We start from the raw sequence: 72,089 nt of genomic DNA, 5'->3' as shown, positions 1-72,089 counted from the left end.
CAGCATAAAAGTAATCCATAAGACTCAATTGGTTTAAAAAATGTCTTCTGAAGCGATCCAGTTGGTTTTAGGTGAGAACAGACCAAAATGTACAGTAACTCCTTTTTCACTATATATCTTGACAGCAGTCTCTTTGGCGATCATGATTTCAAGCTCGATTACACTTCCCATCTAGTGCTCTGCACATGCGTCAAGTTCTAGGAGGTGTAATTGAGCTTGAAATCATGGTCATGTCTAGAGATTGCGATGTCAAGATGTACATTGAAAAAGGAGTTATATTTTGGTCTTTTCTTACCAAATACCAACAGGAGTCATATGGACTATTTTTATGCTGACTTTATTTCCTGTTTGGAGCTTCAAAAGTCTGATCATGTTCACTTCCATTGTATGGACTTACAAAGCTGAGATATTCTTCTGTAGGGAATTAGCGACTTTGTGACAGTGTATATTTACAACTGCCAGCATTCATCACCAATTATATGTAGGGAATTTGCATAATGGTTAGCTTATGTCTTTAAGTTTACACCTGTGTAATTTTCCAACTATTAATGCAAGGAATTTAGCTGAATAAGGGGATTAACGATTGATTTGGGGAATATTAAAATAATTCATGTTTACTTCCGATCAAAGTCTTCGGCCAGCGATGAGTTGATCGGCGCGTAAAATTAATTCTTACAGTAATACTACTTTCATGGCCATTGAAAATAATAACACAAATAGATTTAAATATGGATTATGATCAATGCAGCTTTTCAGGATCGACAGATTTCTAGGGAATGATATGATTTGATAAAATACACAGTCAAATTCTCTTTGAATACAAACAAGACTTTATTAACTAATCAACAACAAACAATTAAACTAACAAACAACTAAACTAACACACAGACAAACATAATCATGGGTTGGTAAGTGAGCTTTGACAGAAGATGAATTGGAAATAATCTGTAACAGAAAAATTAAATTTATGGATTCTACAGACCATGCCTTGAGAACCAACATTACTTAATTTAGTATGCCTCGATTTAGATAGGGTTACACAGTTATCTATTAAAACAGCAGCATGTTCAGCAAAAGTTTGGAGGTTTGTACTTGCGTAATTTGCATTGCGTTGCGCTGCCTTGTTTCTTTGGTGGGGTCCGTAGAAAGCCTTTGTTGCATTGATGTTTGGAATTTTGTTGAAGATCGTGGATGCCGGATGGGTGATGGAATGACCAGGCGGAGCCCCGGAAGCGAGGCCTCCCGCAAGGGAGACTCGTGTCTCCCCATCATGTGTGTGCAAGAAGAATGAAGAACAGAGAGCATTCGTCCTAGTCTGGGAGGTTTTGTTGAGTTGAGGTTGGCCACACCCCAAAGGTGTCTTGAGCCAATCAGAAGTGTCTTTTGCTAGGTCACATGGTCATTTCTGTCCTCCCCTCAAGATAAATAATTTATGACCTATTGTTCTAAGGTTTGTGAGTTTCCTGCTCAAAAAGTTTACATTTTAATCATGAATTTCATAAGAGAACTATAACTGCAAATACCATCACTCTGGAATTTAAAAGACAATAAATTACATACCAAACACTTGTACTTTCTTATTAAATTACAGTTATAATTCAGTTATAATGCATGATAAAACTTCCTGATATTTAGTTTGTTAGTTTTAAACATGGATAATACATTACACATTATGAGAATCATAATTGTCAGGGTTATAATCTGCATAGGATGCATTTGTCCATTTTTTAAGTATTATCCGACACATGGCTGTGTATTTTACTAGTATTAAAATAAGCAAGTCCATGTCAAATATTCATGAAGCTTCATGTGAGCAGGTGAGCTGGAAACATGACTCATGACTAGTATAATCATTTTAAGTGTAGAGTGTTGGTTATACTGAAGAACAATGGAGGTTTACATGGCAGTCATAGAACAGTCCCTCAACTTATCAGTCATGTGATGAGTTGGGGGTTTATCTGATTAACATCAAAGACAGAGGAGTTTCACTGTGCTTCCCCCACAGTTAAGATTTGCCAGATGCAACAAACTCAGTCTTGCTGGCACCAGTCCGAATTTCTTTATAGCTCAGAGGAATGCCAGTGTAGATTCTGGATTTAAACCATTCTGCATGGAATTGTTCAATTTATCTTCATTTTCTTCTGTGTCGATGCACTACACTTCTTTTTTTTCTCTCCTTTTTCTCCCCAATTTGGAATGCCCAATTCCCAATGGGCTCTAATTCCTCATGGTGGCATAGTGACTCGTCTCAATCCAGGTGGCGGAGGACGAATCTCAGTTGCCTCCGCGTCTGAGACCGTCAATACGTGCATCTTATCACGTGGCTTGTTGAGCGCATTACCTCGGAGACATAGCATGTGTGGAGGCTTCACGCCATTCTCCGCGGCATCCACACACAACTCACCAAGTGTCCCACCGAGAGCGAACCACATTATACCACAAGGAGGTTACCCCATGTGACTCTACCCTCCCTTGCAACCAGGCCAATTTGGTTGCTTAGGAGACCTGGCTGGATTCACTCAGCATGCCCTGGATTCAAACTCACTACTCCAGGGGTGGTAGTCAGCATCTTTACTCGCTGAGCTACCCAGACCCCCCGATGCACTACACTTCTAAAAAAAATAGTTTGTGTTCAGCAGAAGACAGAAAGTCATACACATCTTAGATGGCATGAGGGTGAGTAAATGATGAGAGAATTTTCATTTTTGGGTGAACTATCCCTTTAACACAGATCCTTACAATAGAAAGACGATTCATTCATAGTGACCACGCTATTCAAATATGATCACACGGAAGAACTCTGATTTCAACCCCATTCCGAGTCCTGACAAGTGGCATCTCCCATCAGACATTTTTGCATCACTTCAAATGTATTTACCTTTTCCTGTGGCGCTACTAATAGCGTGTTGCATCAACAGCCTCATAGACACAGGTTCTCCTCCCGTGTTCAAACTGCATTTTTAGCTGAAGAACTTTCAACCTACTGTCTCTATATTCACAGTGAGATTAGTCTGGTTGGTCAAGCTCCCAAAAATGAAAAAAAAAAAAAAAAAAAAAGACTTATGCACTATATTCCAAACCATTTGAAGCCACACGTTAGCATTTTGTGAACGAAGCGATATTTAAGTTTAAAATCTTTCCACTGGAACTCTCAAATTTCAGTATCCTTTTCGCACATTTGAACTGCCGTGTTGTGTTTGGTAATAACACATAAGAGAACCAAGGCAATTTGGCATCAAATTACATAAAATCTGACATGACACTTTGGTGTGCTATTTATTTTGCAGAGTGACTATTTGCACTTGGTGTTAATGGCACCTGCCAGACATCACGGCTATTTGCACTCCGACAAACTGTACCTTTTGAAAAATAAATGAAAAATGTAATGAAAAATTAAGGAACCAATGAACGATGAAATGATTCCTCCAAAGTTTAACCACTAACCTAAAACTAAACCTAATCTTGATTTTAATAGGAAAATCACTGTGTACTACGGAAGAAAGAGAAACAAGCATTTAATCGAGCATTGTTATGATTTTTCCTTAGTTTAACAATGACTTTAATAGCAAAATAACTTTTGTGTACCATGGAACAAAATATTGGGGATAGCAATGAGATGAAGGAAGCGTGTTCCAGTTTATTGACATACATACATCTGTCATTTGTATTGTATAAATAAATATGGAACAAGGATCTTAAATAGCCCATATTATGCTAATTTACAGGTTCATAATTTTATTTTGGGGGTCTACTAGAATAGGTTTACATGCTTTAATCTTCCAAAAACACATAATTTTTCTCATACTGTACATTTATTTTCTCCTCTCTTCATCCTCTGGCTCAAATGCTCTGGTTTAACTCCTGTCTCTTTAAAGCCCCCTTTTCCCAAAAGCCCAGTCTGCTCTGATTGGTCAGCTGGCCTAGTCTATTGTGATTGGTCAACCGTGTAGAGCGTGTGTCGGAAATGTAACACCCCTTACCATAACTGAGTTTCATCTCCCGAGTCTTCTAGGGCAGCTCTGTAAACACTGCTGTAACCATGGTAACAGTGGCATTGGTTTTTGCCATACCAGCTCTATCCCGAGCCCGATAATGAATGAAATAATGAAAGTTTGGAAGAACAAGCTGATCGACCTGAACCACCTTCGCAAGCACAACTTCAGCAGGACGTTTCACAGTGGTAAGTTTTAATTTTGTAGCATTCTTACAAGTACACTGTTGATTACTGTGAACCTAACAAAGCTTCAAGTAAAAGACACATAGTGCATATAAGTTAGTCATCTTTTGCTGGAATGGGTGTAGCTGAACTTTCTTCGCCTGAGACATAAATGGAGAACAGAGGCTATCTCCCAATTGGACATTACCAGGTTGTATTAGAGAATTAGTGCGCAAGTTAGCCGTGGACTACCGATAGCGGCCGTAACATTACAGCTTGTAATTATAATTATATAAGACTCATGAGATTGACCATTTTGTTACACAGTTTTACGTAAAAGCTGGCCCACAGCTGAATAGTAAACCCTTACCAAACAATAACATTAAATAGCAAGTTAGCCGAGCACTACTGTGGATTGCGGATGTAAAATTACCATTTGTAAAAATAAATCCATCTCCAGACTTGATCACTATTCATGATAGTAAGAACGACAAACAATCTGCATAATTCTACACAATTCACCCTTCTCCGGCAGTTTGATTGACAGGTGATCTGACCAATCATAACGCCGATATTATGTGCCCCCATTGCTATCCGCCATTTTGTCCGACAAACAAACCAGTACGACAAACAAACAAGGCGTAGTAGACTAACATCGGTGAACTTGAAAAAATGGCGAAAAGGTGCTCGCATGGGACTTGAAATGCAGACACCAGGTACCCAGACAGGCTGGGCAATATACAGTTTCACCCATTCCCTAAACCTGCCAGAAACCTGGAGAAGTGTATGAAATGGATACGCTTGTGTGGACGGCCTCACCAGCAACTGAGTTTGGACAAGCTGAGAAATCATTCCACAGCCAAACACATCTATGTGTGTTCAAAGGTAACACAATTATATATACTGCACCTTTTTAACTGTGTAGCACAATCCTTGTTTTATTTTGAACATGTTTTACAAGTTGTCATAACCGGAGAAATGTATTGTTAAAAGCCTAACGTTTCTAGGATAGATAACAGTTAGCCAAACATTAGCGAGCCCAAAGCAGTTTTTCCTGATATTTCTGCCCTCTGTCCTGTATTGTATGAATTTCCTTTTAAGATACTTAAGACGTAATTTAGGATGACTAAGTCCATTCCTCTGTCATTAAACTTCAGCACTTCATTGACGGCCGGCTGACACCCGCTCACCCTGATCCTCTGCCAGCATTGACAGATGACCGTAGTAACGTTACACCTGCAAGACATCTGCCAAAGTTGCAAACAGTGTCAGTGCCACCAAGGAAAAGACTATGAGTTGACAGCATGCCAGACAATGCTGAAAACATCAGGTGTTTCTCTTATGTAAAGAAAAAGCAAATAATAACAACAATGCAATATTTTTATTTTATACATATGACATTACAAATTACAATCACATTAGTTGTCATATAACCTGCTAAGCATATTATTTTGGAAATATCAAATGTATATATCATATTTATAGAGTCAGGCATGATCAACAAGGCGTTTCCATGGATATTACAGGAGAGATGGCAACAGAATCATTAATGGAGGATACAACTACAGAGGAGAGCACTACGGTCACTGAAATGGGTATGTGTCACGTTTTTTGTTACAGTGATCTCTCTAACTGCACAGGGCTGGTAGGAAATACTCAAAAAAGTCTAGTTTAGTTTTAATTTTTTCCCACTTTTCTGCATCAAAGTGAATGTGCTCCAGATGGTATTCATTGTCACACTTCACAAAAAAGTAACACCATAGCATCCCAGTTATCCCCATCTGTCCTATAACTTGGTAATAGTACTCATGATTACGTTTGAGACTGTAGGTGTCACCACTGTGCTTCTGGAGGTATTGACAACCTGTGTAGCTGTATTGGTCTGGGCACTTTACTGTATTTCTAAAAGTCCATAGCTTTTGTCGTAGCCGCTCTGAAGGACTTTCCTGTCAGGAGATGTACCTAAATGGTTTGCAGTGTCTTCTTCTTCCTCAGCATGCTGGTGGCAAGCTGCTCATAGTCTGCTTTCCTGGAGTATACTCTCTTGAAAAAGGATGAAGTAAGACGAGGAGAGCGGACACAATGCCAGATATTGTTGATGCTCTGTTGTCTGGTTTCTTTCTCCAGTGCCTCTGATTCAGACTTTGAGACCATCATGGCATTGTAGCATTCCATCTGGTCTTTTGTTAGGACTGTAAAGAAAGTGCTTGGCTGTGGTGGCAAAGGGAATACTGGAAAATCATCAGTAAGGTTTGATAGGGAGGATCTTGGCCAAGTGTTTATGTCCTGTGTTAATAAAACTCTAGTTTTAATAATTTCATTCTTATGTTTACAGAGTGCACATATGACCAACCCCAGATGAAAGAAACACAGGAGGAAGTGGAAAGATTGAAGACTCTACTTGCTCAAAAAGAAAAAGAAAATGACTTGCTAAGGGAGAAAATACAAACCTGTCAGGCTCCTTACCCACTAACTCCAGAGACTATAAATAACAGCAGTGTCTCTAACTAATTCAGATACTGCACTGGGTTCACTTACGATGAATTTAACAAACTGTGCAGATTTTTCAGACTACCAGATAATGAAACAGTCCCACAAACACACATCCACTTGACATGAGAAATTAAACTGGTACATCCGCCATTTACGTCAACAATTTCTACTTGTACTTATGAGACTAAGACAAAACTTCGACCTGAAAGAGCTAGCTTTCAAATTTCAAATTTATATGCAAAGTGTTAGCACTTTATTCAGTTCATGGATTGACTTCATGTATGGCAGGCTAGGTAGTGTGTCTGTTTGGCCACACAGAGACATCATCACAGAAAACATGCCCGACAACAACAAAGGAGAGTTTCCAACAACTTTTGCAATTCTTGATTGCACAGAGATAAAGATAGAGAAACCCAGCTCACTGTTAGTACAAAGTCAGACTTATTCTAACTATAAGTCTACTAACACACTTAAGTCTCTGATAGTCTGTGATCCTCGTGGCTCCATTATGTTTGCATCTACACTTTACACAGGATCAATTTCTGACCAAGAGATATTTAGACAATGCAAAATCAAAGATTTACTGAAAGGTCTGCTTCAGTGTGGCTACCTTAAGAGAGGTGATGGGCTCATGGTGGATAAGGGGTTTCTCATTGAGAAGATGTAAAGGAGCTTGGCCTTAATCGAAACATTCCTCCGTTTGCAAAGTCAGATCTTCAAATGCCAGTCCCAGATGTTGAGATAACAAAGAAAATAGCTAAACACCGGGTGCATGTAGAAAGAGCAATAGCCAAAGTCAAAAAATGTAAGATAGTATCTGGTAGGATCCCTAATTCCATGTTAGGAAATATAAATCAGATATGGTTTGTGGTGTGTATGTTGTCTAATTTCCAGGACACATCATTAAGGCATAGGCTGCTGAAGAAACCACATAGGGACAGCAAAGTGTTGCAGTTAACACATGTGGCCATGATTTCTCTCTGTCTGTCACACAAGTTATTATAATGAATTTGCATTTTGTATCCCATTTTTAACCTTTCAAATTCTGTTATATTGTGAATGTTTTTCTTTTGTAATAAGCTGTGGCTGCCCGCAAATGATAATAAATGAATCTTAATCTGTATCAAGTTTTAATCTGTATCACTGCTTTACCTGGTAGCTCAAACCACTTCCAAGAGGGTACTTTTCCTGACCTACTGCTACATCTATTGGTGGCCTGTTTGCTATGTAGCTCATAGGTGTCCCTGTCAATCCTCTCAATAACTCCAAATCCTCATCTGTCATTTCAGACAAGGCTCTGCAATATACAAAATTCATGTATCATAAAAGTCCAGATTACTGGTACTCCAACGCCACAGTAAATTACATGGTTTATCATATTTGGTATTTCTAGCCTTATTTATAAAGCATGAAAAACAACTCACCTGTCATTGCTGTAGTGACAGAGGATGGGTTAACGTTTTCAGTTTGTCTTCGCCACCACAACAGCTATTACGGGCAGCTGTGTTATTTTTCTGCCTCTTGGCTTATGCCACTGTTGTGGCAGGCTTGTTCACATTCTGAATATATCCTTCAAATGCATATTGCAGACCTTTCTGTCTGCTTCTCTCTGAAATCAACATGTCATTTTTCCAGAAATTATTCATTATTTCACCAGGGAGTGCACAAATTGAAAGTAGGAGTGCCATGGCTGGTACTGAAAGCTTGTCAGGCATAGCAACAGTAACTAAGGGGGCGGGTCTTTGCGAAGGGTGAATTGTAGGTAAAAGTTGGCCTGTAGCTGATTAGCAAAACTATTTCAACACAATAACATTAGCTAGCAGGTTAGCAGAGGCCTACAGCTGTGCACTGGGTGAACACTGTAGCTACAACACAAAATTCCTGATTTGAACTCTCGGTAGCAGATAAATCCACAAATAATCAAGCAAACTTACAGGTTGTGATCCTTAAACACCAGATTGTCCCAACAAAGTGGGAACTGCATCATCTTTCAGGAGTAACCATCCTGAAAATCTGCCAGTGGTTGTGGTTGTACTGCTGAGGAATAGTGGTAAAAATAAATTTTAACCACTGATACTTCAATTCGTCTGCCTTTGGAAGTCCAATCAAAGAGGTTTTGCTTTCGCAGTGTAGAAAACAGTTTCTTCTCGACATGGCGACAACACTAACCCAACTCATCCTGTGTGGAGGAGGACGGGGCCGGGTCGGAATGACGCATGCCCAGACCCCAATCAGCCTGATGAGGCCAGCGAGGGATAAAGGTGACCGGAGACGGCAGTTCAAGAGAGAGAGAGAACTATGGGCAGCTGCCCTCTATGTGTTTATGTTTGTGTGTTTTTAAGTTTATCATTAAACTTTATTTATATTGTCAAGCCGGTTCTTGCCTCCTTCCTTCCCTTATAACTCCTTTACATTGGTGCTGAAAACCTGGGAGGGAGGAGGGATGCCCGTCGTGGAGTCCTCGACACAGCCGTCCACCCAGGGGAGCACCGCTGCCATCCGCCGGGGGACGGAGTATCTCGACCGCCTGAACGCAGGGAATGGCCGCCGTCTGTAAAGCGAGTGGGGACTGGACTCCCCGACCACCTGGAGTGGTAGGGCCACTGCCAGGGGCGGAGGAGTGTCCCCACGGGCCACCGGAAACGCGGAGGGGCGTTCTGTCCGCTGGGGAGATTTGACTCCAGTCCGCCCAGGAAGGAGTGGCTGTCGTCCGCCTGAGAGGGTGGATGAGTGTTCGAGGACCACGCGACGGCACATCAGAGAACCGGTGAGTGAGTTTCTTTTTTCTCTCTCTCTCTCTCCTCTCTCTCTCGCTGTCGCTCCATGTTGGCCTTCCCTTCGCCTGTTTTTTTCCCCTCCTGTCTCCTCCCTGGTCAAAAAAGGTGGGGATGACCCTCCGGCAGCCGGGGGCTCCCCGTCCTGAGGCAATGCAGGAAGGAGTGTAGAGCGGAGGAGGGTGGGGCCAGGCCGGAATGATGCACGCCCGGACCCCAATCCGCCTGATGAGGCCAGCGAGGGATAAAGGCGACCGGAGACAGCAGTTTGAGAGAGAGAGAGATTACTATGGGCATCTGCCCTGTATGTGTTAATGTTTGTGTGTTTTTGTTTAAGTTTATCATTAAACTTTATTTATACTGTCAAGCCGGTTCTCGTCTCCTCCTTTCCCTTATAACTCCTTTACAGTTACACACTAAAGGAAAGATAAAATCCCAAAAAGCATAATAGGGCCTCTTTAAGATAAAGTGTTGCATAGGAGGCTAGCTAAACTTGGATCCCTGTATTGTATTGATTTGAAATTATGTTTGTTGATCGATTGATCTCAGTCCGTGTACCTCTGTTTTCTCATTTTTGTCTTCAAAATTAAATAACCAACAATTTCGCACATCTCTCTTTAACACATCACAACAATTAACGTTGTATACACTTGTTTTTCCAGTTTAAAAAGAAATAGCCCAAAACAAGAAAACAATTTTTTCATTCATGTATATAAACCGAGTTTATATCTTGAATATTTGTTTTGCACATATGGGTGGGCCTGACACCCCTATTTCCATTGATTGGTCAGTATACACCATCATCTGTTCTTCCTTAACACCGTCCATAGAATAAGAGTTCACCAGAGTTAAAGTTTGCAGATTGTTTTTGCAGATAGATTCTAATAATTTTAATGAACATTAATATTTCTTAGAAAAACTTCTGACTGCTGCATGTTTATTGCAATCTCATCAATCAATGGACACCTGGATACAACAACCATTGAATGCATGAACTTGTTTTTGTCACCGCGGAATGGGCTGGCAGTGCTTTTTTGTCTCAAAATGAAAATTAGCACAATTATGAATTGGGATGCTGTGCACAGATAACTAAATAGACTTTGTTATATGGTCATTATTGTTATTATTAATGATAATTAAAACAAGCCTATAATTGCAGGGGAAACATAAGGGAAAACATACAGTGCATCCGGAAAGTATTCACAACGCTTCACTTTTTCCACATTTTGTTATGTTACAGCCTTATCCCAAAATTGATTAAATTCATTATTTTCCTCAAAATTCTACAAACAATACCCCATAATGACAATGTGAAAGAAGTTTGTTTGAAATCTTTGCAAATTTATTAAAAATACAAAATGAAAAAAATCACATGTACATTAGTATTCACAGCCTTTGCTCAATACTTTGTTGAAGCACCTTTGGCACCAATTACAGCCTGAAGTATTTTTTAGTATGATGCCACAAGCTTGGCACACCTGTTTTTGGGCAGTTTCTCCCATTCTTCTTTGCAGGACCTCTCAAGCTCCATCAGATTGGATGGGGAGTGTCGGTGCACAGCCATTTTCAGATCTCTCCAGATGTTCAATCAGGTTCAAGTCTGGGCTCTGTCTGGGCCACTCAAGGATATTCACAGAGTTGTCCCGTAGCCACTCCTTTGTTATATTGGCTGTGTGCTTAGGGTCGTTGTCCTGTTGGAAGATGAACCTTCGCCCCAGTCTGAGGTCCAGAGTGCTCTGGAGCAGGTTTTCATCAATGATGTCTCTGTACATTGCTGCATTCATCTTTCCCTCGATCCTGACTAGTCTCCCAGTTCCTGCCACTGAAAAACATCCACACAGCATGATGCTGCCTCCACCATGCTTCACTGTAGGGATGGTATTGGCCAGGTGATGAGCGGTGCCTGGTTTTCTCCAGACATGATGCTTGCCATTCAGGCCAAAGAGTTCAATCTTTGTTTCTCATGGTCTGAGAGTCCTTCTGGTGCCTTTTGGCAAACTCCAGGTGGGCTGTCATGTGCCTTTTACTGTCATGCTTCCATCTGGCCACTCTACCATACAGGCCTGATTGGTGGAGTGTTGCAGAGATGGTTGTTCTTCTGGAAGGTTCTCCTCTCTCCACAGAGAAATTCTGGAGCTCTGTCAGAGTGACCATCGGGTTCGTGGTCACCTCCCTGACTAAGGCCCTTCTTCCCCGATCACTCAGTTTGGCCAGGCGGCCAGCTCTATTTAGAGTCCTTGTGGTTCCAAACTTCTTCCATTTACGGATGATGGAGGCCACTGTGCTCATTTGGGACCTTCAATGCTGCAGAATTTTTTCTGTTCCCTTCCCCAGATCTGTGCCTCGATACAAACCTGTCTTGGAGGTCTACAGACAATTCCTTGGACTTCATGGCTTGATTTGTGCTCTGACATGCACTGTGAACTGTGGGACCTTATATAGACAGGTGTGTGCCTTTCCAAATCATGTCCAATCAACTGAATTTACCACAGGTGGACTCCAATCAAGTTGTAGAAACATCCCAAGGATGATCAGGGGAAACAGGATGCACCTGAGCTCAATTGTGAGTGTCATGGCAAAGGCTGTGAATACTTATGTACATGTGATTTTTTTCATTTTGTATTTTTAATAAATTTGCAAAGATTTCAAACAAACTTCTTTCACATTGTCATTATGGGGTATTGTTTGTAGAATTTTGAGGAAAATAATGAATTTAATCCATTTTGGAATAAGTAACATAACAAAATGTTGAAAAAGTGAAGCGCTGTGAATACTTTCCGGATGCAATGTATATGTTTACTGGATGTGAATAAGCCTTGCAGGGCATCGTCATGGTTTTGTGGAGTGAAGATACAAAATCTTAGGACCTTTAGGATTTTTTTGAGGGTAAGGGCTCAGCCCTCAATGTTCGTGTATTATTATTTATTTTATTCTCTTTCAAAAAAAAAATTTTAATTCGTAGTTACAGCTTTTATTTTCTAGTCTTTATTCGGCAAGCGTTAAGGTCATTGTCGGGGTGCGAGCCGCACGCAGTTCTTCACTTACCACCTATCCGAGGCCCGCTCACAATTCTATTGAATTCATTAAATAAAATGCAACCAAACATGCCCTGTTCCTTATCTACTTTGGCTGACATGCAGTTGCATTTTGCTTGGTTTATAAAAAATAAATAAATAAATAAAAATACAAAAACATTTGAACCTGAAAACAGTCCCACGCACTCGAAGCATGAATCCCTGTAATTAATTTATTGATCATATGAGTAATTGTTCATCTGTTTTAAACTTTTTTGTATCAAAAAGGTAAATGTAGAACACCAAAAGTGTATTAAAGTGTAGTCTAGTTCATCCAAACTGGATCCTGTTGCTGGTACATCAAGCCATAGTCCAAGGCACTCACATGGTGTATATGCCTCAATAAGGCTGGCCATTAAAATGAGGCAATAATATTAAAAACCATAATCAAATTGTGGCTAGAAGAGCCTTACTTACATATAACAATTACTTTACTTAATTCCCATTAAGTTTTATATCTTTATACAGATTGTATAGCCCAGATGTTAAAGAGATACAACTAAATAATAGATAAGGGTGTCATTTTATTTAATCAGTTCATTGTTAGTTGTTGTATCCTAAAATTAAATGAAACATTTTTTAGACATTAAAAATGTAAGGTTCATTCTGTTCTGTTTAACAAAAATAAGGAGACAAATTTACTCCCCCATCTTTCACTATAAAAAAGTATACAGGTAGATGGCAAAATCAAGTCCTTTTTGACTGTAGCCATGCAATGTGCACACATGAAACGCGAGCACCGCAGTGACTGTAAAAAAACAAAAAACAAAAAAACTCAACTCAATGTAGGCGTAGCAATAAACTTGCGGAGATTTTGCCTTTTTTATGAAAAGGCTTTAATTCTGAAGAAAAGGAATGAGGAAGAGCAGATGCATTGCATATTGACCAATCAGTAGAAATGGGTGTGTCACATCCATCCACCTGTGCAAATCATTTAATCAAGTTGTACACTTAATTTATGCACCTGAATAAAATAAATAAATATAAAAAAACTAGAAATCAAGCTGAATTCTTGTTTTTTTATTTCTTAGATGAAATGAAGACAAAAAACTGAAAAATAAAGTGTTTTGTAAATGGTCGGTTTATTGATTATTCCGCTATGAAGACAAAAAATAAATAAATAATACAAATAAAATAAAAAATGTATCCGAAGGTACACGGACCAGTCTCTATGGGAATAAAAGTAATACCTTTTTTGTGCAAGCCAAGTTGTACAATATCGTATCTCCTAGCAGGAGAGGGTGCAACAGACACTGGTCATCCTACTCAATTTTGGATTCAAAACAACTAAGTGCCCCTGGAGTAACCTATGTGCCTTGCTCATGGGCGCCCCTTGTGAGGTTTAAACTTACAACATTTTTTATTTTGTATCTGCTCAAGTTAACCACTGGGCTATGCACATAGTCAAAATCTTGCTGGTTTTGTGTAATGCTTGGTCATATAACAGAATATGTAACAATGTACTGTAGCTCCTATGCATACAAAATGTAGACTGTATCACTATTTTGTTAAACACCTTTTTACAGTAGATTGTGATGTACAATGACATGCCACCTCACACACAAAGAACACAGTGTTGTGCTATTCTATTTCATGCACTATAACTAAGTCATTTCCTCTTTCCAAAACAAGCCCTGCTAATGGTTTTCTTGGTTGAATGCCAGCAGAGACAGAGTGGATCCATACTGCATTAAACAAAAAAGGAAGACAAAAAGGAAACAAAATAAATACACATTTAAACTCACACTCAGTTTAGACAGTTATTAAAGTAAATGTTCCCCAGGACAACCCCTCTGATAGACAAATGACTGGCTGCTGCGTTGCGAGCTCCGACACAACATAGTAGTGTTTTGTTTGTTTTGTTCACAATTCCTATGTTTTTTGTCTTGGATGTTGTCTGCCTTATTGTCTACGACAGACAAACACTTTTGGACATTGGTTCAGCAATCTCACACCGTAAACCGGACTTCACATTCCTCAATGCCAACCCGCTGTTTACAAACACGCAAGCGGAGCCCTTTGTCTGGGCAGCACGGCCGCGGAAACGCAGGAGGAAAAGGGGAAACAGAGCCGGTGTTCTCATCAGAGTAAGACGCCATGCAAATTGACCCCAGCTACCCACTATTCTACTGGCAAATGTTCAGTCTCTGGATAACAAGCTCTGCGAGCTGAAAGCACGGATCTCTTTCCAATGAGATACAAGGGACTTCTGCATTATCTGCCTTACGGAAACTTGGATGTCTGCGGAGATTCCAGACTCAGCCATTGAACCCGCGGGGTTCTCCATGCACCGAGCGGACAGAGCGAAAGACCTCTCAGGTAAAAGCAGAGGAGGTGGTGTATGTTTTATGATCAACAAATCCTGGTGTGATCAGAGGAACGTACATTCTGTCAAGTCTTTCTGCTCTCCTGATCTGGAATTTCTCATGCTTCTGTGTCGACCATTCTGGCTACCGAGGGAATTCACAGCGGTCATTATCACAGCTGTGTACATTCCCCCACAAGCCGACACAGACCGGGCACTCAAGGAACTGTATGGGATTATAAGTGAGCAGGAAACCACGCACCCTGAGGCCGCGTTCATTGTGACCGGGGACTTTAACAAAGCCAGTTTAAAATCAGTCGCACCAAAATATCACCAGCACATTAGTTTCAACACACGAGGGGACTGGGTTTTGGACCATTGCTACTCTCCGTTCCGGGATGGCTACAGATCCCTCCCCCGCCCACCATTTGGCAAATCGGACCACTCTTCCATTCTGCTTCTGCCCACTTACAGGCAGAAACTGAAACAGGAAGTACCCACCCTCAGAACGATCCAGTGCTGGTCGGACCAATCAGATTCTACGCTACAAGACTGTTTTGATCACACGGACTGGGAGATGTTCCGGTCCGCCTCTGATGACGACATCAAGCTTTACGCTGATAGCATAATGTGTTTCATCAGAACGTGCGTAGAGGACGTGGTTCCGACCAGAACAATACGGATCTATCCGAATCAGAAACCATGGATTAATAGCGATGTTCGCGCGGCACTTAATGTGCAGACCTCCGCTTTTAATTCCAGGAACGCGGAGGAGCATAAACAGTTATGCCCTCCGAAAAACCATCAGAACCGCAAAACGCCAGTACAGGAGCAAGATTGAAGGACAGTTTAACACCACCAACTCTAGAAGCATGTGGCAGGGAATTAACATCATCACGGACTTTAAAGGGAATAAAAACTCTGCCATGAACACCGCTGCCTCTCTACCGGATGAGCTAAATACTTTTTATGCTCGATTCGAGGGAAATAACACCGCCCTCGCGGAGAGAGCTCTCGCGGCTGAAGCTACAGAGGTTAGTTCACTCTCCGTAGCGGATGTAACCCGATCCTTCCGACGGGTGAATATCCGCAAAGCCGCGGGCCCAGACGGCATTCCGGGCCGTGTCATCAGAGCGTGCGCGAACCAGCTGGCTGGTGTTTTTACGGACATTTTCAACCTTTCCCTCTCTTTGTCTGTAGTCCCCACATGCTTTAAAACATCCACCATTGTGCCTGTTCCAAAACAATCAAAAATAACTTGCTTAAATGACTGGCGTCCTGTTGCTCTGACCCCCATCATCAGCAAATGCTTTGAGAGACTAATCAGAGATTACATCTGCTCTGTATTGCCTCTCTCTCTTGACCCGCTGCAGTTTGCTTACCGCAACAACCGCTCCACTGATGATGCCATTGCATCTACAATACACACTGCTCTCTCCCACCTGGAAAAAAAGAACACTTATGTGAGAGTGCTGTTTGTAGGCTTCAGCTCAGCATTCAAAACCATAGTGCCCTCCAAGCTAGATGAGAAACTCCGGGCTCTGGGCTTAAACAGCTCGCTGTGCAGCTGGATCCTGGACTTCCTGTCAAGCAGACGCCAGGTGGTTAGAATAGGCAGCAACATCTCCTCATCACTGACCCTCAACACTGGAGTCCCACAGGGCTGTGTTCTCAGCCCACTCCTGTATTCCCTGTACACACATGACTGTGTGACAACACATAGCTCCAATGCCATCATTAAGTTTGCTGATGACATGACGGTGGTAGGTCTGATCACTGACAATGATGAAACAGCCTACAGAGAGGAGGTGCACACTCTGACACACTGGTGTCAGGAGCACAACCTCTCCCTCAATGTCAGTAAGACAAAGGAGCTTGTGGTGGACTTCAGAAGAAAAGACAGAGAACACAGCCCCATCACCATCAATGGAGCACCAGTGGAGAGAGAGTCAGCAGCTTCAAGTTCCTGGGTGTCCACATCACTGAGGAACTCACATGGTCCATCCACACTGAAGTCGTTGTGAAGAAGGCTCATCAGCGCCTCTTCTTCCTGAGACGGCTGAGAAAGTTTGGAATGAACCACCACATCCTCACACGGTTCTACACCTGCACTGTAGAGAGCATCCTGACTGGCTGCATCTCCGCCTGGTACGGCAATAGCACAGCCCACAACCGCAAAGCACTGCAAAGGGTGGTGTGAACTGCCAGACACATCATCGGAGGTGAGCTTCCCTCCCTCCAGGAAATATATACAAGGCGGTGCGTGAAAAAAGCTCGGAGGATCATCAGAGACTCCAGCCACCCAAGCCATGGGCTGTTCTTACTGCTACCATCGGGTAGGCAGTATCGCAGCATCAGGACCCGCACCAGCCGACTCCATGATAGCTTCTTCCACCAAGCAATCAGACTTTTGAACTCTTGATCTCCCACGATCAAATACATCAGCACTGCACTTTATTACCCTTACTCTTATATCTCACACCGGACTGTCATAAATTATATTATTATTATATTATATTCTCTCTTAACAACTGACTATCAACCGACAGCCTGAATGTCAATACAGTACAGTACTGTACATTCTATATATATATATATATATATATATATATATATATATATATATATATATATATATATATATTTATATATTTTTATTTTTTATTTTTATTGATTAATGTGTATCTATATAGTGCGTATTGTATACTGTACAGTGTATGTTATTATTTGTATACTGTTGAGTGTAATTATGTGTATAACAGATGTTTAATTGTGCTGTGTTAATTTGATGTTATTGTAAATTGGTACTGTCTCATCACTGTCACGACTGCTATGTTGATCGGAACTGCACCCAAGAATTTCACACACCATTGCACTTGTGTATATGGCTGTGTGACAATAAAGTGATTTGATTTGATTTGAAAAACAACAGAAATATGACCACTTTAGAGCATAACATTTTTGCAAACCAAAAAAACATTAAACGTTAATTCTTATGTCTTAGTATCACAGTATGTGTTCCTTGAAGTCCTTGCATTATTTCATGTCTTCTGGGTCACAAAAATCATGCTTTGTGTATAATTGAGAATGATACAGTGATATCATGTAAGATTTAAGTATGAAACATTCATGGTGTGGCTGGTTTGATGTATATTTTAATGCTATTCCTCAAGCTGAACCAAAGAACAGACTGGTGTGATCTCATCCACAGTTTACTCTTCACAGCAAATCTGTGAAAAAAGATTGGGAGATTGGGAAAGAGACAAAAAGGGAGTGAGAGAGAGAGAGAGAGAGAGAGAGAGTATTGGACCTGGCAGCTCACTACAATTATCATTCAGCACAAGTGAAGCACCCTGTTTGATATCTGCCAAGGTAATTTAGTGGGAGAGATTGCGCTGTGTCCTTCTCTCGCTCTGTCTCTCTCCTTCTGTCTCCCTCTGCCTCCTCTACCTGAGAAGCAGTCTCTCCTTCCCTCCCTCTTGTATCTGTCTCTGTCTTTCTCACTCTTCCCTTTTAACTCCTTTCCCCATAAGGAGTTCAAAAGCTTCCAGCAGCATGTTGTTCAATCTGCCTCTCAGAGCCTAGATAGAAAGTTCTATCCAGAGTGTTTATTTTCGGCTGGGTGCCTAGTGAGAGAAATTTAGTGATGTGGAGTGAAATTGTTTTCCCATGGTGCCTTGGCCTCTCAACAGTGTGTCTGATTACTTCTCTTTTAGGAACTCAAAACAGGGCTGACGTCCACAACACATATATGCCAATTAATACAGCATGCATATGTATTTATTCATCAAATTATTCAGAAAATAATTTGAAGGACAAATGGGGAATATATATATATATATATATATATATATATATATATATATATATATAAAGAAAATATATATATTTAGGAGTCAACATACAATATATGAGCTCCTGTTTAGACGCAAGTGATTGTTAAAGACCTGATGAAATCAAAATTTGAGTTTTGTTGCTTTTAGTCCATGAATTATCTTTGAGGCCATCAAGGGCTGGACTGGGACAAAAAACAAAAAAAACAAAATCGGCCCTGGAACAATTCACCCCGACCGGCCAATGCGTTCCCCCACAAAGTATTATCAGTAATAATACTGCATATTTTCTGTTGCACAGAAATTTACATTTGACTGTAAAGCATTCACATTTGTGAGAGAGATGTGAATTTACTGATATTAACAACAATAAACTCCCAATAAACTGTAAACTGTAATTTATGAAAGGCTATGACAGTAGGACTTCTTAAAGGGGTCATGAAATGCTCTTTTTTATATAGTTTTATTATCTTCCCTGAGGTCCACTGATAATGTTAGTAAAGCTTTTTTTTGCACCAAAACAGTCATAATTGAGTAATATATGATGTCCTCTCTGTCCTCTGGCCCTCGAGCGCCTCCTTAAAACTTCAAGGTAAACGGCCACTCAATATGAGATCTCTGCCAAAAATGTATGCAACTCTGGATGGAAATAAATGTTGTGACGTTGCATAAGTTTGTTAAAACAATGGCACGATGAATGCACGCCATAATCAAAGCTAAAGGTGGTCCAACTAAATATTAGAGTATGCAACTTTTTGGCCAGGCAGTGTATTAAAGGTGCTATATGTAAGATTGACAGCAAGCATTTGAAATGGGTACTGAAGTCCAAATTCAAAATATTGGAGAGTTGTCTGCCCTGCCCCAGACTCGAAGCTCATGTGGGTTGCCAGAATGTTGACACGCAAATTAGCCAACTCAGCATCCATTTTAGAAGATTTCTGGGCTTTAAGCTGTTCCAATATTTATCCTTGTTTTACTATGCCTCTGGATTTAGATGGATGACGAGGCTTTTTAGGTTGGGTGGAATCTGTTATCTCTGATCCAGTTCGTTTGCTGGCTTCCATGGCTGCAGCACGCAGTGTTGTTTGCCTGCAAACTTGTTCAAATCTGGCAACCCGGTGGTGTCGAAATACTATTGGTGAGTGGGCAGGGGGCGGAATCACACAGGCCAAAACATAAACATAAATTCCAGCCCGGAATGGAAACTTCAAAGGAGAATATACTGGCTGTAGCATTGTTATCGGAGAAGCCAGTATTTCAACTTAGCATGTTTCCTAATTCTCTAATGACATATTATGGTCATTTTATGATTTAGTACAGTAAAAATATTACATATAGCACCTTTAAATTATTCATCTCAAGCACAACTGTTAACTCTCACACCCTGTATACACCGGAGTCACATCAAAAGCAATAGAACTCATTATAATCAATTATACTGTCTACCATGGAAGCGTCCATAGCAGTAAACAGATGTCCCATTCCATTTTGTGCTGCACACGCTGATGCTACTACTGCCAACAACACAAAAACACAGTTTAGAAAGTTTGTGTCGATGCACCCAGTGAAGACAGCCTAAAGCCATTGCATCACGTCACGTTAACGGACGCGCCCGGTGTAAACAGGGTGTCAGCATAAACATAGTCATGACATATGAAATATTCATGAATGAAACAGTTTACTCACGGTTTTTACGATCGCCTGCAAGTGTTTTTAACTGCCTCATCCTTCAATAATGGTTCCTTTGCAAAGCTTGATTCATGAGTGGTATGATATGAGCCAAACATACAATCCACTCTAAAATATGCTGAAGATACATCCACATCCAGTTTCTAGTATCATTCCATCCAGTGGTCGATTTGTAAAAAAAAAAAAAAAAAAAAAATCAAGGGGGATGATATAGTCAAAGATTTTACTTTTTCCTTTTGTTCTAGGTGTTATAGTGAGAAATCTTTAAAAAATCTAGTTTAAAACACTTGTGTCATGTTCTCAGTAATGTAATATTTGTGTCCAATTTGGTTTCATACATTTTTGAAAAACCTTTATAGCATTTTCTAAAAACAAATTTAAAGAATCTAACTGTAAAATTGTCATGTAGTGTAACCATTAAGTAAAAAGTATTATAATACTTTCTTTGCACCTTGAATACATGAGAGTATAAACAACTTAATCATTAATTTCCAAAAAGTTATCAAACACATTTTTCAAGATAAAAAACAAAACAAAAAAAAACAAATAAAAAAAATAAAAAAATTTTTTTTATAAATATTATGAATTTGTGAGTTAAAAATATCAAGAAGTTTTCACAGGGTTACACCACATGAACAAAATGTGCCTTTTCATAAAAATGTCAAAATAAATATCAGATGTTTTTAAAACTCCGCTCTGTTTTATGGTTTTTATGGTCAACATAAACAACAAAATATCTACCTACATGTTGGTTACACCCAGTGACTTTGATTTGGTGGACAAAAGCATTTTTAATCATATTTTAAAACACAATTGTTTCACTGCTTATTTTTTAAGAAATAACAATAAAAGATTATTCTCGTCTCATGGTGAGTTCGACCTCTTGTTCGGAGCCGCGAAGGTGATGAGCTCTCAAGTGCAGCATCGGAGAGCAGGCTCGTCCAGTCGGATGCGGAAGCCTCAGCTGGGCTCCCCCCCTCGTGTACGATCGCCCAGTCACAGGCTGACGCGGAGATGGTGGACATGCTTTCCCGGGCAGCCGCGAGCGTCGGGCTAGAGTGGAACCCTCCGCTCTCTCCTGAACCCTCACGGCTCGATGATTGGTTCCTGGGCTCACGGCCCCGCCCCAGTTCCTTTCTTCCCGGAAGTGCACGAGGAGCTGACAAGGTTGTGGGAGGCACCTTTTACTGCCCGGCCCCGATCTTTCAGCTCCCCTGCCCTCACTACCCTCGATGGTGGGGCGGCCAAGGGCTATTCGGCGATCCCCCGGTGGATAAGGCGCTCGCGGTGCACCTATGCCTGCAGAGCGCCGGTCCAAGGCCTGTAGATTTACATCGTCCCTGACGGCCAAAGCCTATGGTGCCACTGGACAAGCCGCCTCTGCCCTTCACGCCATGGCTCTCCTACAAGTCCACCAATCCAAGGCGCTAAAGGAACTGCACGAGGGTAGTTTCGCCCCGGGATTGATGCAGGTGCTGCGCTCGGCGACCGACCTCGCTCTCCGGTTGACGGAGGTTACGGCATGGACTCTCGGGTGGGCGATGTCCACCTTGGTGGTCCAGGAGCGCCACCTTTGGCTCAACCTGGTCGAGATGGTTGAGGCCAACAAGGCACAGTTCCTTGGCGCCCCATTTCCCAGGTTGGCCTGTTCGGCGACACCATCGAGGACTTTGACCAGCAGTTCTCGGTGGTGAAGCAGCAGACGGAGGCTATCTGGCACATCCTGCCACAGCACAGCTCAAGATCCCGCACCCCGTCTGCTCGTCGCCAAGGGCATCCCCCTGTGGTGACTGCACTGGCTCCGCCGCAGCCCGACTATGTGGCCCGGCCCCTGCGTGGAGCCCACCGCAGGAAGCAGACACCACCCGTCTAATGGCCGGCCGCCAAGAACCCACGAAAGGCTTCAAAGCGCCCCTGAGACAGGTGACCCAGGGATGATTAAACCTGCTGCTCTGGAGCTGGTAAGCAGACCACTCAATCCCCGGTCGGGAGGAGAATCTTTTGTAACCTTTTCATTTAATTTTGCTGCATGCCCAAGTGGCTGTGGTACCCAAGAGTTCAGCAAAAGAGCAGTTTTCTTGTTCCCTGGGTCACATACCCGGTGCGCACAGCCGTCATCATGACCACCGTCCACCATTCCACTTTGGCAGGTTTGGCGCTCCAGCGGCGGTCTCCCTGCCCCTGCGTGCCCAGCTGTGGCACAAATCCGCCCCCGATGTGACGGTCTCCACGGATCACGAGGACAGGCCTCTTCCTCCCCATCCCAGGCTGTTCAGGGGGTGGTCACAAGGAGCCAGGTAAGTGCTTTGATGTCCCTGAACTCAGCATGGCCACAACACAGCGTGGCACCTCAGGCTCCACCCCACCGCGAGGCCCCACCCGCCGGTACGTCTGACGAGATTGTCCCCTTGGTCACCCTCGCCCGGAGCTTGGACACGTGGCTTGCGCTTTCCAACCCGTCGCGATGGCTGGTCCGGACTGTCCGACTAGGTTACACGATTCAGTTCGCCAGGCGTCCGCCCAGGTACAGTGGCATCCACTTCACCTCGGTGAAGGGCAAGAACGCCGCTACCTTGCACGCGGAAATCGCTACCCTCCTATGGAAGGGTGCGATAGAGCCTGTCCCTCTGGCTGAGATGAAGAAGGGGTTTTACAGCCCCTACTTCATTGTACCGAAGAAAGGCGGTGGGTTGCGGCCAATCTTGGACCTGCGAGTACTGAACCGGGCTTTATACAGACTCCCGTTCAAGATGCTGACGAAAAAACGCATTCTAGCGTGCATCCGGCATCAAGATTGGTTCGTGGCGGTAGGTCTGAAGGACGCGTACTTCCACATCTTGATTCTAACTCGACACAGACCCTTCCTGCGGTTTGCATTCGAGGGTCGGGCATATCAGTACAAGGTCCTCCTTTTCGGCCTGTCACAGAGGCAGCCCTTGCCCCGTTAAGGGAAGTGGGCATTGACATCCTCAACTATCTCGACGATTGGCTAATCCTAGCTGACTCTCGGGATGTGTTGTGCACACAGGGACCTGGTGCTCTTGCACCTCAGTCGACTAGGGCTTCGGGTCAACTGGGGAAAGAGCGAGCTCCTCCCGGTTCAGAGCATCTCTTTTCTCAGCTTGGAGTTGGACTCAGTCTTGATGATGGCACGCCTCATGAACGAGCACATACAGTCGGTGCTGACCTGTTTGAAGGCGTTCAGACAGAAGACAGCGGTTCCACTGAAACTGTTTCAGAGGCTCCTGGGGCATATGGCATCCTCAGTGGTGGCCACTCCGCTCGGGTTGATGCATATGAGACCGCTTCAGCACTGGCTCTAGACTCGAGTCCCGAGATGGGCATGGCACCGTGGGACACATCGCATGGCCATCATGCCAGCCTCTTCAGCCCTTGGACCGACCTCACATTTCTAAGGGCAGGCGTTCCCCTAGAGCAGGTCTCCAGGCACGTCGTGGTTAGGACAGACGCCTCCAAAACAGGCTAAGGTACTGTATGCAACGGGCACGCAGCCGCCGGCTACTGGACGGGCCCGCGGCTACGTTGGCACATCAACTGCCTCGAGTTGCTGGCAGTTGATCCAGGGCAAGCATGTGTTAGTTTGGACAGACAACACGGCAACGGTAACATATATCAACCGTCAAGGCAGTCTATGCTCCCGTTGTATGTCACAACACGCCCGCCGTCTCCTCCTCTGGAGTCAGCAGCACCTCAAGTCACTGCGAGCCACTCACATCCCGGACGCGCTGTCACGGCAGATTACCCTCAGGGGAGAGTGGAGACTCCACCCTCAGGTGGTCCAGCTTATTTGGAGTCGATTCGGGCAGGCACAGGTAGACCTGTTTGCTCCCCATAGACGTGCTGGCACACAGCTGGCCCCCTGGACTTCGCAAATATGCATTTCCCCCAGTGAGCCTACTTGCACAGACCCTGTGCAAGGTCAGGGAGGACAAGGAGCAGGTCATCCTGGTAGCACCCTACTGGCCCACCCAGACCTGGTTCTCGGACCTCACACTCCTCGCGACAGCCCCCCCCCCCCAGTAAATTCCCCTGAGGAAGGACTTTCTTTCTCAGGGACGGGGCACCATCTGGCACCCGTGACCAGACCTCTAGAATCTCCATGTCTGGCCCCTGGACGGGATGCGAAAGACTTAAGTGGCCTACCACCCGCGGTGTAGACACAATCACTCAGGCTAGTGCCCCCTCTACGAGGCGCCTGTCTTGAAGTGGCGTCCCACAACCCCTTTTAGGGATCAGGTGGTGAACCTACAAGCACTGCCTCTGGAGGAGGCAGACCCAGCCCTGACGCTGCTTTGTCCGGTGCACACTTTACCCATCTATTTGGATCACACGCAGTGCTTTAGAGTCTCTGAGCAGCTCTTTGTCTGCTTTGGTGGACAGCGGAAAGGAAGCGCTGTCTCCAAGCAGAGGATCGCCCACTGGGTCATTGATGCCATAACAATGGCATATCACGCCCAGGACGTGCCACCCCTGGCAGGGCTATGAGCCCATTCTACCAGGAGTGTGTTGCAGCCTCCTGGGCCTTGACCGGTGGCGCCTCTCTAACAGACATTTGCAGAGCAGCAGGCTGGGCAACACCCAACACCTTTGCGAGGTTCTACAATCTCCGGGTGGAACCGGTTTCATCCTGTGTAGTGGCACGCACAAGCAGGTAAGTCCGGGACAGCTGGCCGGGTGTATCGCTTGCGCATAGCACCTTTCACCTCCCCTGAGCTGAAGACTCCCAGTAGTGTTCACAAACTGTGTTCCCTGGATGCTTTCCTCCAAGCCCTGTGGCAGATGAGTTTGCGAAGAAACTCGCTGCCGGCTCAGTACATGTTCTAGCTAAGCCCTTTACTGGGGTAGGTGCTCCGCATGTGTTGGTTCCCCATAGGTAACCCCATACGATGTATATTTTCCACTACTTTGTTTTCCTGTTGGAAAACTGCGTCTTCCTTGGGTAGAGGCCCCTCTGCTCCAGTCACCATGTTTGTAGAAACTCCTCCCCCGTAGGGTAGGACCTACCATGGGACTTCTCCACGTGACATACTTCCGACAAAGCTCGGCAAGACCATGTGACATATTTCCACTCAAACCACCCCCCCCCCTCCCCGGGTGGGGTGTGGTCTCCGTGGTGTCTTCCCCTTGGAAGGGACCCCCCCCGACGAAGACCTGGTGGCCCCAGTCGGATAACTCTTTTTTTGGGGAGAGGAAAAAAAAGAGGATAAGAGGCCATGACCTCACATTACTTCAGGCAGATTTTTCACAAGCAACAAAACTGGCCAAAAAAGTTATTGATATTTAGCTAAAAACGTACATAGTATTGCTAGCTAATGTTTATTTTGCAAGTTTCACAGAAATTTGCTTAAAAATAGAGGCTAGCTGCCTGTCTGATGAATGCCGATGTTCATGTAATTTTTTCCAGAAATAACTAGCATTACTCCTACAAATAAATGTTTCGTAACTAAAACATTTTGACTTTCAATAGACAATATTGACAACACATGTTAAATAACTTGTCTTACCTCGAAAGATCGCCTCAGTTTTCAATTTGAAGCAGTAAGTCCAACACTGGAGGTAATCTCCTGGGATATCCTCTCTGGGACTGCCCAGGCAAATGGAGGATGATGATGATGATGATGACACATTTATTATTCACGCCCAGTAGCCCCTTAACCAATCATATGTGCTTTTAGCTTATATTGTCATGAGTATCTGGTAGTTTTCAGAAATAAAATCGGTGATTGGACGGCGAAGATATTGAGACAGGAACCATGGGAATAATTGTTCCCAAATTTGAACGCTCCAGCTGGAAAGGGTTAATCTTAATATAGTGTACAAAGTGAATTTAAACTACACATGGATTAAAGAGAACATTTTTAATAGCAGTAATGTTATAAAAGGTTACATTAGATGGTAACTATTTACAGTAGATTGAAAAGTTACAAATTGGATAATATGAAATATGTATATGAAACCAGTATGCTGTAGGATTATGACAAATGATCAGTTTAGAAATCTGACTTAATATTCTCCACCATTAAATGTAAAGACTTCAGGCTGAACTTGCCCATGTGTCTTTGCCAAATTATGTAGGGTATTTAGCAATGCTGGGACTTCCGTAGCATGTTATTCACCCTAATATGTAATAATGCATGGAATGTAGCTCAAAAAGGGAATTATGATTAATTCCGGGGAATATGGAAAGAATTAATGGTGCTGTGTGTATATATATATATATATATATATATATATATATATATATATATATAACCGTTAGTTCCGGTCCTCAAATCTGATTGGACGAGAGACGTTCCATGAGTACTGATGGTCTCACACCATCAGCACTCGAACGCTGCACTGTGTGTATCACTCCACTTGTGTTCGTGCCATTCTAAACTAAAGTGTAAGAGCAGTGCAGATGTGTTAAGAGCCATCTGTCTCTTTATATATAATTTTGTGACATTACATATTTTAGCCAGCAGATGGAGGCAAAAGACCATTTTTGTGTGTAATATGAGCCAGTTGGTGACGTGAATTCAGTGTCAGTCAGTGTTTATATTCATCAGCACTCAGTGATCACTCGTATTACTACTACACTACTAAAGCTAGGAAATGGCTTTAAACGGCTTTAAACTAACAACTTCAGCGTTAAGGCTCATCACAGCTGAGAGACACAACACACTGATTAATTACACAAATTCAGGGCACTTACCTCTTACCGGACTTTCCACATTGGAGAGGACAAAACGGCAGAGGAGATTGCGGTTTGTGATTGCTTATATATATATATATATATATATGTGGATGTGTATATATATATACTGTATATACACTGGTGGCCAAAAGTTTGAAAAAACGTACAAATTTTGCTGTTTTGGAAGGAAATTGGTACTTTAATTCACCAAAGTGGCATTCAGCAGATCACAAAATATAGTCAGGACATTACTGATGTAAAAAACAGCACCATCACTGTTTGAAAAAAGTCATTTTTGATCAAATCTAGACAGGCCCCATTTCCAGCAGCCATCACTGCAACACCTTATCCTTGAGTAATCATGCTAAATTGCTAATTTGGTACTAGAAAATCACTTGCCATTATATCAAACACAGTTGAAAGATATTTGGTTCGTTAAATGACACTTAACATTGTCTTTCTGTTTGTTTTTGAGTTGCCACAGTATGCAATAGACTGGCAAGTCTTAACGTCAATATTAGGTCAAAATGGCAAAAAAGAAACAGCTTTCTCTAGAAACTCATTAGTCAATCATTGTTTTGAGGAATGATAGCTATACAATGCTTGAAATTGCCAAAAAAAAAAACTGAAGATACAAAGGTGTATACTACTGTCTTCAAAGACAAAGGACAACTGGCTCTAACAAGGACAGAAAGAGATGTGGAAGGCCATATGTACAACTAAATCAGAGTCTCTAGTTTGAGAAATAGACGCCTCACATGTCCTCAGCTGACAGCTTCATTGAATTCAACCCACTCAACACCAGTTTCATGTACAACAGTAAAGAGAAGACTCAGGAGTGGCCTTATGGGAAGAATTGAAAAGAAAAAGCCACTTTTGAAACAGAAAAACAAAAAGAAAAGGTTAGAGTGGGCAAAGAAATGCAGACATTGGACAACAGATAATTGGAAAAGAGTGATATGGATCTTAACCCCATTGAGCTTTTGTGGGATCAGCTAGACTGTAAGGTGGGAGAAAAGTGCCCAACAAGACAGCCACATCTATGACAAGTGCAAACAGGAAGTGTGGGGTGAAATGTCACCTGAGTATCTGGACAAACTGACAGCTAGAATGCCAAGGATCTTCAAAGCTGTCATTGCTGCACATGGAGGATTTTTTGATGAGAACTCTTTGAAGTAGTTTAAGAGGTTCTGAATTTCTTTTTTCAAATTCTAATAGTAATTTTTCACATTATTAATGTCCTGACTATACATTGTGATCAGTTGAATGCCACTTTGGTGAATAAAAGTACCATTCCCTATCTGTCACTCACTCGACGTTGGTGTCGATGTAGTGACACTAGGGGTCACTCTTGGGAGCCCGAGACACCTCTGGTCTTTGATAAAAGGCCAATGAAAATTGGCGAGTGGTATTTGCATGCCACTCCCCCGAACATACGGGTATAAAAGGAGCTGGTATGCAACCACTCATTCAGATTTTCTCTTCGGAGCCGAACGGTCATGCTCATTGAGCTGAATACTACTGTTCATTCACCTGCTGGATCTGACGGCGCATTTCAGCGGCTTCTCCCTCCTCTGCACTGGTGCACTGCAGAGAACGCCCCTGGGCGCTTCGGCAGAAAAACTAGAGAGTATATTTTCTGAAAGAGCATTTTTCCCCTCTAAAAGAGTATATATTTCTCTAAAAGAGCGCACACACGGAACGTCTTTTTAAAGACGCGTCTTTTTAAAGATGCTTTTCCGATTGTGTGTTATTCCTGGTTGTGCTCGTTATCTCTCGCCTTCTAACGGTCACGATCACTGTCTTTCGTGTCTGGGCACTGCTCACGCGGAGACAGCGTTCGTGGATGGTCACATTCTCATTGCGAGAATGTGTCCATGGCAACGTTGCGGTCGCGGCTCGCCTTCGTAAGGAAGCGAGCCACCCCAGAGGCTCCCGCCTCGGTCCTTTTACCCACGGGTTTGAGGCCAGCGCGGCTAGCACTGGGGGCGATTTGGGGACCCCAATGGGACCGCCTCCGCCGGGTATCCCCCCGCGGAACTCCCATCCCCCAGCACGCTCGTCTGCCCCGATCGGGCTTCCGGGTGAGTCCGCCGGCTCGTCTCACGGCGAGTTCGACCTCTTATTCGGAGCCCGCGAAAGTGATGAGCTCTCGAGCGCAGCATCGGAGAGCGGGCTCGTCCTGTCGGAAGCCTCGGCTGGGCTCCTCCCTTCGGGGTCGATCGCCCAGTCACAGGCTGACGCGGAGATGACGACATGCTTTCCCGGACAGCCGCGAGCGTCGGTTAGAGTGGATTTCACCGCTCTTCCCTGAACCCTCGCGGCTCTGTGATTGGTTCCTGGGCTCGCGGCGCCGCTCAAAGCCACGCCCCGCCCCGTTCCTTTCTTCCCGGAAGTGCATGAAGAGCTGACAAGATCGCGGGAGGCACCTTTTACTGCCCGGTCCCGATCTTTTCAGCTTCCCCGCTCTCACTACCCTCGATGGTGGGGCGGCCAAGGGTTATTCGGCAATCCCCCGGTGGATAAAGGCGCTCGCGGTGCACCTATGCCCGCAGAGCGCCGCCACCTGGCGTGGGTGCCCAAAGCCCCGTCCAAGGCCTGTAGGTTTACGTTGTCTCTGACGGTCGAAGCCTACGGCGCTGCTGGACAAGCCGCCTCCGCCCTGCACGCCATGGCTCTCCTGCAAGTCTGCCAAGGCGCTAAAGGAACTGCACGAGGGTAGTTCCGCCCCGGGATTGATGCAGGAACTGCGCTCGACGACCGACCTCGCTCTCCGAGCGACGGAGGTCACGGCACGGTCTCCCGGGCGGACGATGGCCACACTAGTGGTCCAGGAGCGCCACCTTTGGCTCAACCTGGTCAAGATGGGTGAGGCCAACAGGACACGATCCCTTGCTGCCCCCATTTTCCAGGCGGGCCTATTCGGCGACACTGTCGAGGACTTTGCCCAGCAGTTCTCGATGGTAGAGCAGTAGATGGGTGCTAGCCGGCTTGTCCTGCCCCGGCGTGGCTCAAGATCCCCCCATCTACTCATCGCCGAGGGCGTCCCCCTGCGGTGACTGCACCGGCTCCGCCGCAGCCCGCCCCTCCGGCCCGGCCCCGGCGTGGAGCCCACCGCAGGAAGCCGACGCCACCCGTCTCACAGCCGGCACCGAAGAACCCACGGAGGTCTTCGAAGCGCCCCTGAGACGGGCGACCCAGGGACAACGAAACCCGCTGCTCTGGAGCTGGTAAGCAGATCTTCTTTTTGTTACCTTTTGCATTTAATTGCGCTGCATGCCCAAGTGGCTGCAGTACTCAAGAGCTCCGCAAGAGTGGTTTCCTTGTTCCCTGGGTCACATATTCGGTGTGTACGGCTGGCATCACGACCACCGTCCACCACTCCATTTGGCAGGTTGGCGCTCCAGCGGCGGTCTCCCGCCCTGAGCGCCCAGCTGTGGCACAAATCTGCCCCCGATGTGACAGTCTCCACGGGTCATGAGGACAGGCCTCTTCCTCCCCCGTCCCAGGCTGTTCCGGGGGTGGTCACAAGGAGCCGGGTAAGTGCTTCGATGTCCTCTGACTCAGCACGGCCACGATGGGGTGTGGCACCTCAGGCTCCGCCCCGCCGCGAGGCCCCACCCGCCGGTACATCCGATGACGTTGTCCCTTTGGTCCCCCTTGCGCGGAACTCGGGTGCATGGCTTGCGCTTTCCAGTCCGTCGCGAGGGCTGGTCCGGACCGTCCGACTCGGCTGCACGATTCACTTCGCTGGGCATCCGCCCAGGTCCAGCGGTGTCCACTTCACCTTGGTGAAAGATGGAAACGCTGCTACCTTGCGCGGAGATCGCTACCCTCCTACGGAAGGACGCGATAGAACCTGTCCCTCCAGCCGAGATGAAGGGGGGTTTTACAGCCCCTACTTCATTGTACCGAAAAAAGGCGGTGGGTTGCGGCCAATCTTGGACCTGCGAGTACTGAACCGGGCCTTACACAGACTCCCGTTCAAGATGCTGACGCAAAGACGCATTCTAGCGAGCGTCCGGCATCAAGATTGGTTCGCGGCGGCAGACCCGAAGGATGCGTACTTTCACGTCTCGATCCTTCCTCGACACAGACCCTTCCTGCGGTTTGCGTTTGAGGGTCAGGCGTATCGGTACAAGTCCTCCCTTTCGGCCTGTCCCTGTCTCCTCGCGTCTTTACGAAGATCGCAGAGGCTGCCCTTGCCCCGTTAAGGGAGGTGGGCATTCGCATTCTCAACTATCTCGACGACTGGCTAATCCTAGCTCACTCTCGAGACGGGTTATGCGCACACAGGGACCTGGTGCTCTCACACCTCAGCCGACTAGGGCTTCGGGTCAGCTGGGAAAAGAGCAAGCTCCTCCCGGTTCAGAGCATCTCTTTTCTCGGTTTGGAGTTGGACTCAAGTCTCCTTGACGGCGCACCTTATGAACGAGCGCGCCCAGTCGGTGCTGGCCTGTTTGAAGGCGTTCAAACAGAAAACAGCGGTTCCACTGAAACATTTTCAGAGGCTCCTGGGGCATATGGCGTCCTCGGCGGTGGCCACCCCGCTCGGGTTGATGCATATGAGGCCGCTTCAGCACTGGCTCCAGACTCGAGTCCCGAGACGGGCATGGCGCCACGGGACACACCGCGTGGCCATTACACCGGTCTGTCACCGTCTTTTCAGCCCTTGGACCGACCTCTCGTTTCTACGAGCAGGTGTTCCTCTAGAACTGGTCTCCAGGCGCATCGTGGTCACGACAGACGCCTCCAAGACGGGCTGGGGCGCTGTTTGCAACGGGCACGCAGCCACCGGCCTCTGGACGGGTCCGCGGCTGCGTTGGCACATCAACTGCCTCGAGTTACTGGCAATTCTGCTCGCCCTGCGGAGGTTCCGGCCGTTGATCCAGGGCAAGCACGTGCTAGTTCGGACAGACAGCACGGCAGCGGTAGCATATGTCAACCGCCAAGGCGGTCTGCGCTCCCGCTGTATGTCACAACTCGCCCGCCGTCTCCTCCTCCGGAGTCAGCAGCACCTCAAGTCGCTGCGAGCCACTCATATCCCGGGCAACCTCAACGTTACAGCGGACGCGCTGTCACGGCAGGTTCCCCGCAGGGGAGAGTGGAGACTCCACCTTCAGGTGGTCCAGCTGATTTGGAGTCGATTCAGTCAGGCACAGGTGCACCTGTTCGCCTCCCAAGAATCCTCCCACTGCCCGCTCTGGTACGCCCTCACCGAGGCCTTCCTCGGCATAGACGCGCTGGCACAGCTGGTCCCCTGGCATTCGCAAATATGCGTTTTCCCCAGTGAGCCTGCTCGCACAGACCCTGTGCAAGGTCAGGGAGGGCGAGGAGAAGGTCGTCCTGGTAAGCACCCTACTGGCCCGCCCAGACGTGGTGCTCGGACCTCACGCTCCTCGTGACAGCTCCCCCGGGCAAATTCCCCTGAGAAAGGCCCTTCTTTCTCAGGGAAGGGGCACCATTCGGCACCCGCGCCCAGACCTCTGGAATCTCCATGTCTGGCCCCTGGACGGGACGCGGAAGACCTAAGCCGTCTCCCACCTGCGGTGGTAGACACATTCACTCAGGCTAGGGCTCCCTCTACGAGGCGCCTGTATGCCTTTAAGTGGTGTCTGTTCGCTAAGTGGTGTTCTTCCCATCAGGAAGACCCCCAGAGGTGCGCAGTCAGATCAGTGCTTTCCTTCCTGCAAGAGAGGTTGGAAGGGAGGCTGTCCCCTTCCACCTTGAAGGTGTACGTTGCTGCCATAGCAGCACGCCATGACGCAGTCGACGGTGAGTCCTTAGGGAAGCATGATCTGATCATCAGGTTCCTAAGAGGCGCCAGGAGGCTGAATCCCTCCAGGCCACGCCTTGTTCCCTCATCGGACCTCTGTAGTTTTCAGGGTCTACAGAGAGCCCCCTTTGAGTTTTGCAGTCAGCCGGGCTTAAGGCACTCTCCTTGAAGACTGCCCTCCTGACTGCGCTCACTTCCATCAAGAGGGTAGGTGACCTGCAAGCATTCTCTGTCAGCGAAATGTGCCTGGAGTTCGGTCCGGGCTATTCTCACGTGATCCTGAGACCCCCGACCGGGCTATGTGCCCAAGGTTCCCACCACTCCTTTTAGAGACCAGGTGGTGAACCTGCAAGCGCTGCCCCAGGAGGAGGCAGACCCAGCCCTGGCGTTGCTGTGTCCGGTGCGCGCTTTGCGCATCTATTTGGATCGCACGCAGAGCTTTAGACTCTCTGAGCAGCTCTTTGTCTGCTTCGGTGCACAGCGGAAAGGAAGCGCTGTCTCCAAGCAGAGGATCGCCCACTGGCTTGTTGATGCCATATCTATGGCATATCTCGCCCAAGACATGCCGCCCCCGGTAGGGCTACGGGCCCATTCTACCAGGGGTGTGGCGGCTTCTTGGGCTCTGGCCAGAGGTGCCTCTCTAACAGACATTTGTAGAGCAGCGGGCTGGGCAACACCCAACACCTTTGCAAGGTTCTACAACCTCCGGGTGGAACCGGTTTCGTCCCAGGTAGTGGCACGCAACACAAGCGGATAAGCCCGGGATAGCCGGCCGGGTGTATCGCTTGCACATAGCGCCTTCCACCTCCTTTTGAGCTGAAGACGTGCGCTGTTAATTCCCAGTAGTGTTCACAAAGGTTGTTCCCTGGTTGACTTCCTCCGAGCCCTGTGGCAGTCGAGTTTTCGGAGAGACTCGCTGCCGGCCCAGTACACGCGCTAACTAAGAGCCCGGTTCTGGGGTAGGTGCTCCGCATGTGGCGGTTCCCTGTAAGGCTAACCCCATGCGATCTATATCTTCCGCTAGTTCGTTTCCCTACTGGCAAACTGCGTCTTCCTTGGGCAGAGCCCCTCAGTCTCCATGTTGTAGTAACTCCTCCCCCATTGGGTAGGATCTACCTTGAAGGCTCTCCACATGGTTGGAAAGACCATGTGATGTATTCTTCCACTTAAATATCCCCCCTCTCTTGGGGCGAGGTGTGGTCTCCGCGGTGTCCTCCCCTTGGGAGGGACACCCCCCGACTAGACCTGGCGGCCCAGTCGGATAATCCCCCTTCTTTTTTAGGGAGTGGAAAAAGAGAAGGGGAAAGAGGCCATGACTGGGTTAAGCCTGTCTCTATCTCTGGGTAGTCGACTTGTCCCCAAAAAGGGCCGTTCGACACTCATAACTGTGTTGGGGGAGGTTACGTGTCGACCTGGTGTGCTGGCTATGAGGCACACAGCAAGTCTGCCCACCACACACCGCCAGTTCACGTAACACAGTTCAGCCTTGTGGCGTTTTGTATAGGGACCCCTAGTGTCACTACATCGACACCAACGTCGAGTGAGTGACAGATAGGGAACGTCATGGTTACTGGTGTAACCTCCGTTCCCTGATGGAGGGAACGAGACGTTGGTCCCTCCTGCCACAACGCTGAACTACCCGCTGAAATGGCCGGACCTTATATCGGCTCCTCAGCGTAAAACCTGAATGAGTGGTTGCATACCAGCTCCTTTTATACCCGTATGTTCGGGGGAGTGGCATGCAAATACCACTCGCCAATTTTCATTGGCCTTTTATCAAAGACCAGAGGTGTCTCGGGCTCCCAAGAGTGACCCCTAGTGTCACTACATCGACACCAACGTCTCGTTCCCTCCATCAGGGAACGGAGGTTACACCAGTAACCATGACGATTTCTTTCCATAAGAGCAAAATCTGTACATTATTCCAAACTTTTGGCCACCAGTGTATATACTGTATATTCATAAATTATGTGAATACAAATTGATACTTAACAATGGCTTTTCATTAAGGGGGCACCTGTAGTTTAATTATGGCCTTCTCGTGTGATGTGCAAAGTTAGGGGATTACAGACAGCACAAAGAACAATTGGTTAAACTGCTTCTATAATGTATTGAAAGCTTGCTATATTGTGAGCAGATAGGTTTATACTTAACTGTTGTGTTCAATGTCAGAACAGAATTTTAATCCTGACAAGACTTTAAGGCTAAGATAAGGTAGGAAATGGCCCCGTTGGAAATTTATTGTTCCATTGGCTGAATCACCAGAACAGAAGGACTTAAGTGTAGAAAATAATAAAGTAATATTAGAAATTAATTTCCTGAAGTTTTTATACTCCAGAACAGTTTCAAGGCTCCTCTCCGAGTTCCTGGTGAATGTTACAAAGTTTATTTTATTACTGTATATGAACGGAAGATGTTAGAAAACTGATGACCTCAGGGCCTGGGTAGCTCAGCAAGTAAAGATGCTGACTACCTCACCTGGAGTCGCGAGTTCGAATCCAGGGTGTGCTGAGTGACTCCAGTCAGGCTTCCTAAGCAACCAATTGGCTCGGTGGGTAGAGTCACGTTGGGTTAACCTCCTCGTGGTCACTATAATGTGGTTCTCGCTCTCGGTGGGGCACGTGGTGAGTTGTGTGTGGATGCCACGGAGAATAGCGTGAAGCCTCCACATGCGCTAGGTCTCCGCAATAACGCGCTCAACAAGCCATGTGATAAGATGCATGGATTGATGGTCTCAGACGTGGAGGCAACTGAGATTCATCCTCCGCCACCTGGATTGAGTCGAGTCACTACACCACCACGAGGACCTAGAGCACATTGGGAATTGGGCATGCCAAATTGGGGAGGAAAGAAAAAAAATGGTAACTTGAATTAAATCTTTTGTAAGAAGCAGAGGCATTGTGAGCAATTGTCCACCCATGAGCTGTGTCTTTTGTTGGACAATGGTACATATGTACATGTAGGCCTATATAGATTTTATACTGTATATAAGCTTCCAATTCCAAGTATTCATATGGTTTGTATGCTGTTTGGAAATATATGTCATGATATATAACAGAAATGCTAGTCATTTCATGACTGAAATGCTCCATGGTAAATGAACAGTTGATGTAACTTATCTCTCTTTGTCTGAAAAACAGAAAAAAACCTCTTGGTTACTGATGTTATCTCTGTTCACTGATGGAGGGAACGAGACGTTGTGTCAATGTAGTGACACTAGGGGTTCACTCTTGAAAGCCCCAATCACTTTTGCTTTATTCAGAAAAGGCCAATGAAAACTGGCGAGTGGATTTGCATGCCACTCTCCGCCCTGGACATATGGGTATAAAAGGAGATGGCATGCACCACTCATTCAGAGTTGTGCTGAGGAGCCGAGAGAGAGTCCCGGCCTTGTCAGCGGTCGGTTCAGCACCGCGGCAGGAGGGACACAACATCTCATTCCCTCCATCAGGGAACAGAGGTTACATCAGTAACCAAGATGTTCCCTGTCTGTCACTCACTCGACGTTGTGTCGATGTAGTGACACTAGGGGTTCCTATACGAAATGCCACAGGAGCTGAACTGTGTCGTGAGGTACGGAGGAGTGGACATGGGAAGGCTGCTGCATGCCTCGCAGTGAGTGCTTGACCACGTTGTGACCTTCCAGCGAGTTAGGTAAGGCATCTCCCGGGTCCCTATAAGGGTGGGAGGAGGACTTATCCGAGGAAGCTACAGGCGGTGGTCTTTCCTGATTTTTGTATTAAGCAATTTCCCACCGAGCACCTGCTAGAATAGTACTGGGGAAGTGCTTTTCCCTCTCCAGGAGGGAGAGCACTATGGAGATCACATCCTACCAGATGGAGATTAACATGTGGAGAATACCTCACATGGACTTACCGACGGGGAAGTTCACATATGGAATTATACCACTGGGGAAGACCCTTTCTACGGAGAGGGTACACAGCAACAGTGGAACACAGGGTTCACCTGAGGGGAAACCAAACAGTGGAAACGCATCATACGGGATTACCGAGGGGGGAATCACCATGTATGGAGCACTGAGCCCAAGTACACAGGCTCACCTGAAAATGGGCATACCACGAGTACTGGGCCTGGCGGCATTACTCCTCCGCTGAGTTTGCCACCGAATAGTGCTTAAGGAATTAAAGAAGCATCCAGTGTTCACCAGTTACGGGGAACTGTTGTGGACAAGATAGCTCACATTATCACCTCAAAAGGGGAAATGCACAATGTAAGCGATACACCTGACCGGCCACCCGGCCTACCTGTTGTTACCCTGTAACACTCGGGTCGAAACCGGTTCTACGCGCAGGTTGTAGAACCTCGCAAAGGTATTGGGTGTAGCCCAACCCGCTGCTCTGCATATGTCTGCTAGAGAGGCGCCCCTCACAAGTGCCCAGGAGGAACATCTCGTGGAGTGCGCCCGGACTCCCAAAGGGCACGGCAGGTCTTGTGATTGGTAAGCCAGAGAAATGGCATCCACAATCCAATGAGACAACCTCAGTTTGGAGACAGCTTTCCCCTTCTGCTGCCCTCCAAAGCAGACAAAGAGCTGCTCCAAGCATCTAAAGCTCTGCGTATGGTCCAGATATATGTGCAGGGCGTGAACTGGAGCGCTTGCAGTTTCACCACCTGATCCCGGAAGGGAGTGGTGGGAACTTTGGGCATGTAACCAGGCCGGGGTCTCAAGATCACATGAGAGTGTGCCGGCCCGAACTCCAGGCATTCGCTGGTGAAAGAGAGTGCCTGCAGGTACTCCACCCTCTTGACAGAAGTGAGTGCCACCAGGAGGGCCATCTTCAGGGACAAAGTGCTGAGCTCGGCCTGCTCCAGGGGCTCAAAGGGGGCTCTCTGTAAGGCAGGTAGGACCACAGAGAGATCCCAAGAGGGAATCAGGTGCGATCTAGGGTGATTCAATCTCCTCGTGCATTTGAGGAACCTGGTGATCAGGTCGTGCTGTTGAGAGGGTCTCCCATCCAGTGTATCGTGATATGTTGCAATAACAGCCACGTACACCTTCAGGGTAGAGGGAGACAGCCGTTTCTCCAGTCCCTCCTGTAGAAAGGACAACACAGACCCGACTGCGCATCTCTGTGTATCTTCCCCACGGGAAGAACACCAATTCACGAAGAGACACCACTTCAGAGCGTACAGCCGCCTCGTGGACACCACCGCTGGTGGAAGGCCTGCTAGGTCCTCCGTATCCCATCCAGAAGCCAGACGTGGAGATTCCAGAGGACTGGCCGCGGGTGCTGGAGCGTGCCCTGCCCCTGATTGAGAAGGTCCTGCCTCAGGGGAATGCGCCAGGGAGGGGCTACTGCCAGGAGCATCAGGTTTGAAAACCAAGTCCGGTTGGTCCAGTATGGCGCAACCATCAGGAATTGTTGCCCATCCTCCCTGAATTTGCACAACACCTGTGCAATGAGGCTCACTGGGGGAAATGCGTACTTGTGCAGCCCCGAGGCCAGCTCTGCACCAAGGCATCCGTGCCAAGGGGAGCCTCGGACAGGGAATACCAAAGGGGGCAGTGAGAGGACTTTTGGGAGGTGAACATGTCCACCTGCGCCTCTCCGAATCTCTCCCAAATCAGCTGGACTGTGTGGGGGTGGAGTCTCCACTCTCCGCGGAGCGTTACCTCCCATGAGAGCGCGTCCGCTGCACGGTTGAGGAAGCCCGGGAGGTGAGTGGCTCACAGAGACTTCAACATCTGCTGACTCCAGAGGAGGCGGTGGGCGAGTTGTGACATGCAATGTGAGCGTACCCCGCCCTGGTGGTTTATGTATGCCACAGTCGCTGTGTTGTCCGTCCGGACCAAAATGTGCTTACTCTGAATCAAAGGCCAAAGCCTCTGCAGGGCTAGCGATACTGCAACAAATCTAGGCATTTGTTGTGCCATTGCAGGCGGGGCCCTGTCCAGAGCCCCGATACTGCCTGCCCATTGCACACAGTGTCCCAGCCCAAATTCGAGGCATCTGTCATGACCACGATGCGCCTCGAGACCTGCTCTAAGGGAACCCCTGCCCGTAGAAACGGCAGGTCCGACCAAGGACTGAAAGTTTGACGGCACCGAGGTGTGATATTCACACGCTGGGTGCCGTGGCACCGTGCCCACCTCGGGACTCAAGTCTGTAGCCACTGCTGGAGCGGTCTCATATGCATCAACCTGAGGGGAAGTACCGCTGCCGAGGATGCCATATGCCCCAGGAGCCTCTGAAATTGTTTCACCGGGGCCGCTAAATTCTGCGTGAAGGTTTTCAGGCAGGCCATCTCCGACTGTGAACACTCGTTCGTAAGGCATGCCATCAGGGTGACTGAGTCCAATTCCATACCGAGAAAAGAGATGCTCTGTGCCGGGGAGAGCTTGCTCTTTTCCCAGTTGACCTGAAGCCCCAGTCGGTCGAGGTGCTGAAGCACAAGGTCCCTTTGTGCACACAATAGATCTCACAAGTGAGCTTGGATCAGCCAGTCATCAAGATAATTGAGAATGCGAATGCCCTTCTCCCTCAGCGAGGCCAGAGTAGCCTCTGTAACTTTGGTAAAGACGTGAGGAGACAGGGACAGACCGAAAGGGAGGACCTTGTACTGGTATGCTCATCCCTCGAAGGCAAACCGAAGAAAGGGTCTGTGTCAAGGAAGAATCGATACATGAAAGTACACGTCCTTCAGGTCGATGGCCGTGAACCAATCCTGATGTCGTATGACCCCTCCACGAAAGGGGAAATCTAAGGGAGATCTGTCTCGAGCGACCCAAGCACTTGAGACAGATGTCATGGCCATCCGGTGGGGAGAGATAATGGCCACACCAAGTAGCACAAAGGCAAAAGGACATCTTTAAAAAGATGGCAATCGTTTGTGCAAGCTCTTTTAGAGAAAATATACTCTTGTGGACTCAGCTGCCAAAGCGGCCAGGGGAAGCACAACACTTGACCGTGCAGGGTGACCACTGATATGCACCGTAAATGCCAGCAGCAGAAGATAAGGTGATGGGATGATCACACACACACATGCGCTCGGCTCCAAAGAACAAGTCTGAATGAGTGGTGCACGCCATCTCCTTTTATACCCGTATGTCTGGGGCGGAGAGTGGCATGCAAATTCCACTCGCCAATTTTCATGGGCCTTTTCTGAATGAAACAAAGGTGATTGGGGCTCTCAAGAGCAAACCCCTAGTGTCACTACATCTACACATTGTTGAGTGAGTGACAGACAGGGAACAGACCCTATTTAAGAGGATTTTTTTTTCATGGAAGTTTGTGAATGTGCGAAATTCATTTAAGGCCTCAGGTTGAATGACCTTGCATATGCAGCACAGACATTAATCTTCTCAAGTAGATCAGTGAGAGACTCACATGCTCAAAGCAATGCATAACATACTTTTCAGTGTGCTCATCAGATTTAAAGGTTGGATGTTTAGAAGGAACAAAACATCTTTTTAAGCTTTTTATTCTATACGAGGGAGCAGTATTTGATGGTTGACTCGATGTTGATTTTAAACCGGAAGATGGAAATAGACCAGAAAAACCCTACATTAAATGTAAATTAACTAATGCTAACTTTGTCTTATATTATGTGCAACACATATGAGTCCCGACATGAAGGACGAGAAACCATAGTAACTATGTCGCACAACCGTCATTCGAAGCACGTTGGTTCAAAAATATTGAGTTGTCTTAAAGGAATAGTTCAACCAAAAATGAAAATTATTTCATCATTTACTCACCCTCATGCCATTCCAGATGTGTGTGACTTTCTTCAGCAGAACACAAATTAAGATTTTTTTTTTAGAAGAATATGTCAGCTCTGTCGGTCCATACAATGCAATTGAATGGGTGCCAAACTATTTGACGCTCCATAAAGAACGTAAATGCAGCATAAAAGTAATCCATAAGACTCCAGTGGTTAAATCCATATCTTCAGAAGTGATATGATAAGTGTGGGTGAGAAACAGATACATTTTTAAGTAAATTTTTGCTTGAAATTCTTCTCCCTGCCTAGTAGCATGAAGAATGTGAATCACCAAAAACACAAGAAGAAGAGTGTGAAGGTGAAAGTTAAAGTGGAGATTGACTGAGCAGGGAGGATAATTTATAGGAAAATTTGACTAAAATATTTATCTGTTTCTCACCCATACCTATCCAATCGCTTCTGAAGACATTGATTTAACCACTGGAATCATCTGGATTACTTTTATGATGACCTATGTGATTTTTGGAGCTTCAGAATTTTGGCACCCATTCACTTGCATTGTATGGACCAACAAAGCTGAGAAATTCTTCTAAAAATCTTCATTTGTGGTCTGCTGAAGAAAGAAAGTCATACACATCCGGGATGGCATAAGGGTGAGTAAATGACGTGCTTCGAATGGTGATTGTGTGACATAGTTACTATGGTCTTTTTAATTTTTAATGCTTATTTACTATTTACTTATTTTCAGCCTGAAACTTCATGACATCCTCCACAGAGGTGATCTGAACCTGGCAAAGTCATTTTTTTAATTTTATTTTTATTTCATGTATTTATACACAAAGCTACAAAAAAGTAGCTACTTTATCCTTAAGGGTCAAATTGACCCTTTTTTAATGTTCAATTTCAAAAGCTTGTAATAAAGGCTCTGTTTGTTCTATCTACTTTTGGTCTCAAATCATTTGTTTTGGTGCCAACTAACACTAGAAAAAACAATCTCTATCACAATATACAGATCTGAAAGGCAGGAGTCACAAACCATGTTGGGGTGCCCCCTGCTTTTTAGATCTGCATGCTGTGATAGAAAGTGATAAAAAAAATTAAAAAAAACATTCTAGTGTTTGTTGATGTCTAGTGGAATGATCTAAGACTAAAAGTAAGGCGACTGAGCAAACAGAGCATTTATTACAAACTTTTGAAGCTTTTTTAACAAGATTTTTGAAGCTACGTTGGGGCATCCCCTGCCTTTCAGAACTGTATATTGGAATAGAAGGTGATATAGAAAAATATTTTTCTAGTGTTAGCTGGCACCTAGATGAACGATTTAAGACCAAAAGTAGAGAGAGAGAGCAAACAGAAACCTAATTACAAGTGTAGTATATTATGGGCAGAAGAACGAACAATTGCTATGCAAAATGACTTGAATCCAGGATCGATGCCAGAAATCCAAAAGAAGCTTCTTTGTTCCATTCATTCAGTGACACACAAACATTTAAAATTACATACTGAATGACCACCATAAGACATTTCCTGTGTCACATGCTAAAACACTACAAGACAGGAGAGAGCTTGAAAACTATCTTACTTTCTTTGAAAATGATCCCTTTGTATTATCTTTTTATCAGGACAAGAAACTAATGCTCTGCTCATAACTTCAAATGTATAAATGAACTTTTCAAGTGTATACACATATCAGGGCATCTCATCTTAATCCAGGAATTTTGAAATAATCGCAAAACTTGCTTTGCTATCATTTTATGCTGCCAAAGTGCCTAGAACTCTCATTCATGGTTTAACCTGATAATAACCCTGACAATATATTAATGTGTAATGTATTATCATGTTGTAAAACCAATTAATTAATCATTATGATTTTTAATCAGGTATTTTCATGTTTTGTAACTTGCACATTGAATATTCATGAAGGTATGTCATATTTACTATCATTGAGTTTCATGTTGCATGTCTCGAATGCTAATGAAGGGTATTTTCTAATATGTCTTAGCGATTTCATTATATAAAAGTTCATAATTAAACATTGCACAATTTTAAGCGGGAAACAGAAACCTTAAGGACAAAGACTCATTAATCACCTTGAGAAGGAGGGACAGAGAGATGATCACATGGTATCTGAAAAAACACTTCTGATTGGCTCAAGACACCTTTGGGGTGTGGCCAACATCAGCTCAACAAAACCTCCCCGCTTCACTCTTCTCTCTCCTCTCTCTTCCGCGCGCTCTTGCCTCTTCCTCTCTTCTATTTCCGCATGGCTCTTAGCCCTTCTACACCCAGAATCCGCACAATGTAGAGTCCAGGAAAGTTTGGAACGTAAATTTCCAAAGAAGCTCTTATTTTCTGCACTACGACTCACACACGTGATGGGGAGTTGTGAGTCTCCCTTGCGGGAGGCCTTGCTTCAAAGCTCCTCTCATCATACCAATCCACGATCTTAACAGAGATCCAAGACATTGACGGAACAACCAGAACTTTCTACAAAGAGCCAAAGAACCAAAGCAACGCAAGGAAATGCAAGTATATCTCCAACTTTTGCTGAAAGTGCTGGTGTCTCTTTAATATAATTTGAGTAACCCGGTTGCAAATCAAGGTATTTATTCTAAATGAAGTATCGCTGGTACTCAAGGTATTATCTATAGACTCCATAAAGTTCAATTTCTCTGCACAGATCATTGAATTCACCTTCTGTTACAATTTACTCACCAACCTGTTTTACATGTTGTCTATGTGTTTAGATTAGCAATAAAGTCTTGTTTGTATTCAAAGATAATTTGACTGTGATACTGTATATTTTGATAAATAATCTCATCATTTGATTTTTTAAAAGATCTGCACTTCGAAGATCAAACCATATCTAAACATATTTGTGATATTATTTTCAATAGCCATGAGAATTGTATTACTCTAAAGAGCTAACAGATGTGTCATATCAACTCAGCATTGCCGAGTGGTCAGACATATACCGTAATTCTATCAATAAGTGAATTAATCATAATACCCGTATTAAGCTAATTCCTTACATATAAATTGTGAGTGGATACAACAAGCCTGTTGTATTACATTTTAAATGTTGTAGAATCTTTTTTCAGATTTCATTTGTCATTTATACTTCTTATAATGGTGGTAGAATGCAGCTAATTCCATTATACAATTTCCTACATATTATTGTTGGAGGTACGCTGGCACTTTAATCCATTCCATGTACATTTATACTACTAAAATTCCCGACATATTAATGGTGGATAAATGCAGGTATATTTAAATCTGCCCATTACATTTAACATTGTATTATATAATTCTTACACAAGCTTTTGAATTTGAACATAAAAAATGTCAATTTGACCCTTAAGAACAAAGTTGACTGTAAAGACCAAGGAGGTGTTAAAGGGGTAGTTCACCCAAAAATGAAAAATCTCATCATTTACTCACCCTCATGCCATCCAAGATGTGTATGACTCTCTTTCTTCAGTAGAATACAAACAAAGATTTTTAGAAGAATATCTCAGCTCTACATGTACTTACAATGCAAGTGAATGGTGGGTAGATATGAGGATAATAACCTACTGGGGGAAGCAAGCAGAGCGTAAACTAGCTTAAAGCAACAAGCATGTTGCTGTTACCAAATTATAAGGTTAAGCAACAAGCATGTTGCCATTAGTGGTGGTGATTTTGATTCATTTCAGTGACTTGATTCATTTGATTCCGTTCACCAAAAAGATTTGTTCAGATTCGTTCACTGATTTGTTCATTGACCATTTCTGTAAATAATGACCAAATGACTGTCTTTTAATTAAGTGCATTGAACCAAAAGCATTTATTCACTACCAGAACAAGTGTAATTATCCCTAATTAAAATGTAAGTGTATACAATTCTACTAAGAGACTTAAACACTGCAGAGTGTTTAAGCATCATAAGCGTTTCCCAAAATGACAACAAAATCATATCTATCATAATGGGAACTGCTGAGCATGACTATCTATCAAGCTATACAAAAATAGACAATACTAGCCTATAAAATATTTATGAGTTTCAATAACATTCGTATGTCATTTTAATGTGTGGTCATCGCTCACTTTTATTCATAATTAATCCGGGCCCTTTTCTTGTTGAATGAGATTGCCAAGCTGAATGAACAACATGTAGCTCCTCTGTTCCATTGAATAGCATATTCTCATTCATGATAACTGATCTGTTCATCTTGTTCATTAATGAGTGCACCAGTACATTTAGTTTGTTCACAAACTAAATTACTGACTGGTCCAGTGAAGGGGTGTATTCATTCAGTAGATAAAACCAATTATATTCTCCTTCACAGCCTGCTCTCGAATGCTGTTGGCTCGTGCTAAAGTCAGTCTTTAAAGCAACACAAATGGAATTTGTACAAATGTACGAAGACACTTAGAAATTTGAGTTGAAATACAATAACTGTTTTCACCATAAATGGCAGGTCTAATTTTCCCTATATTTTTTCAAATGCTAGGCTTAACTTTTACCAAGACGTAGAAAAAGTTCAAGAAAAGCCTAATAATATCTTACTCTGTGCACTGTGAAATTCATGTCCTTTTAACTGTATTAAAATTAAACTGGGGATTAAACTTGTCTAAATGCATTTCCTTTCTGAACGCGATTGACTCACATGCTGAACTGAACCAATGACATGCCTTCCCTCATTCAGTCATTGCGAATATTTTCATTAATGAACGAGATGACTGAGTCATTCAGTTTGGTGCCAGATGGGCTAGTTTGAGTATTTCTGTAACTGCTGATCTCCTTGGATTTCCACATACAGCAGTCTCTAGAGTTTATTCAGAATGGTGCAAAAAAATAAAAATAAATAAACAAATCCAGTGAGTAGCAGTTCTGCGGACGGAAATGCTTTGTTGATGAGAGAGGTCAATGGAGAATGGCCAGAGAATGGCCAGACTGGTTTGAGCTGACAGAAAGTCTACGGTAACTCAGATAACCACTCTGTACAGTTGTAGTGAGCAGAATAGCATCTCAGAATGCACAACATGTCAAACTTTGAGGCGAATGGGCTACAACAGTAGAAGACCATGTTGGGTTCCACTTCTGTCAGCCAGGAACAGAAAGCTGAGGCTGCAGTGGGCACAGACTCACCAAAACTGGACAGTTAAATACTGGAAAAACTTAGCCTGGTCTGATGAATCTCGATTTCGGCTGAGGTACACAGATGGTAGTCCCACTGCAGCCTCAGCTTGCTGTTCTTGGCTGCGACACCATCAGCAGGTGTTTTGCCTTGGGGTGCTCATAGTGACAGTTTCTTGAATGATGAGGGAAGGGGTGAGATTGGTGGTGATCATTTCTTAGGCTATGAGCAAATGGAGAGAGCCGCTGGCAGTAGAAAGAGCAATCAAGTTGCTTCCTAAGAGAAAGAGAACAGAAGAGACTTTTAGTCATCTGTGTGCCTCCGAGATCCTTCTAGGATCTTGGCCGTTAGGAAGATCCTTCTCGGATATCTGTCACTCCTGCTGGCGTTTATGTCTAATATTTAGGCTTCAGGTGCGGGCGATCAGTCCGAGAAGCATGAATTATCGTTGTCAGGGACGATGCTGATTGTAGCAGGCATCTCGCCACACTAGGAAAAATTTTATTTTTAACTTTTTTAATACTTAAGTATAATTGAATGTGAATACCATTTTTACTTTCACTGCAGTTTGTAGATACTTTGACTTTTAATTGAGTAACATTTTCACTCAGTACCCATATTCTTACTTAAGTGTAATTTCTGAGTAATTTTTACACCCCTGCTGAACAGTGAAAGAAATGAAAGCATAGCAATTATATCAAAGCAACTATAGCAAAGCGATAGTTATATCAAAGACTTGTATTCGGGAACATCACTCTCCCATTCATAATTTTGCTTAACCAATCATATTGCACATCTTGCTTTATAGGTCCGTGAACAACCTATCATACTGCTGCCTACAGTACGCCTACGTGGCAATTCATTCATAAGCAGCTATGTCTGACTCACTCTCGCTTTCTTCAATGGAAGAGCTAGATCCTCAAATCACAGAATGCATTTCTAACACTTTCTACTCACCTGGATACTCCTGTTCCTCGTCACAGCTTGCGGTTATTGCAATCGGAATCACCATGGGACCACTGGCCGTTAGGAAAGATTATGGAGACGCTGACGAGAAGTGGCATTCCCATTAATCCTAATTTCTCCAGGTAAGAAATCAACCAGCTTGCCCAAAACATCTTGGGTTGTCCACTTACTCCCGCAGATGATGATGCCAACAACCTGTGAGCTCCTGCCCCTGCTTCAAAACCAACAGGGTGAAAACCTGGACTTTTTCAACATAGGAAAAAATCTACTCCGCACGCCGCCGCTCCTTAAACATCAGTGGACGGAGCTCACAATCCTGTTTTGGAGGCTGTGTGATCCCTGGCTCCTGGCTTTCATCCTTGGAAATTTTCCACAGCATTCTTCCACTTTTGGCTCTGGTCTCCCTACATTGCCAGCTAATTCCAACATACCTTCTCTGTCAGCCGTTCTGCCATCTGATGCAGCTCCTTCCTTCTCCTTGGCAAGTTCTCCCCCTGCTCCTTCGTCAGGTAGGAGTCTTGTTCCACCTGCCGCTGCATCCATCTCAGTTGCCCTGAGATCTCAGATCCTTCAAGGTAAAGATGTTAATTTAGCTTCTCTGTTGCTGCCGACTCCTGCATGCGATCCTCGGCTGGTGGATTGCGGTGATATCTTGGTGGTACTTAAATCCTCTGATCCGAGACTGCATCGCAACCTCTTATTTAGTGAGTTCATTGTGGTATTTGGCATTTACAGAGATGTTCTGTGTAGCGTTTTTCCCGGGGGCAGAGAAGAACTTGACTGCTTTTTAGCAGTGATAGCTGATTTCAACCAGTGGTATGGTGGTACCTTGTTCTACGAGTACCATAAATCCTTCTCTGCGAAATCGGCTGTGTTTATCACTCAATTAAACTCTAGAATAGACTAGTCAGTAACCGACACAGAACTGCTCATTAGACATTTCACAGGGTACCGAGCACTTGCTTGCGCAATATGCAGCGCTCACAGCCACTCCTCCGACATGTGTCCAAAATATGTGTGGGGATTCCATTCCTAATGTCTCCAATGTTGCTTTAAATGACAATTCTGTAAGACAATGGGACAAAAGAGGACGCGCTGTTGATTATTTTAATGGCAGTTTTATTTGTAATCATTTTAATGAAACTGTATGCACTTTTCCTAAATTATTTTTTTTCTCATGTACAGTGCATTCAGAAAATATTTAGACCCCTTCATTTTTTCACATTTTGTTATGTTGCAGCTTTATGCTAAAATGCTTTAAATTATTATTATTTTCACAACAATCTACACTCCATACCTTGTAATGACAAAGCAAAAACCACATGTTCAATAACTTTGCAAATTTATTAAAAAGAAAAAAAAAACTGAAATATCCCATTGACATAAGTATTCAGACCCTTAACTCAGCACTTAGTTGAAGCACCTTTGGCAGTGATTACAGCCTCAAGTCTTTTTAGGTATGATGCAACAAGCTTTGCACACATGGATTTGGGGATTTTCTGCCATTTTTCTCTGCAGATCCTCTCAAGCTCTGTCAGGTTGAATGGGGACCATCGATTGACAGCCATTTTCAGGTCTTTCCAAAGATTTTTTATTGGGTTCAAGTCCGGGATCTGGCTGGGCCACTCAAGGACATTCACAGAGTTGTCCCTAAGCCACTCTTGAGTTGTCTTGACTGTGTGCTTACGGCCCTTGTCCTGTTGGACATTTGGCCCAGTCTGAGGTCCTGAGCACTCTGGACCAGGTTTTCATTAAGGATATCTCTGAATTTTGCTGTGTTCAGCTTTCCTTCAACCCTGACCAGTCCCCTAGTCCCTGCTGCTGAAAAACACCCCCACAGCATGATGCTACCACCAACATGCCTCAACGTTGAGATGGTATTGTGCAGGTGATAAGCATTGCCTGGTTTCTTCCAGACATGATGCTTGGAATTGAGGCCAAACTGTTAAATCTTCATTTCATCAGACCAGAGAATCTTGCTTCTCACAGTCTAAGAGTGCTTTAGGTGCATTTTTATGTCTTGCACTGAGGAGAGGCTTCTGTCTGGCCACTCTGCCATAAAGCCCAGATCGGTTGAGTGTTGCAGTGATGGTTGTCCTTCTGCAAGTTTCTCCCATCTCCACACATGTTCTCTGGAGCTCAATCAGAGTGACCTTCGGGTTCTTGGTCATCTCTCTTACCAAGGCACTTCTCGCCCGATTGCTCAGTTTGGCCGGGCGGCCAGCTGTAGGAAGAGTTCTGGTTGTTATAAACTTTGTCCATTTAAGAATTATGGAGGCCATTGTGTTCTTAGGAACCTTCAATGCAGCCAAAAAAAAAAAAAAAATTGTAGCCTTCCCCAGATCTGTGCCTCGACACAATCCTGTCTCTGAGCTCTGCAGGTAGTTCCTTTGACCTCATGGCTTGGTTTTTGCTTTGATATGCATTTTCAGCTATGAGACCTGATATAGACAGGTGTGTGCCTTTCCAAATAATGTCCAATCAATTGAATTTGCCACAGGTGGACTCCAATCAAAGTGTAGAAACATCTAAAAAATGATCCAGAGAAATGGGATGCACCTGAGGTAAATTTCAAGTGTCATAGCAAAGGGTCTTAATACTTATATCAATGTGATATTTCAGGGTTTTTTTTTGTTTTTTTTTGTTTGCAAAGTTTTCAGATTTGCAAAGTTATCAAAAATCAGTTTTTTGCTTTGTCATTATTGGGTATGGAGTTTAGATTGATGTGAAAAAGGTTAAGCATTTTAGTCTGCAACATAAAATGTGAAAAAAAAATATGCTGAATGCACTGTATGTAGCTTTTACAAGGACCCTCATCCAAAATCAGTGTGCCCATGCCGATTTTGTCCTCTATGGGGAAAATGGGGATTTCCCTTAAAGAAAAACGAACTATCCATCCCTCTTCCCCCTTTAATGTCCCCATTCTTTCCTCCTCTCTTTCTTCTCACCCTGATTCTACATTTGTAGACTACCTTTTAACTGGCTTATCACAAGGATTTCGGGTGGGAGTTTTTTCTCCTCTTTCCAAATCCTTTTCTAGGAATTTGCAGTCAGCTGTAAATGAGCCCTCAGCTGTCTCTGAACTGTTATCAAATTAACCGTGTAAAGGATATCTGATTGGCCCTTTCAGCTCTCCTCCATTTTCTTGGTTCAGGGTTAATCACATAGGATTAGCTACTCGCAAATACTCTGGTTAGAAAGACTGATATTTGACATGTTAGCTCCCAGGTCCAGGCCCTCTAATGTTAACTTTATTTCCTCTCGAGATGTTTTCTCTGCGCTATGCTATGGTAAATCATGCCATTCAGTTAATCAAAGTGGCAGGGTATGGAGCTCTTTTTGCTAAGGCTGACATCAAAGATGCCTTCAAAATCCTGCCCATTCATCTCTCAGATTGGCCCCTGTTTAGAATTAAATGACAATCTAAATTACATTTTGCAGTCAGACTTACCTTCGGGTGCCAAAGTAGCCCTCACATCTTCAATTCTTTGTCGGAAGCTCTGTGTTGTATTTTTTTGAATGTTCACAAGCTCCCCTTCGTGCTGCATTTGCTCGACCATTTTTTGCTGATAGATTTCCCTTCTCACTGCAGTCCCATGCTAGATATTTTGAAATCAGTTTTCCAGGAGCTGGGTGTTCCCCTCTCCATTGAGAAAACTATGGGCCCCTCTACTTCGATCAAATTTCTCTGTATTACTCTCGACTCGTAAAAAATGCAGGCTTCCTTACCTCAGGACAAATTGGAGAGTATGAAGTCATTTTGAAAATAATTTATCCAATCTGACACCTGACATTGGGACACCTAAATTTCGCTATGTGCATCATCCCTCAGGGTCGACCTTTCATCTCCCGACTTCTGACATTGGCCCATTCCATGGATAATTTGAACGAAAGAGTTAACCTAGATGAAGGTTGTTGCTCCAATCTATGTTTTTGGTCCTTGTTCTTCAACTATTAGAATGGTATTTCTGTTTTTACAATGACAATTCAGAATCCTCTGTCTCTCTGTCCTTTTTTACTGATGCAGCTCCCTCTGCTGGTTTTTGGGGATATTTTCAGGGGCTGTGGTTTGCGGGGAATTGGCCAGCAGAATTTCAAGCTCTTACTGAGAATTCCTTTTCTTCTGCTTTCTACGAACTCTACCCCATTGTTGTAGCTAGCGTGCTGTAGCGCTCTCATTGGTCACGTAAACGAGTCATTGTTTACTGTAACAACTACGCTGCAGTCGCAGTAATCAACAAAGGCTGGTCTTCTTGCAGTTTGATCATGTCATTATTAAGACGATTGATGTGGCAGAGCATTAATTGTAATTTCATTCTTTCTGCCCAGCACATTCCTGGTTTTTCAAATTCCATTGCTGATTCCTTGGCAGACATTCTGCTCAATTAAGCCCCTGGCTATTTCCCCTGCTTGACTCTGCTACAATTCTGATGAGAAAAGGAGCAGCCCCAGCCAAGCGTTAAGGCTTATGATCCTGTTTGGTCTCAATTTTCTTCCTTCTGTGTCCTTCACAAGACTTCCCTATTTCCTGTATTAGTTCCACTGTTTGTGCTTTTATAGCCTTTTCTTTTAATGTCAGACTTTTAAAACCATCTTCTATCAACAAAATGGTAGTGGGTATTCAGTTTCATGCCAGACTTCATTCACCTGCTTTTCCTAGCCTTTTCTCTTCTCCTTCTATTTGGCTACTATTAAGAGGGATCTGCTCTCCCAGACAAGCACCTTCATATAACTTTAGATATTTTACACCTCATTATTTCTTCACTAAGGAAAGGTTGTTTTTCTAAATTTGATGACACTCTCTTAGAATCAGTTTTCCTCACAGCCTTCTATGGTTTTCTGTGGTGTGGAGAATTCACATCAGATTCTCTCATTTTCCTGCCTTCTCATCATTTATCTATTTCTGATATTTCTTTTGCACCTGATTCATATTTAATTTTTCTGAAGCACTCTAAAATGTATTATTTAGGTCATGGCTGCACTATTACCATATCTAAAATCTTTCTTTAACTATTTAAGGATGCTGCCTCAATCTTCAGTTGCCTCCCCTTTTTTCATCACCTCAACGGGTGACCCCATGACCCACCACTGGTTTGGATCCCAACTTTCTAACATCCTCAAATGCTGTGGTCTGTCCTCTTGAGTGTATACCGGTCACTCCTTCAGAATCGGAGCTGCCACAGTGGAGGCTTAGCGGAGAATCTCTGAATCTTCTATTAATATGCTTGGTCGTTGGTCTTCATCTTCATACAAGAAATACATTCGTTTCAGCCATCATACAACCAACCAGGCACATATCTAAACAGTCAAGTCTAAGGACATTCATTTTATCTTGTTCATCTATTTTGTTTTATCATGCCAAGTCATTCATCATTGTAAAGGGGTTATAAGGGAAAGGAGGAGGCGAGAACCGGCTTGACAATATAAATAAAGTTTAATGATAAACTTAAACAAAATCACACAAACATAAACACATACAGGGCAGCTGCCTGTAGTTCTCTCTCTCTCTCCAACTGCCGTCTCCGGTTGCCTTTATCCCTCGCTCGCCTCATCAGGCTGATTGGGGTCCAGGCGTGCATCATTCCGGCTCGGCCCCGCCCTCCTCCACGATACAGTCATATATCATTCTGCAATTGTTACTTCTATACTCATCATTTCTGGTGGTGGTTAGGGGCTTAAATTTGTTAACAACAATAAAATCACAGCATTGTTTATCCTTTCAAGGATTTGCACAATCTATGCTCCCTTTCCCCTCAAAGCACAAAACATTGTTGCTCTTTTCAAGGGCATTGCACAAACAATGTTCGCCCGATTCAGTGCTTAGACGTGTCATTGGGGGGGGGGGGGGTGGTTAAGTTTATTTTATATAATCTTTTTGGGTTAGGCTTCTTCCTCGCCCCTGCCATCTTCCCGGCAGGTTTTAACGGTTCACTAAATATTCTCTCATTGACTGTTGGACGGGGGCTTATGACAAAGAACTTTATCATATTTCTGTATAATTAATGTTTAATAAACTTTTTATATGCAATGCTGTATCCGAGTCTTTCTGGTAGAAAGATACAGTTCTGCTCTTTCAAATCTTTTTATAAAAAAATGAAGCAAGGGATCAGAGAAGAATGGCAGTGAAAAAGAAGAGTCTGCCCTTCTCAGCTTTGATTACTAAATGTCTATTAAGGCACTGATTAATTCAAATAAAGTGTGACTCACTTTGAAACTGGAAAGACCTTTCTTTACTTCCCCTGAGTCTGATCTATTCATGAATAATTACATAATACAAAGCATTGACAGTCGTATTTTCTTGCTTCTGCTGCTCTCGTGAGTTTCTTCACAGTCAAAATGGTAAAGGCTTTATAGATTTCACAAGGTGTATGAACAAGTTTAAAATGAAATACTGTGGTATGGCCAGCAGTATATCCACATTCATCTTAACTATTTCCTTGGCCAGGCTTTCCATATGACCTGCTTTTCCAGAAACAGATAAAGGCTAGCCACAGACTAAAAATTATGTTCAGTAGAATCACCACCAACAAAGAAGGGCAGAGTGATTTTATGGTTTAAAAAAAAAAGGATCACCTCCATGGGGCACTATAAAGATTTAATCCTCCCTTCAAGAATGAATATCCATAAAGTGCATTTTTCATGTTTCAAAGATGTGCATTTAATTGGCTAAAATGAGCAAAGTTATACTCCAGGCTTTGTAATGAATTTCTCCTTGTGAAAACTGTGTCACCTTATTCACTTTCTACATTCCTTTCTTCATTTTATCCACTTAGTCCTGAAGCTGTGTTTCAAAGCTCAGCAAACAGAATGGGACTTCAAAGTTAAGCAAAGCTATGAGAGAGAGAGAGAGAGAGAGAGAGAGAGAGTAAAAAATAAACAAGTAAATAAACACAGAGCAGACATTCCTTTCTCTGCATGGTTCTGGCTGAGAGTTTCAGGCTCTTTAGGGAGATATGGTTGGATTAGCAGGACCGAAAGTGCTGACTGGGGGGAGTCTGTGCTACTGCAACTGATACTGGTCTTATTGATCATGGTAAATAAAATATATGAAAGATAATATAAGTTTACTTGACCAACCAGAGATGATATATGGGGGGATTCACTAAGAATAAATGGTAACTCTTTACAATAAGGCACCATTCATTAACATTAGTTAATGCATTCAGTATTATGAACTAACAATGAACAATATACTTATTTTTACAGCATTTATTAATCTTTGTTAATGTTAATTAATACAAATATGATTGATCATTGTTAGTTCATATTAGTTCATAGTGCAATAACTTATTTTAAAATATACAACTTTTGATTTTAAAAATGTATTACTATATATTGACATTATCATTAACCAAGATTAATAAATGCTGTAAAGTATTGTTCATTGGTTAGTTCATATTAACTAATTTTGTTAACTAATGTTAACAAATGGAACATTATTGTAAAGTGTTACCAAATAAATTGCATCCACTGATAGTGTTGTTAAATTGCACACATGATCTGTGTTGTTTTAACACTTAATTCACTGGAGTTATGCAAATCAGGTAACAGCGCAAACATGATTTTAGTGCCAAAATTTTTGTGATGAGTGCAGTTTGCATAAAAGCGTTCCAAATCTAACATGATCACACGGAAAGTCAATGTCGCAGTACCCTGATATCAGCCCCTTTATGCCAAGTTACTATAAAAGTGACCCTTAGGGAAGCTTACCTTCCCGTATAATATGGAATCGTCCCATATTTGAGGGAACAAAATTGTGTTCATATGAAATCCATACGTGATGTCTTTTGTTCTGTATTTTAGCATCTTACACCCAAACTGCTGAGAATGTTTTACAGACCGAGAGAAATGGACCTGAAATACACACCTTTCATGTGAGTTATGTGCATGGCTTGATATTAACACCCGCCAACCCACCAAATGTATGTAAAAATTGCCAGTGGCAGGTAACTCCATCACTCTTACTAGCCATTTTGACTAGTGGTATTTTTTATGGTTTTCCTGCACTGAAAATACTGTGAATGTCGGACAACTTAGGCCGCTGCCATAATAAAATGTAATTGTATTCATCTTGTGTTTAGCACTTAATAAGCATTAAATAAGCCTCTAGTATTGTATTATCTGTGCAGGGCGAATGAAGTGGTTTGGTTTCACACAACCACCGAAGTGCAAATCAGCGTGCTCCAGAGATAGGATCGGCAGAGCTCTGGGATAGTGCAGAGCGGAACTTGCCCGGAATTGAGGTGGAGAACACACTTGGTATCATGGTGGAGAACACAAAACTAACGTGACCTTTGCAAACATTGAGAGTTTGTGGCAAATTTGCTGCAAACTTGTAGCAAATTGTCAATTGGTGCCTAAGGTTTGCTGCAGGTTCACCACTACCGGTGAAGAGCTGCAAACTTCTGGCAAACATTTGCAGTGAATCACAAGCTCATTTGCATGTGAAAATAATGAGTGGCAAAAGTTTGTGGCTAGTATGCCAGAACTCTAGATTTTTTGTAAAGGGACCCAGTTGGATTCTACAGAGAATGTTCTACTTCAAAAGTGTTATAAAAAGGAAGTCAAAACTCTCAAATGGCTTGACAGCCTCAACATTATGAACAGCACTGACAAGGTTAAGAGGAAAAAAATTTTTTTAAATACACATCATCATCCTTACTAAAATGTTTTTTTTTTTTTTTTACTGCAGTTACACTCATATTAAATATATAAGGTGAAACTATAATACTCTATTCAAATTCAAACTTTATTTACTATTTATTAGAATCCATTAGAATGTATTCGTTTTTTATTAAAACTGTGAAAGTTGCAGTTAAAGGTTTCTGAATGTGTTTAGGCTATGTTTTTTTTTTTTTTTTTTCATAAATACTATAGTTTATTTTATAAAAATATTATCTACATTAACCTAACCTCAGCAATGAGGAGCCATTCATGGTTTTACCTGTGGTTATGGCCTTATTATTATGAATGGCACTATTTAACAATGGCAGAACAAAGTTAAACTTTCACAAAGGCAAGTAGAATTTAGAATGAAGGGTTTCAATTCTGAACTTCCTTGAATTATGGACAAATTATTGACAACATTTTCCTCCTGTTCTATTCTACTCCTGTATTCAAACTGGCTGTGTTTGCCTTCAGGTATTCTGAAGGTGACTTAAATCATTAGGCTTGTGCCCTAACTACTACCATTCTCGTTCAAATAAAAAGTCCAGTTAAATGCATGCAGTTAGAATCTCCAGTTACCTTTATAACCTTTTGTGGGGTGGGGGATTTTAATTAGTGAAAATGCTGAGTGGCTAGTGACTTTGGAACACCACTAGCCACATTGGTCAGTATAGGATCTCATGGGCTGAAGAATCTTTAATTTCCACACTCAGAGGCCCTTAGAAATTCCCCAAAAGTCATAAACTAAGAAACTGACAAAATGGTTCCTTAAAGTCTGGCATGACCCAGCTAAATGAGATAAGGATGACCATCTGCATAACTTAATCATCTTGAGAAACAAGGGCAGATCTGTCCAAACACACCCTTGGAAAACTCCATTACTCCGTACTCTGTACTCCATTTTTTGACGGTCCAAAATGCATATTTAGGGTGCATTAAAATAAACCACACGACTCCAGTCGACAAATAAAGTTCTTCTGAACACAAACGATTGATTATTTTTAGAAACAAAACAATACTTGTATACTTTTTAACTACAAATGTTCACTTCCGTACATCTCTGTGACGTGCACTCATGAGAAGGATGACATAGCTCATTGGTAATGTCACGCATTACGTGGAGGAGGAGTCAGGAAGCGCGTCATTGTTTACACAGTTTTTTTATTATTATTATTATTTAGAAATTATTTTTTATTTTATTTTACATTATTTGGAAATTATATTGTTTCGTGCTTCCTGCCTCCTCCTCCACGTGACGCTTGACCTTACCAATAGTTTTGGGTGAACTATTCCTTTAATCCAGGAACATTTCACACAAAGTCACAGTACTTTTGCATTTGGACCCAAAATGTACACAATATCTAGCCTTGCTAGATAATTCTAAAAATGACTTTATGATCTGTGATCACTTTTATAACTGACAAATTAATGTTTATAGCCTGATGTACCTTTTAAACTATGTGTAGTGATTTGTAATCATCTATATCTGACAAATCAATGATTATAGTCTTTAATCTTGTATTATTCATGTCATTCTACTAAGAATGGTAACTATTCAAGGCTTACTTTGATAATATACCCTGACAATCAGGTTTCTCAAAACATGTAATGTATTATCCATGTTGTAAAACCAATGAATATACCAGTATGATTTGTTATCAGGTATTTTCATGTTTTGTTACCTACACGTGGAATATTCACGAAAGTATGTTTAGTATGTAAATGCTTGCTTGTTTATGTATAGAATGTCATGTCTCTTGCACCGTTTTCAAGATATAAAATTTCATGATTAAACCTGCACTATTTTTAGCAGGAAATTTGTGAGAGTCCTCCAAACAAAGGATTGTAAATCAACTTTGAAAAGGACAGACCAGTTCACCATGTGACTCTGAAAGGCCGCTTCTGATTGGCTCAGGACACCTTTGGGGTGTTGCCAATCTCAATACAAAACTCTCATAACAATGAGGAACGCCTCTCTCTCCGTCTTCTCTCTTCTTCGGCTCTCTTGCTTCTTCCACTTTCTCATTCCTCCATGCTCTTGGCCTTGTGGCTTGCAGCCTCCGTGACATGTAGAGTCCAAGGAAGCTCGGGACACAAAGTCCCGAGGAAGCCTCTCACTCTCTGCTCTACAGATCACACATGTGATGGGAGTCACGACGCTTCCTTGCGGAAGACTTCGCTTCAAAGCTGCACTTCATCATCCATCGATGCAACAGACATCCACAATCTAACAGAGGTCCAAGACATCGACGGAACAAACTTTCTACAAAGAGCCAAAGAACCAAGCAATGCAAGGAAACGCAATGACACTCAAGTACATCTCCAGACTTTTGCTGAAAGTGCTGGTGTATTATTTAAATACTTTGGGTAATCCGATTGCAAATCGATTTAGACTCAAAGAAGGATAAATGGTTCTTAAGGCATGGTCTACAGATTCCATACAGTTAATTTCCTCTGTATTGATCATTTCTTTCACATTCTGTCACTTTACTCACAAACCTGTTTCATGTTTGTATGTGATAGATTAGTTAAAGTGTTTGTATTCAAAGATAATTTGACTGTGGCATATTTAGATAAATAATCTTGTCACATGATTTTAAAAGATCTTTCTTCAAAGCTCATACCTAAAATATGTGTGTGATATTATTTTCAATAAGCCATGAGAATAATATTACTCCAATAAGTGAATTAATCATAATTCCCTTATTTTTTTATTTATTTTTTCCTCCCCTTTTCTCCCCAATTTGGAATGCCCAGTTCCCAATGTGCTCTAAGTCCTCGTGGTGGCGTAGTGACTCGCATCATACCGGGTGATGGAGGACGAATCTCAGTTGCCTCCACATCTGAGACGTCAATCCGTGCTTGTTGAGCGCATTACCGCGGAGATGTAGCACGTGTGGAGGCCCACGCTGTTCTCCGCGGCATCCATGCACAACTCACCACGCGTCCCAACAAAAGTGAGAACCACACATTATAGTGACCATGAGAAGGTTACCCCATGTGACTCTACCCTCCCTAGCAACCGGGCAAATTTGGTTGCATAGGAGACTTGGCTGGAGTCACTCAGCATGCCCTGGATTCGAACTTGCGACTCCAGGGGTGGTAGTCATCAAATTAAAGCTAATTCCTTACAATAGAAATTGTGAGTGGCTACAACGAGATGTTGTATTACGATTAATCAAATTATTTGTCATTTATCTTTCTTATAATGTTGTCGAACGCGGCTAATTCCATTATAACTTTCCCTACATAATGATAATCCGTACCGTGTACATCTACATTAACCTAAATCTCTTCATAATAATGACGTAGAATGCGGACAGATTAATTTATTTCCTAACACACATACTGTTCCTACAGTGAGCCAAAAAGTTAATGTCAAGCCCTGGTTGTGTGAGATATCGATTGTTAAATGTTACACAGACACAACACTTGACAGAAGCAGCCCGGGATAAGATCAATGACTCCTGTCATTTTTTCAGTCATAAGCAGGCTGAAACATATGGCATATAGCATTCGAGTTCATGATAATTGTTTCTCACCAATATGATTCCAAAAACACCAGTAATTCATGACATGACATCACATTGCATTGCATATCAGAGGCTGTTCTGGAAGAGAGACTAATCTAAATAATGGTCAGAAAAACTGCAGCACTTTTGGTAGCCTACAAAAGTACAGTACAAGTTTAGTTAAAACGATTAGTTATTTTCTTACATTTCCCTTGTGTTGGGCCTCATGTATTCAGATAGAAGACAAAGGCAGGCCTAACAGTCAAAAACATTCCTCAAGCCCCCTCCTTCTAAGTCGTAAATTTTACTGATAAAAATCGCGCCAAAATCAAACAAAGGGAGTCCAAAACAGACTACAAATCCATGAAGCCTTGCTCACTAAAGGATCGAGCACTCAACTCCTATTGGATGAGGCACACAACAGAACGTCCCTCAAACATGACATCATCAGGACTTCAAATAATTCTGAAATGCTTCCAAAGTTGCTTCCAGCGACTTTGTTCACCGAATACGGACGTAGCTTTTTGCTGCTCTCCGGTGCAACCTCGTGGCTTAAGGAAGTAATGTCCGACTTGAAACTGTAGCCATACGATCTCCATCTCGCTGGACGAGTTGAGATTACTCTGTGTTCAACCGAACACTCTAACGGATCCGAAGGAGACCGCTGAGCAATTCGCATCTTCATCCGTTGGCCTACAGAAGTGAAGAGATTAAAGATTTCTCTTCCATCTTCAATCAAGTCGACATTTCTGAGTTCTCCGCCAGCCCGCCGAGAATCAACAGCCGTACCGCCCGCCGACAGCGCGAGGAAACGGCCCCCGTCATCACCCGAGCCTCAAGGAACCGGGTCAAAGTTAAAGGACGGAGGAAAACACATTCTACCTGTGTCCTCATGCGATTCAAGTAAGAGGTTATGTCTGGGCAGAGATAGAATATTATAGTGTGTTATTCTTGTGTTTCAAGGTTTTTGCTTGTACAGTTTACGGACCGCCATGTCTGCTCATTATTAATACTCAGGGTATTAATTATCACAAATTTGTTTTGCTGTATTGTGGTCCAACCAAATTGGACTGTTGTGCATTTTCGCCATCGCGGGTGAGACAGCAACTGAGTTCATCCATTAAAGAGTCAAATAACAAGGGACTTTTACGAGCCCCGCTCGTAAAACCACGTCTCTGAGTGATGAACACGGCTGCTTTATCTCCAGCTATCGCGAAATCAGCTTTCGGGCTGTCACTTAATCTCTCTCTCTCTCTCTCTCTCTCTCTCTCTCTCACTAACCACACTGACACACACACACACACTGTCACACACACACCTTATGTGTTATAGGATTATTTTTATTTCCATATCTAATCATATCACTGTTTAGTTTGTAGTTGTAAGTCGGAAGTTTATTGACTGCATTGTATTTATTATTAATTGATATTCCTGCATAAATAAACTTTGTTTATATTACAAAGAGAAGTGTTTTGGTTTGTTTTGCATACGCCTGTGTCATGCTGACGGGATGTCAGTGCTCGGATTCAAACCTTCATTCATTGTTTTTTTCCCCGAAAATCGATATTCTTTGGATGTCGATTTTCCTAAGAAAACAATGTAATATTGAGACTGTTTTAATATTCGGTTATTAGTCCCTGATTTCAGGGTGGTGCCCCGTCAATGTTAATCCTTATTAATATTCTATTGATTTTTGATAATTGATAATTATCTTTGATTGAATTTGAATGATCAATAAGCTAGTGTTAATTGTAATTAATGTTTCATCGATGTTAACAATTAATGACTATCTTTGATAACTGTTGATTTAAAGGATTTAAAAAATCTAACATTGATTCTCATCAATGTTCTATTGATTTTATTAATTATTGCTAATAACCAAACTTGCTCCTAAACGTAGCACACTACATTTATTGGAGTCCCATATGAGGTTTTAATGAGTTAGATCCAATTAATTAATTTAAATATTGATTAATAACTACAGAAATAATTATTAATTATTTCTGATAGTAACACTGATCTCAACAACCAGTAAAGCCCTACACTTGTGATAAACACTATTTACTGCTAAAAATACGACACTGTAGTCCAAGGTGAAATACACTATTTCATGTTAAGTGTTTTCTCTCCATTAAAAATCCATTATATTACATGTTTACTGAGATAGTTGCCCTGGAATAATTTTTTTGTGATAATATGACGAGGAGGAGGGTGTGGCCATGCCGTGATGGTGCACGGCCGGCACTGAATCAACTGATCAGCGGGAGAGTGAGATAAAGGGGAGCCGGAGGCTGCCATCTGCCAGAGGAGCAGCCGCGGTCGCCTGCCTAGGGACAGAGGGGTCGCTGCTGGCCGCCAAGAGCTACAGGAACCGCTGCCATCCACCAAAGAAGGGGAGGAGTGGTTCCATCCACCAGGGGCCAGAGGACTCGCTGCCATCCACCGGGGGAGGAGCAAGCTGGCATCCGCAAGAGTGCGGAGGAGCGGTTGAGGACTGGGTGACAGCGCGACCGGGAGCCGGCAAGAAGGTGCTTCTCTCTCTCTCCTCTATCTCTCTGTGTGTCTCCATTCACCCTTTCCCTCTCCCCATGCCTCCCCTCGTCTCTCCCTTAGGTTCACAGGAGTGTCATGAGGAGGAGGGCGTGGCCCGGCCATGATGGTGCACAGCCTGCGCTGAATCAGCTGATCTGCTAAAGGGGAGATGAAGGCGCCAGTTCGAGAGACGCACGCGGCCGAGTTGTATGTGTGTGTCCTTATGTTTTATGTTGGTTTGTTTATGTTTACCATTAAACTTTATGTTCACTGTTCAGCCGTTTCCCGCCTCCTTGCCCACCTTTACCTGTTACAGATACATACTATTTTTAACACATTATATACTGTCCTATGTAAAGTCCTGTATTTTGCTGATAGAAAGCTGGCAACCCTAGTGACCATGCATCATCTTTTTCCTGGACATTTCCTCTTTTTCAGACTTGTTTCACCAGACTAGGGCTTGCCATGCATTGTCACTATTAACAACTAAAAATGTTGACCATATCGAGACAATGTACTAAGCATTAGAGAAATTAAAACAAATATATGATGGATAGAAATAGACAATGATGGGAATTTTACAATTCAGTCCATTAGATATTTGTATAGCAATCTCTGTATGTGACCTGTGAAGCTGGCATGTACATGTCCGTGGTAAAAAAAAGTCTGAAAATACAATAAACAAGAACACAGATCAGGCCATGTGAGGGGAGAAACAAGCCCTCTATTCAAGGCTCTATTCACATACTAGGCTATCCATACTAAATATTACGTGACAAGCACAAACATCAGCCAAAGAGTCTGTCATAAACAATCGATCTTCAGGGAAGTTTACATGGGCGTAGCAGGGGGACTGAGAAGTATGAAGTGTAGTAGTGTAATTTATTATTAATTTATTTAAATTTATTTTTGGCATCTGATCGTGTGGACAATTTATTTTAAAGTATTAAAGGTTCATATCATTAAATGTGTTAAAGGTAAAGTTTACCTATACTCCTTTCTAAAATTCAATTTAAAGACTGCTTTCAGTTGGCAGTAGTAATGGGAAGCCGGATTCTTTTCCGCAAACCGGTTCTTTCAGACAGTTCGTTTCAATGAACTGGCTAAAAAAATACTATTCACCAGTTCATTTACATCATCACGTAATGACGTCACTATATATAATGCTAATACGCTGGTGTCGTAGAATACATGCACATATATGCAAGGGCATATTGCTGATTATAACATTTTATTTAAGTTAAGGGTGTATAACAAGGGTGTTTATTGTCATCAGTGTTTCATTCAGTGATCTTACAATACATCCTACATTACAGTTTTGGACCTAAAGCACCCAATACTGACACTGATGTACAAACATGGATGTACTACACGTTTAAAGCATAAAAAGTGATTAAACTAGTCTTAATCAACTCACCCTTTTTTACAGAAACCATGATCCAGCTCATCACAACTTCAGATATAATCTGCATGCACAATACTCAATAGTAAAATATGTTTACATCTCTCGACTGAAACATTTCGGCCCCTCATTCAAGTCCTTGGTTCACGCATGCTCATCAGCTGCTCACTGATGTCCGAAAGAGGCGATTCTCAGTTCAGTGTACTGGTGACTCGCAAACTGGCAAACTGCTGTGATCGACTCAATGTACTGCTGACGCGAGAGCTGCTGTCCTCGGATCAGTGTACTGTTGACTCGAGGACTGCTGCGAACGACTCAATGTACTGTTGACTCGGGAGCTGTAGACTGGATCATCTTCATATGTTGATAAAACGGTAATACAATCAAGTCATAAACATATTTCCAGTATGTTTTATTTGTTACACTCTCTGTTGTTCAGCAAAATACACCTGAAACATACATTTCGCCCCTTAATCACACACATGCTCAATGTCAGCAGCTCATCGGTTCTCACTATGTCAGACACCTCCAAAAGAGGTGATTCTCAGTTCAGTGTACTGTTGACTCGAGAACTGTTGCGAACCAAGCGTTCAGTCTGATTTGTGAACTAGTTGGAGCGGTTAAGTGCAAAGAAGAGTTGGCAAAAGCAGATATCACCAGTTCTAGGATCATATTACTCCCGGTTCTCGACTCATTTCGATTTGGAGTGTCAGGCACATCCGAGAGACAGGTTAAGACAGAGTTACATGTGGATCAGTGTTGACTCAAGACGCGAGCTGTTTCAAACGATTCAGTCCGATTTGGTGAACTAGTTCAACTCGTTCACTAAAAAGAACCGGTTCAAAAGAATGATTCATTCATGAACTGGACATCACTAGTTGGCAGTATTAGCGCAACATTAACTGCACCAGGCAAATAGTGCTACGTGTTGTAAATATGGTGCAAATAAATTTAAATAATTTAAATAAAAATGAAGCATGTTTGTACTGAAAAGAATGATAATGACAAATTAAATATATAATTTCAGCACATTTAGCTCCTTGGATTGCTGGAGGTTAGTGAATCAAATGCTGGTTTTGGTACCGAAATAACATGGGCAATTGTTGTAGTACAATTTTTAGTGAATTCACTCCCGATTTTTTATCTTTCAAGAGCTATATCTTTGTTTCATCACCCCCTCCAGCAATAAAGTAGGGGAAGTCAGGGATAATTGTAATACTTTTTAGACATCGCCTCTTGGATGTTTCTAAATTCTCCATCATTGCTTTACCCTACTGATGGTCATACATATGATGTCTAGAGCCGACCGATATGCGATTTTTGAGACCGATACCGCGGTGAAAATTCACCGATATAGTTAATTTGTGAGCTGGAATGAAAACAGACCTTTTCTATGTGGACTGTGCACCGATTTTGCACCGATATGACTATGCAAAGTATATGACTATATGACGATATGACTATACTCAGAAGGCTGCTTTCTTAAACAAATATTTTTATCAAAGAATATTTGACATTATTATTATACATTGTCAACCAATTCTAGAAATGAACACCAAGAAAATAAAGAATAAATAAAAATACAATAAATAGCTAAATAAATATCAGTACTGTATGTTCAGTATCAGGCAGTTGCTGACCATTTAAATAAAGAATAAATTTAAATGATAGCTAACTAAAAATCTGTACTGTATGTTTAGTATCAGTCAATTGCTGACCATTTAAATAAAGAATAAATGGCTAAATAAACATCAGTACTGTTTAGTATCAGTCAATTGCTGATCATTTAAATAAAGAATCAATAAAAATAAAATAAATAGCTAAATAAACATCAGTAGTACTCTTTAGTATCAGTCAAATGCTGACCATTTAAATAAAGAATAAATAAAAATAGATACTAAATAGTACCACTGATGTTTATTTAGCTATCAGTCAATTGCTGACAATTTAAATAAATAATAAATACAAATAAAATAAATAGCTAAATATACATCAGTAGTACTGTTTAGTATCAGTCAAATGCTGACTATTTTAATACTGCCAGTCAATTAGGGGTTGGTTGTAAAATAAGAAGCAATTACACCTGCCGAGTCAAGAGATAAACAGCGGCAGCGGTGTTACACCGTATTCCGCTATACATGTTCAGGGGAAATTTCCAATGGTGTAAAACTGAAATTTTTTTAAATATTACATTTTGTAAATGCAATGACTGGAATTGTTCAGTTGAAGGGGTACCAAATTGCGAATCCTGAACAAAACAGTTTGGTGAATACATGTTTACACATTAGCTTCCACTTTGCTGACATTGTATAAAAGTAGCTACATGGTTAACTAGTTGTCATGGAGAGTAAAAATGGACATTATTTGCTTTCCAGCATTGCGTCTCACCAACTAGATAATAAAGTAGCGTGAAATCAGCACTCAACAGACACAACCCACTATTGTCTGCTGAGCTGCAAAAAGATGCTCTGATGCTTAACTTTCAATCTGTTACATAACTGACTCCACTGACAAACTATAGCTGGCTAACACAGCAAACAGGTGTGATGAACATGAGTTGTCAGGGACAGGGTTAATGTTATATTAGTTATATTGAAAACGGAAAATTATGGGGTCATTGTTTATTAACTTTCCAGTATGTATTTCACAAACTAGTTAGCAACTTACCATGAAGACACCGCTTAACTCCGCACCGTCTGCAGAACCACAATGGAGTTGGAGCGTGCTCTGCTGGACAAACTACATTATGACACCAATTCTAAATCACCCCAAGCATTGTTTTCTGCATTATACTGTTTGTTCTGAAAAAAGTTTTCATATCTGCGCATATCGGAAAACATATACGCCGATATGATATATCTGTTGAAAGGCTAATATCGGCCGATAATATTGGCCTACCGATAAATCGGTCAGGCACTAATGATGGCTCTGCGTGAACGTGACTAAAATGGATGAATATAAATTTATTTTGAGTTTTTTACCTTCTCTTTTGCCTGGTTTCTTCTGTATTATATATGCATTATAGCCACGTGTCTGCTATTGTCCTTTGGCTGGTGATGCATGTGCATGATGCAACAGAGAAAAAGGGGGCTTTGCACATGTGTCTTCTAGATAAAAATGTGTAGTATTTTGGAAGAAAAAAAAACCTTAAATGTAGCATTACATGTGCTCTGCACACATATATTTTATGGACTATAGTATAACTTAATATTGTAATTTGAATGATTTCTAGAACACTATGTTGAATGCTTGTTTTGTGACCTACTAAATCATTGCTTTATCATATAGATACACTGTTCAGCACATCTCTCCATTACAAAAAACTTAAAACACTGAAGAAATATTGTTCTATGAAATAAGACTGGACCAACACTAGGTGTGTCATGTAGATCCTTGAAACTGTTCCTATATGTCCTTGTCTATGACATTATTACCACTTAAATGACTCTAAATTACCAGAAAATATGAGGCCAGAACCCACTCAAAAGAGGTTATTATCGCTTACCCAGCAACGGTGCCATCCATGCGCCCATCAGTCTTCACCCTCATCCTCCATGCCTGTTGATGAGAACAACAGTGTTGGAAAGAATGATTATATTTGCAAATTGAAGACAGTGACTTCTTCGGTGAGGAGACATAACCTTGTCTGCATTTATGGAGGCCTTCATATTACAGCCGGATCCATACTTTACCTCTGCCTGCTGAGTGGAAGTAAAGGTTAAAGGAAAGAAGGGCAGGATGGAGTGAGGAGGATGAGTTGGTGACATGCTGGGGCCTAGCACTATCATTAGAGTAATGATGGAGGTTGTGCCATGCTGGAGAAATGGACCAGGATCCTCCCTGGAAAATATGTGTCAAATGATATATTCATCAATCACATTAGAGAGAGTGAAAAACACACAGACAGAGATATATGATATGTGTGTGTGTGTGTGTGTGTGTGTGTGTGTGTGTGTGTGTGTGTGTGTGTGTGTGTGTGTGTGTGTGTGTGTGTGTGTGAGAGAGAGAGTGAGTGTGAGAGTGGTGCACTTGCTATAGGTAGGGATGGGCAATATGATACCAAGTACTTTTAGGCCAATATCACCGATATTGATACCAATACCGAGACCTCTGTTAGATTTAATTTTTATGAATTCTTTGGATAAAATGAGTAACTTTATTGTTACTTAATTTTTATTAATATATTTATGGGCCTAAACAGAGACTTATTAGGCTGCTTTGTTTACCCTTTGTTTAAAGGGTATGAGTACCATATGAGTTAGTATAAGCCACATATAAAACCTAAAAATGAACCATAGATATTATTATATGGTTACTATTACTAAAAACAAGTTACCATTTCGATACTGTCACAGTCTGTCTCCCTCATTTTCTTCAAGGACTCTTATTTTGAAGTTTTCCCCTGCACAACGTTTCCCGTAGTTCACTGCCCTACTCACTTCCATCTGCTCATCGTCATCTGCACCTGCCTTCCATTCCCTCATTAGTTTCCTTGTGTATAAATACCCTTTAATTTTCTTCATCATTTGTCAGTCCTTGAAGTGTTACATTCAGTTAAGTTTGATGTTAAGATTTATTGTTTGATTCTACTCCTGCGATTATAATTAAAGATTGAAAGTACTTACTCCTGCATCTCCTCTTTTCCTCTTCCACTCCAGACACCAACGTTACAGATACTACAGTAATGCTGTAGTAAAACCATGGTTAATTGTATGCAAACATATGCAAGGATCCTTTTCGTTTACTTCAGTTCAGCTTTCAACAGCATCATCCCAGTTATACTCCAGAATAAATTACACCAACTCTCTGTTCCCATGTCTATCTGTCAGTGGATCACCAGCTTTCTGACGGACAGGCAGCAGCTTGTGAGACAGGGGAAACTCACTTCCAGCACCTGTACAATCAGCACTGGTGCCCCCCCAGGGATGTGTGCTCTCCCCACTGCTCTTCTCCCTCTGCACCAATGACTGCATCGCCAAGGACCCCTCTGTCAAGCTCCTGAAATTTGCAGACAACACCATTGTCATCGGCCTCATCCGAGATGACGATGAGTCTGCTTACAGAAGGGAGGTTGAACAGCTGGCTGTCTGGTGCAGTCAAAACAACCTTGAGCTGAACACGCTCAAAACAGTGGAGATGATTGTGGACTTTAGGAGGAACACCCCAACACTGACCCCCCTCACCATTCTAAACAGCACTGTGGCAGCAGTGGAGTCATTCAGGTTCCTGGGCACTACCATCTCACAGGACCTGAAGTGGGAGACACACATTGACTCCATTGTGAAAAAGGCCCAGCAGAGGTTGTACTTCCTTCACCAGCTGAGGAAGTTCAACCTGCCACAGGTGCTGCTGATACAGTTCTACTCAGCGGTCATTGAGTCTGTCCTCTGCACTTCAATAACTGTCTGGTTTGGTTCAGCTACGAAATCAGACATCAGAAGACTACAAAGGACAATTCGGACTGCTGAGAGGATTATTGGTTGCTCGCTGCCCACACTTCAAGAACTATACACTTCCAGAGTGAGGAAAAAGGCTGGAAAAGCACTCTGGACCCCACTCACCCTGCCCACTACATTTTTGAACTGTTGCCTTCTGGCCAACGCTTCTGAGCACCAGAACCGTCAGGCACAGGAACAGTTTTTTCCCTCAGGCTATCCATCTCATGAACAGTTAAATTGCCCCATTGAACAATAAATGTGCAAAACACAGTTTAGTCTTTTTTATATTTATCCAACACATCCAACCTCTTCTGCCATTTCATTCCTCTGAAAAAAAAACAAAAAAAAACATTTGCACTGTACATAACAGATTTGTATTTGCACTGTACATAACAGATAACGGATTTATATTAGATTGCACTACGTATGTGTATGTGTGTATGAATGTATGTGTGTGTCTGTGTGTGTGTATGTACGTATGTGTGTAACTATTTTTTATTTTCTATTATTATATATGTCTTGCTGCTGTTTTTGTATTGTTTTTGTATTGTTGTACACTGGAAGCTCCTGTCACCAAGACAAATTCCTTGTATGTGTAAGCATACTTGGCAATAAAGTTGATTCTGATTCTGTTACTGCCAAAAAAATAAAAAAATAAAAATGGTTACTACAGTCGTGGTTACTATTCATGGCTAATGCAATATTACTACAGTAAATCCATGGTAAGTTTTCATAAGGGTATCATTTATTAACAAGTATTAAAGATCATTATCAATGTTTTAACAACTCTGAATTTAAATAAACCGGTAAAAATTGTCAAACAATCCCATTATAATACATCACGTCTAGGTTTGTCATTACTTAGTGTGAATAACTCCAGATGCTGTTTTTCTGTCATTACCTCAGGAAAGCACTGCTCCCTCTTTGAACGAGCGCTGTCTGACTGCTAGTGTATTTTAGCATTTCTGCGCGTCAAGATGAGCAGAAGAATAAATAGTTCCGGTGCCATGCAACAATTTGCTAATATAATTCTCCACTTCAAAGCCTATGAGATTCATTAATGTTCATGTAATCTAAATAATAAGCTCACTTGTTAAAAAATATTTTTCGATATTTTTATGTGAGGATCGATATTCTTGATACCACATCAGTATCGGATGGATCTGTACTTTAGTATCGATATGCCCATCCCTAACTGTAGGTGTTAAAAAGGCAAAGGAAGAAAGTGAGTGCGTGAATGTATGTGTTCAGTAGTTTTGGCAATGCTATATGACAGTGGATCTCAAATGTTTTGCTTTAGGAGGATTCAGGTTTGACATTGAACATCAAGCGCATCAGGCAGCACAAACCTCACTGCTAACACTTGTAAATCATATTTAATGTAGTCTGTGTTTTTTTCTTTATCTTTGTGTTTTTCTTTGGGGGGGGGGGGGTTATCCCTGGTTTAAGGATGATGGCATGTCCTACAACCAGCCCATGTTGCCATCAGTTTGGTTTGCTTAGCTTCTGCCAAGTGATGGATGAATTTAGGCCAAATTACCAGAGTTTGATTGGGTGTACAGGGTTTGACATCAAAAGAAAATGGAATATTTTTTTTCCTTCCTTGTAGAAGTTGGTAAATCTATTTATTTTGCTATCTTTAAAGCATGATTATATGGTTAGTTGCATTTTATTATTTACATTTAGCATACCCCTGGTGTCAGCAACCTTACTTGATTGTAACTGCTAAGATTGTACAAGTATGAGTGTAAGAGAGAGGGAGAGAAAAAAGATGGATCAAAAGATAGAGAGTGATAGGTATTTGTTTACATCCATTTATTCACATTGCATTTTTTCATGAAAGCATTCCTACTTACCATCTACATGTGAATCACAAATTAGCTCTGTGGGCTATCATCTTCTGTCAATCCATATTCAAGTACTGCACACCCAATGATTTAGACAACAAAACTGAGAAAATGCTTTTTTGCCTCAGAATTACTGTTGGACTATAGGTTACTGTCACTCTCGGAAACAAGGCCAAGATTTATGTTCAAGCTTTCCCTCTCTTATGGAGCGGCAGGGAGAGGAATGGCCCAGTCCATATCTGTTTCACTTTTGGGTCTTGATCGATGCAACATTTTATGTATAAATGACTTGCCCCAAGATTTATCCTCTGTAAAAGAGTGCATAGAAACTTTATGTGCGGACAGTAGTGACTTATAGGAAATGTGGAATAACAGGATATTTGTTCACTTTGACTATAACCTGCATTAAATACAGTATCTCTGTTCAAAAAACCTAGTGCAAGAAGGATCTAACTGGTGAAGTGGATGATTTTTTTCCCCCCAGCATAAATCATTTACATGTACTGTGTAATAGCACAGTGTAGGATTATCCATGAACGAAGCCATCAAATGAACACAACAACACATTCCACAGATCAGAGAGATCCCCCACCGAGCCATTAGAGAGTCATAAAAATGAATCCATGGTGCCTAAATTGCTGAAGGAGACCGTCTCTCCCATGTCTGCTTAATCTCAAACTAGGATTTGTAACGACAGAGCTGACCAATAAAGATGACCCTTCTTTGTTCCACAAACTTAAACCCTCTGTAAGACCAAATGGCCAAGTAACACCTTGTGACCTTAATGCATAAATCCGCGGCCATATCAGGAAACTCGTGAAGACAGTACCAAGGCCCAAAATCAACATAGACCTAAAACAGTGACATTTGTTTCTCCCCGGGACACCTCCTCTCCCCATCTGCACATTCCAAAGACATTCTCTCTTAGCACAGCAGATACCGCATGGATCCTCCTGAATTACAATGAACAAAACAATGCCAATTCTATGACTCTTTATTCTGGGCGATAATTAGTCTTGAGATCCTCATTCAGCAGACAGCAGCTAAAATGGAATGAATGAACATTTCACACAAAGTCCCAGTACTTGTGATTTAACCCTATAAAATATACAAGATGCATTTGGACCCAAAATATATACACCATACCTAGCCTTGCTAGATAATTCTGAAAATGACTCTATGACCTGTGATCACTTTTATAACTGACAAATTAATGATTATAGATGATGTACCTCTTAAAATATGTGTTGTGATTTGTAATCACTTCTAACTAACAAATCAATAAGTATAATCGTTAATCTTGTATTATTCATCTCATTCTACTAAGAATAACTATTCAAGGCTTAACCTGATAATATACCCTATCAAACAGTTTTCTCATAACGTGTAATATTTTATCCATGTTGTAAAACCAATGAATTAACCAGTATGATTTGTAATCAGGGATTTTCATGATTTGTTACTTACACGTATAATATTCATGAAAGAATGTCATATTTAGTATGTAAATGCTTGCTTCTTTATGAAGAGAATTTTGATGACAACGAATGTCATGTCTCTTGCACCGTTTTCAAGATATAAAAGTTCATGATTAAACATGCAATATTTTGAGTGGGAATTTGTAAGAATCCTCCACACAAAGGATCGTAAATCAACTTTGAAAAGGACAGACCATTCGACCATGTGACTCTGAAAAGCCACTTCTGATTGGCTCAGGACACCTTTGGGGTGCAGCCAATTTCAGTTCAAAACTTTCCTACCAAGGCAGAACTGCCTCTTAGAACTGCCTCTTGAATCCTCTCTTCGGCTCTTTTGCTTCTTCCAGCTCCTCTGCGTGCCATGTAGAGTACAAGGAAACTTGGGACACAAAATACCAAGGAAGCCTCTCACTCTCTGCTCTATGGTTCACACACCCAACGGGAGTCACGGGTCTTCCTTGCGGAAGGCCTCATTTCAAAGCCCACCTCATCATCCATCCAGACAATAACTATCCGCGATTATAACAGAGACATCGATGGAACGAACTTTCCACAAAGAGCTAAAGAACCAAGCAACGCAAGGAAACGCAACGCAAGGAAACGCAACAACACGCAAGTACATCTCCAGACTTTTGCTCAAAGTG

Source organism: Myxocyprinus asiaticus, chromosome 7 (assembly GCF_019703515.2).
Source record: "Myxocyprinus asiaticus isolate MX2 ecotype Aquarium Trade chromosome 7, UBuf_Myxa_2, whole genome shotgun sequence".
Taxonomy (NCBI): Eukaryota; Metazoa; Chordata; class Actinopteri; order Cypriniformes; family Catostomidae; genus Myxocyprinus; species Myxocyprinus asiaticus.
This window is presented reverse-complemented; position numbering follows the sequence as displayed.